The following is a 72,089-nucleotide window of genomic DNA, read 5'->3' as shown; positions in this document are numbered from 1 at the left end:
GGCTGAAGGAGCTGGGCCTGTTTAGCTTGGAAAAGGAAAGGCTGAGGGGGACCTCACCAATGTCTGTAAGTATCTGAAGGGAGGGTGTCAAGAGGATGGAGCCAGGCTCTTCCTGGTGGTGCCAAGCAATAGGACAAGAGGCAGCAGGAAGAAACTGGTGCACAGCAAGCTCTGTCTGAACATGAGGAGGAATTCCTTGCTGTGAGGGTGACAAAGCACCGGAACAGGCTGCCCAGAGGGGCTGTGGAATCTCCTTCTGGAATGATTCAAAAGCTTCCTGCACACAATCCTGAGTCATGTGCTCTGGAGACCCAGCTCATGCACAAGGTGGAACTAGATGATCTCCAGTGGTCCCTTCCAACCTTGCCCATTCTGTGATTCTGGAAGAATCCACAGCTACCCTTGGGCTACAGGAATGTGGAACAGAAAAACAGGGCTGGCTTCCCATGGCTCTTCAATCTCACTTTCTGAGTAATTCTGTCATTTTGAGAGTGGAAACAATCCTGTATTCTGCTCCAGAAGGATCAACCCCAGGAAGGCAGGAGTGTCCCAAAACAGACCACTCCACAGGAAATTCTGCTGCTAATTAGCTTTGGCTTTCCTGATTTTCTGTTTAATTTTACATTTGCCTCACTTTTATAGATGAAGCCTTCTACCACTGTAGCCAAATGGTGGCTGGAGCACCAAAATGAAAGGCTTTCTTTTCTGCATTTTGTTCCACTGGAAAGGGATTTGCATCCATGCTTTACTCAACGTCCAGTTACTTGTACCTGGTACTCATCTCTGCTCTTCAGTTTTCCTGCCTATCCCCTTTCCATCTTTGTTCTTATTGCTGGGTCCATGTGAAAGCCAGTATTTTTTATAGCCAGAATGTACCACTAATTCCCACTGCCAGGGAGCAAACAGGAGCCCTGACATGTACTGCTTGGCTTATCAGAAAGCAGGGCTGTATGGTGAGAAGCTGTAGCAGGCAGGAACACACAACTGGTTGTGCAATTCCCTTCCCTGAAGGGGAGAGTTTGCTGTTACCCAAACAGAGCAAGTCCCAGCAGCCAGCAGCACCCTGTGCTCCTTCCACACTGCTGTGCCCTGGCCGTGCCCTGGGGGAAGAAAACAGGGGCAAGGAGATGGCCTGGAAATGCTGAGTCCTGGCCAAGACAGGAGGCTGCCAGCCCACTGTGCAGGCAGGGCACAGACCTGGGCCATGTCCAAGCCCCTCTGAGCAACCTGCAGGAAGTACTTGGTGCCAGCTGAAGAGCCATGGGGAGGAGTGAGCCCAGCTGAGCCCAGCTGCCTGTGGGGGTGAGCCCCCAGTGCCAGGCTGCTGCTGGGGTGTGCACTCTGCAGCTCCCCTCTCCCCTGCTGCACCTGCTCGCTTCTCTTCATCCCCCTTTTCCCCCTTTGCAAGATGGTCAGAACTAGAGTCCCATCCAGGAGTTTTATGTTCTCTAAGTCACTTTTTAAAAATAAATTATTGTATCATTTCTCACTCAGCCTCCTGACAGATCCCTAGCTGTTTGCTTGGACCATTTGGAGCCCCTTGGTTGCTGCCCCATTCTCTGCTGCCACAGACGTTTGTGGCCAGGTTGTGGTTGCTGAACATGAATCACCAGCTCTCAAGAGCCTGGCACAGTTTTCCTGTCCCAATCCTTCTCCTGCAAGCAGCTACCATACAGGTTGTTTGAAGCCACAGCATGGTTTTTAAGCATTTCCTATTGTTATTGTGGAGATTCTGAAGATTTTTTTCTCAGTCACTGAGGAAATCAGCCTGAAAGACAAACTGGGAGCAGAGGGGTCCCAGCCTGGTATTATTTGGTGCAGAATGCCCCATGCCTCATCAAGGTGCTGAAGCACATGCTGCCTCCATGAGCCGCTCATGAACTGGATTGTGCTTTGAATCTCCATCTGGGGATGATTCCCAGACTGAAAACCAGTAGGTGTCACACCTACCTCCTTATGACCTTCACACAGGGGGTGGGAGTGAAGTTTGGCTTGGTTGTGGAGCCAGGAGGGAGTACCCTGACTAAATACAGATCTTAGGCTAGGGACACAGGGTTTGAAGCAGTCAAGTTAGCAAGTCAGAGTCGTAGAATAGAATCAGAGAATAGGTTGTGTTAGAAGGAACCTCTTATAATCATCTTGTCCAGCCCTGCTGCCACAGACAGGGACATCTTCAAGTATATGAGGTTTCTCAGAACTCCAAGCTGACCTTGAATCTTTCCAAGGATGGGACATCCATTACTTCTCTGCACAACTGTTCTAGTGTTTTGCCACCCTCGTGATAAAAAAAAAAAAAATCTTCATTATATCCTAAGTCCCATCCCATATGTTGAGCAGGGCTTGACCCTACACAAGGTAACACATTTCAGATTACCAAAGCTCCCAAACTGCTGTCCATCAGCTGAGCCATCAATTGTGACTATTGTGCTCTTCATGCTGCCACTGAAGTGTGCTAGTCTGAAACCCAAAATAAAGTGGGACTCACTCAAGAGCACTGGGCTAGGTCTGGATCTGTGTTTGTCCCTTATTATGAGGGTCTTGCAATCAAGTGCTCAAGTACATCCATGTCTCCCAACATCTCTGAAAAAATGTGCAAGCAATAGAATGGTGCTCAGGCTGTTTCCTTCACTATTCTTCATGAACACAGTTGCACCCTTAATAAAGCTGTTCCAAAATAAATGAATAGTTGGTGCCCTCTGTTCCCAGCTTTGGTGTGAGAGCCAGCCCACAGAGGCTGCCCTGGCTCTGCTGGCTCCCTTCCTACCATTCTTTAGCCCACTTTCATAGTAGTGGCATAAAGGCTTTCTCTCTGCTGTGGACAGGGATGATCACACCCAAGGCTACATTTATACACCATTATTTCAAGTGTCAGTTAAAACCAGTTACCTTCTCCATCTCTTCCTCTGTGCTTTCCAGCTATTGCACCAGGAAGATCTGTGTTTCTCAGAAGAGCCTTGTTCTCCACTGCTGTTTTGACTGGGAACAGGTTGGTGGTGGCCTGCCTGCTGCATCCCCATGAGTGCCCAGCCTGGGCCTGCCCTGCCTGAGCTGGGGGCAGCAGAGGGCTGACAGGGATTTTCTTGCTGTGCCCTGCCCTCTATGTCACTGTCACCCACTGGGAGCCTGAAGGAGGTGGCCGGAGACACTGGTGCCAAGATGCAACTCCCAGGCACTACTGCACTACTGCTGCTGCTATTTATAATTTCCCTGGCTGTGCCATGTGCATGAGATAATAGGATAGCTGTTCTGCTAGGCAAGCTGTATTTGTTTGTACCACTAATATATCTTGCTTTGTCATGGTTTCCTTACTTTAATAAGGAGCTTTTATTTTGTTTTGTTTTTAATTAAATGCTTCACGAATTTCTGTAAACAAGGAGGGTGAGGCCCATGTTGGAGCAACTTAAAATGTTTTCAGTGAAATCCAGTGTCACAGAGCAGAGATGTAGAGACTGGAACGTGACCATGACTCACCACTCCATCCCTCTGAAGAACCCCATCCAGAGATGCAGTATTTGCCACTTGATGGCTCCTCCTTCACGCATTGTTGGTGGCCTGATCCAGAGGTTGCTGGCTCCTTACAGTGACTTCTGTGGGAGTGTTTTTGTGCTTTTTTGTCCCTTTGCTGGACCAAGGTTGGAGTGCTTCATGTGCCACATGACAGAGCCTGCCAGGTAGACCTGTCTAGTCATTAGTTTCTCTGACAGCAACAAGGTTTGAAACATTTCTCTGAAATCCAGTAACAATCCAGAAGGGAATGAGACCTATCTGCAAGAGCTTGCCTGGAGAGCTGAATGGAAAATTATAGCCCTATAACACCATTTACAAAAGACTGGTGCAAGACCTTTTTGGCTAATTAACACTCCCTACCTTGTCTTTTGAAAAGCAGAACTATAATTTACAGGGAAGCTTGATCCGGAAGCTGGGATCTCAAAAATTGCATGTGTTTCTGTAAACACTTGATTCATGTCCAAAACTTGCTGCTTCTCTGTATCTCAGGACTGAATGTGGGAGGATGGGCTCTGCTTCCCCTGAGGTCCAAGCTGTGTGGGTCTGGACACCTCTCTTATTTCACCTGTACAACCATTAGTCCAGCTTGAGTCCAGCCTATGTTTATAAGACAGGCTGAATTCAAGCTGATGGTTACAAGTCTGTATCCTGAGAGGATCTTTCTCCCAGTGGTGGCACAATTCTCCCTGCAGACCTGGGCAGCTTGTCACCCCAAAACAACATGGGGTGGAAAGCCACATTTAGGGTGTGTAACAAAAAAGGGAATTTAAGAAAGCTGTCTCTCCTAACTGGTTGCCCTGTGATATCTTGCATGCAGGTGACCATAGCAATCCAGAGGAGCTTTTTTTTTTTTTAAAAAAAAGCTGATTACTGCTTTCTTGAGCTCTCCTTCAGCCTCCACTTTTTTCACAGCTGATTGTTGTCTCTGTTCTGTGAGTAATGAATCAATTACTCACAGATCTCACTGCCCTTGCTGCTCCTCTGGCTTCCTTCCTGTTGCTTCACACCCTTTAGAGGTTTTAGAAAGAAGGTAAAAGCAGTAAAAGCAGAACAGAAAAGGCTGCCCTTAAATGCTGATCTCCTTTTACTGATGTCTAAGTGGCCATGTTCTGCAACCTTCAGGGAGAAAGGAAGATGACACCAGGCTTTTAAACTCACTTCATTTTCCTGGCAGCACTGTCCCTCTGCCCAGGGGAAGCTTACATCTCTTGGGTCTCCTGCCATCCACTTTCTTGTGGCACAGGGTGGGGGGCTGCTCTTCTTTCTGTGTTAAAATGTGCAAAGTGATGACTCTTGAGGACAGCTTCTCCTCTAAACCGTGTGGTGCCCTGAAGGAATGTCCAAGATTGCTCCCAGTTGCATAGGAATAACTGAACCAAAAAGCCTCAGCCTGCTCCCACCAGGCCATGGTCCATCCCCTCAGACATGTTTCCCAGGCATGTCCCCAGGGCATGTCCCCAGAGCACTGCCCCTCTCTCTGCAGGCTGCCAGGCTTGCAGGGCTCCCCTGGGCCAGAGGTGAGCTGGGTGCAGGTGAAGGGGAGGCTGACATTACCCCTCCTGTGGTGAGAGAAGCTCAGCACAGGGCTCCTGCCTGGCTGGAGCTGCTCTTCAGAGGCCACCAACTGCATGTCCCCTGCACCACCACACTGCTGGGGATGAGAAAGAATGAGGTGTGTGGGAGCAAAGACAGCCGTGAGTGCTGGGAAATCACTGTGGTCATGCTCATAACTCTGCCACCAGCTTGTGGCCAGTGAATGTATAACCCCAGAGCCAATATTTTACTATGCCAGCATGTGAGCTCCTTTTTCAGCAAGATGATGTGGCCCCTGGGAAGCTCCAGCACTGGTGAAGCAGCTGTCTTGCTGGATTTCCCCTCCTGCTGCTGATGAAAACCACAGCTGATGAAAACCACAGCTTCCTTCCACACCCCTCCAGCCCCGCCCTGTCCTGCTCCCTGGGGTGGCTGGATGCCTGCTCATCTGCCCAGGGCTACCTCCAGCCCCTGGCAGAAATACCAAGTCCCCACACCATTTCTGTGCTCCCAATCTCTTGCCTCCCCAGGTGAAGGACAATGGAAAAAGCTGGTGCAGATGGTAAGTGCTAAATGCACTGGGAGAAATCTCGGTGTGGCACGAGGGGAAGAGGGTTCAGGGCTCCTGACAGCACCTGGGCACCTTGCTGCTGGTCCTGCTCCAAGCAGAGGTGCTGGAGTGATGGGCAGGCACGTGGCAGCTCTCCATCTCTTACATGATGATTTCTTTATGCTGGGTAACCTGGTACCTGGCTATGTTCAAAAGGATGCTGGTGGCTTTCTGAAAGCAAACATGTGCGCTCCACCAAGAGTGATGCTGCCTCTCTTCTTCCCAGTGTGGGGGAGTGAGGCCAAATCAGTCAATTAGCTGATTAAGGAGGAAGGAAAGGAAAGCTGGCTCAGGAAACATATCCATGCACTCTGAGTATCAGAGCAGAGTGTGCAGGTCAGGGTGCCCCTCAGACACATGGAGTAAGCTGTTCCTGGCTGCTTCTAAGGAGACAGCAAGCACAAAATCATCAGGGTTGGGCAGGGTTGGCCTTGGGCAGGAAGGGATAGGGCCCAGGTGCAGAGGGCTGGGGTCAGTGAAGCACAGTCACCCCACAGGGTGCTGGCTTACAGGGCTGCCTTGGGAACATGCCTTATCTCAGTTCTCCCTGCTTCTCAGACATTGACACTTCATCACTTTGATTCCTCTTTTTCAGCATTCCAGCCAGCACAGTGGCAAAGGCAGTGCTGCAGCAGCTTCAGGTGTGCTTGGCTGTTTTCAGTGCCATGTGGCTGCTTGGTTGCAGTGCCAAACCATGGGGCTGCTCTAACCTCAGGTGCTCAGCCCAGATCCCAGAGAGCAGAGCTGCCTCAGCAGGCCTGGCCCTGTCTGTTGAGGTGGTGTCAGATTCACTTTGTTATAGACCCAGGGCTGGCACACTTCTCTTCAGCAGGGAGCTCTGGTGTGCTTTGTCCAGTTGAAATTGGAGGCATTGCTGCTGGGAAGTGCTGCCTGCTTGGGTGAATGGGACCTGTATGCACACCTGAGGAGGCTCATTAAGGAATATGGGAAAATCCATTGTCTGCCCAGACTGAGAGGCCTCTGAGAGCTGAATGTTTGTCCTTCACACCCCAAGCTCTGAGTGCAGCAGCTCACAGCTCCCTCAGCTCACAGCTTACATCTGAAGCCTTCAAGTCTTTGGCTAAAGTCATATCTTGCAAGGGAAAAGCAGAGACAGACCTTGTGAAAGTGTCTATCCTGGAATGGGGGCATCTTAATGTGAGCTCAGCATTGCTGAATGGGAACAACCTGGTATCTCTTCTGTGCTGCCTTACAAACAGTGCCAAAGTGCTAACTTCTTCATAACACAATATTTTGTCACTTCATTATTAGGGAGCAAGACTTACAACTGCTAGCCTTGCAAGCCCTCCTGCCTCCAGAGAAGCTGCCTGTACCTGGCACTTAGGCAGAGGCAGCCTGAGCCAGCCCCACACAGCTCTTCCTTCCCCAGCACGCCGGGGGTAAGGCTTGGAAAAGCTGGAAAGAACAAGCCAGTGTATTTGCTGCAGTATTTTAAGCACAAAGACACACCATGCTGTGATTATTTTCCACGTGGCTGTGAAGACATGAAACATGGTGTAATTTATGGTTATGTTAAAACTGCAATGCATGAGCTGCTAAGGTAGTCCACGAGCAGCACTGAAGTTTGAGGAATGCTCGAGGGCAGATTCCTCTTGATCCTCCAATCTATGTGGCATTTGGTGAGGTCTGCATGGAGATGCATTACTCACCCTCTGCTTTCAGTGGGAGAAATTGCTCTGGGCTTCCCCAGGAGTGTCATGGGCAGGAGTGGGTGGGGACTGAGCAGGTCACAAGAACAGTCCTTGCAGTGCCATATATCCCTCTGTCAGCCTAATGAAAGCCTAATAATTAGGATTGCCATTCTCTTTATTTTTAATTATGAGGTAGCACTTTATTGTAGTGGGCAAAAGTAACTCTGTAATTAGCTTGTATGATTACTCAGTTATTAGCCAGTCTCTGACGCTGCAGACACCCAGGAGAACCCTTGGCAGGCTGTCACAGGGCTGTGTGGGTTGGATGGGACCCCTGGCAAAACTTCCCCATCCTGCTACTGAGACCATGCACAGACCTGGCAGGGATGAGGACAGCATGAGGCTTCAAGCACGAGGGGGTGACCTCCAGCACTGAGGAATTGCCATCCAAAAGACTTTAGCTCAGCTTCTCTGGGCTGCTGAGACCTCACCATCCTGCATCCCCAGTGCCCCCAGGGTGGTTTCTTTCACCTGCACAGGTACAGGCTGGATTTCTTTCACCTCAGTCTGGTTTCTTTCACCTGCACAGGTACAGGCTGGATTTCCCAGCTCCCAGGCCCCACCACACTGACACCCCATGCTCACTGGGAGAGGCTCCTGCCAGAGGGCATTGCTTAGCACTGCAGTGCACAGCAATATCAAACTGTTGAGGGCATGGGCTGAGAAGCTAATGCGTTTATAAAACAAATTACTTAAGACAGAAGACTGCTGTGAGCAGCCCTGTGCTTCTCAGCCATCTGAATCCTAGTCTGTGCAGCTTGCACTGGTGCCTGGGTTGCTCCTCCCCAGGGGCAGGAGGTGGCATCACCTCTGCCCAGGTAGGTTGCAGCCTGCCTGCCTTGCTTGGATCTGAAGGACCGAGCTGTTTATGTACTCACTGCAGTGAGAACCTGAGAATCTTTCCTGGGCATGGGGGAGGAGAGTGCAGGGAGCAGCTGGGCGTGGGCCCGGCTGCCCGCTGCATGCAGGCTCACAGCTGTGCTGGAAACACCCTGGCTGGGCCAAGTGTTCCTTCTGCTGGGCAGATGCAAACCCTGCTCTCAGCTTAGCTGCCACTGCTGCCTGCATCCCACGCTCTGCTGGGCTTGTGGGGCGTTTCTTGTCCTCTCCTCTCACCCCCGCCAGGTTTGCTTCTTTAGCTGAGCCACTCGGGGGCCGGCTGGTATTTCAGTCACTGAAGAAATTAGTAACTGATTTATGTAACATCTCGTGGGACTGACTGCAGGGTCTTCGCAGAGAGACAACTGAGAACAAGCATGCTATCAGCAGAATGAGAAAGAGGGGCCCAGAACGCACCCCACAGTGAACTGTGGAATCCCACTGCAAAGCCAGATGCCACCCTGCTGTTGTGGCACCTGTACTTGTGTGCCATGGCCATGTCCTGTTTCACTGCAGCTCAGCTCTGCAGGCCGGGCCCAGCAGCCACATTGCCATGTCCTTCCTTGGGCTCACCTGAGCTGGTTCTCACCTTGAAAAGGAGTTCCTGGTCTCCTCTGTTTCTCCAGCTGTCAGGCCAGGCCCTGTGCCAGCAGTACAGCACTCAGCACCGGGTGCTGTGTCTCCCAGGGCCTGCTCAGGCTGGCATCACCTGCAGCAGCACCTCCCCTGCTGCCCCTGCCCAGCTGCCTCTGTGCCCAGCAGACACAGGAACTGTGGTTCAGCAGGACCTGGGTGCTGTAGGCTCTTGCTCCTCCTCCTGGCTCCCTGCTGAGACTTTGTTGTCTGTCTCTCACCTCTGGTCATCAATGCTCATGGTGGGCAGGAGGGATGGTCACCCCACACGTGCATGGGAAAGCCTGGGCAGAGCAATTCTGGGACGTCGGACCCTGCAGCTCTCCTTGACTCTCCTGGGGCTGAAGCCTTCAGCTTGGACGGTGCAGGGGTTATTCTGAGCATGCACATGTCCCTGGGCCACTGTCCCTGGTGGCAGACCTGACATCCCCATGCAGGAATGGAAACCCCACTGGTTCGGCAGCGGTGGGCGGGAAGGCTGAGCAACATGCCAGCATCCCTCTCAGCAGCTGTGATTCAGTAGCAAAGGAAATAACAAAGAAAGGCTTGCAAAATAAAAATGCTTTTGATGTGAATAGAAATGTTTATAATAATCTGGATTTTTTTTTTCATGTAAATAAGGCTCAGAAAGTGTGTTTTGTCAAAGTGACACACAGCGAGCTCTAGTAGGTGTACCCATCTCAGCATAAAAGGAACAGAAGCCACTCACTTGATGAACCTGAAAGCTTTCTTAGAATTACAAAAGGAATAAATGATCTTAATCATATTAACTCCTGGGTGGTCGCCTGAGTCTTTGTGAGCAGTATTCATCACATCCCAGACAGTGTAGTTTTAAACTCTCACAAAAGGCAACTTCAGATGATCTCATGGTCTCCTTTTCAGCAGTGTAAATTATTGCTAACACCCCAAAGGCTGGGCTTGAACTCCAACATAAGCGTGTCCATTTCAGCAAACCTCAGCATGGGAAGACAGCTGCTGCTCTCTCCTGGCAGCCTCCCAGGGCCACTGCCACAGCCTCAGCATCCACTGGGGTCTCACAGGGGCTCTGGTGCTTGACAGCTGGGGAGGGGAGCAGAGGGGCTGCAGGAGCTGGGACATTCACTTGTGCCATGCAAACAGCTGGACAGGAGAGAGGCCCCTCCCCGTGCCCCCCCCAGGTACCACCCTTCAGGACAGCAGTCCTGGCCCAAGGTCACAGCACAGCATCGGCCAAGCAGCTGCAATCCTAACATCAACTGCTGAAGCTGCTATGTCATCATGTTTATAAAGCATGAAAAACAATGTCTGGATTGTACCTTTCCCTTCAGCTGTGTGCTTTCAAAGGCAGTTTCCCAGACTGTCTTGGTCTCAGGTGAGAGGTGCCACTAAATTCTTGCCATACTGACATTGATTCAGCAGCTGTTGCCAGTCTTCTTGATCGTGAAATGAAAGTTCTTCACCAAAAGACTAATTCAAATGCAAAATTAATTAGGCTTTTTTTATCTTACTGCTCATGTACTTCAGGAATTTAGGAATATTAAGAACCCCTAGAGACTACCTTCTTTTCAGTTACCATGGCTCATCTTGACAAGCAGCAACCCCCTCACTTGCAGGCAATGCCAGAGTTTTGGTTTTTGATGAAGGCAGGTGGGAACAATCCTGTGTTGTTTCTGGAAGAGGTGCTGGAGTCTGGGCACCTCAGTGTGGTGGGTGAAGTGTTGTGAAGGGCAATGGAAATCAAATTAATCCCCCACTCTCCCTTTCCCATCCCCTTTCCTGCAACTGAGCTGGTAGGAGATGGCAAACACTGTAAAATTCAGTTTATTCACCCAGGATCCTGGCTATGTGTTGTGGAGAGATTATCAAGTGAAAATGCACCAAGAGATGCTGTACCCAGTGTTAATGATCTAAACTTGGTCTGATACAGTGTATGGGTTGTTTCCCTACAAACCTTTCATGGCTTCTGTCTCCAGCTCATGCTGGTTACTGCAGCATGCCCCCAAAATCATAATCCTGCAGCAAATGTTAAGAGATCTCACCAGCATGTTGTTTTCATTAAGTAACAACACAACATGAGGATGAGATAAACTCTTACGAAAACCCTTTAATATGTATTGTTTATAAACAAAAAGTTCACCTTCCTCTTTCCTTTTGGGAAAAAAATGGTGAAGCAAAGTGCTTTTTTATTGCCTAACCTAGTTTCTTTTCAGGAATAGAAAAAAACTGTAAACATTTTTAGCCTTGATTTATATCTTACACAGGAGTAGAGTGTGTGCAGGACAGGATCCAGCAGTGAGTGACCTCTGCTTCACACAGGAGTGGCTCATGGATGAATCAGTCAGGCTTAGATCATAAATGCTCCCACAAAATACAGCTTTGCTCCACGGGATGGAGCAGCCGAGTCCTGCATGTGGCTGATGCAAGTTGGTAGGATCAGGCTCTGCATGCAGGGCTGTGATCACAAAGGGTGGTCCCCCAGTCCAGGTGCCAATGCTGTGCCTCATGCCCTCACAGTCAGGGATCTCACTACAGAAAATACAGCTTGGGTTTCAGCTCATCAGTTTTCTGAATGTGAAACCACACAAAGAGATGCGGAGGATAGTGCAGGGAAAGAGACAGCAGGACTGCAAATCTTACCCTGCAGTGTCAGCTACACCTTTTGCCATGATGCTTTTGCTCTCAATTTGCAGCATGTACTTTCTGCCTTGTTGAGCTTCCAATACAGTTTCTCTGAAGGACAACAGCAAGGCCTGTGCTGATCTCAGGAACAGCCAGTTCCCTGCCCAGGACTGGGTGCAGCACAGCACAAGGACCAGCCTCCGTACCTGGCCTGTTACTGCTCCCCCTCCCTCAGCTGTGTGGGGGCTGCAGGGGCCACCTGGGCTCCTTTCCTTCATTTTGCAGGGCAGAGGAGGTCGGTGTCCTGGCAAGCACCACTCCATGCAGGTAGCACCCACATGCTGCAGACAGCTTGGAATTAATGAAAAAATGTGTCAAGGTCCCAATTTGCAGGTTTCCTGAATGCTTTTTCTGCTTGAATACTTACTCTCAGCAGCACTTGGATTTGCACGTATGACAGGTTGAATCAAAGGCTTATTGTCTGCACAGCCCCTCTGTTTATCTAGAGATTGTGATTTTGGCAAGAAACAGCTTCTTGAGGCCCTGGGGTGTCTGTAGGCACAAGGGTCACTGCAGGCACCAACCCTGTCAAGGGGGTGGCTCTGCTGCCCTCCTGCTTCAGCCACGTAAGCACAGAATTGAAAGGAAACCTGGAGGATTTTGCAGGAGTTGCTTTCCCCACTGCTTGGAAGCGAGGGAATTTGTTATAGAACAGCAGCGTTAAGAATCTCCCTGCTCCCCGGATTGTCGTCTCCGGCCCTGCAGAGGGTGCCCTTCTGGAGCACTGTCGCAGCTGCTGCCAGGACAGGGACCTTGAAACGCAGCGAGCCTGGCACTGAGGGGGCCAAAGGGCAGCGGGCAAGGCTGCACAGGCACAACGCAGCAGGCACGAGCAGGATGCAGAGGGGCAGCTCCTCGGGCTCCAGCCATCAAACACAGGCCTCGCCTGCCCACCACGGGAGGGAAGGGCATCTCCAGGAGATGCCTGTGCCTGTTACACACAGCATTAGTCACCCATGTAGAGTGTTCTGTTCTGTTCTGTTGGCTTTAGAGGGGGCCACAGGGATTACCACCACCCTGCACGTTGAAGCTTGCTCCTGGAGACAGGTGGAGGGGACACTCCTGCTCTGCCTTCTCCATCTACAGTACCAAGTCCAAAGGTTAGATGCTTTACAGCTCAGCACCATGGCCTCTTCTGTGGTTTGATGCTGAGGAATACTGTCCAGGGGTCTTTGGGCTCAAAACTGCTCCATTAGTCTGGATGTGTGTTGAAATGTGGAGCCTGACATCGTTCTAGTCCATGACCTACCACACCAGCCACTTGCTGCCATGAGACAGATAATGATGCTGTCCTATAAGTGAGGCAAAAAGTAAGATTTTGGGTGTTCTGGACAGAAAACATGTTGCTGCTCTACCAGAAGAGCTAGAATTCTTTACTGAATACAAAAAATGAACTTTCAGTTTGAATTGCCAACAGTGCTCATTTACAGGCACCAAGGCTTTAATACTTAGGTCTCTGGACATTTCTGCACTGAGGTTACACATAGCAGATGGAGCTGCCAGACAGTAATGGACAGAGAAATGAACTCAGCCTCTGGAGGAATTCTACAGATGCACTGAACAACAGCTGAGTGCACAAGTCCCCAGGGCATGTGTTTGCTATGCCCTGTAGAGCCCAGCACACCATTTGCTACCATTATCAACAGCAGAAGCATTTCTTGAGAGGTTTTCCTCTTCTCACAGGTAATTCTGCATCTTCTGAGAATTCTGAGAAACAACACACCCTTTTCTCAGTGCTTCTTCCTCAGCCACAGAATAGTCAGACCTCAGGCCTCCTCAGAGATGCAGCTGAAGGTGCGTGTCAAATACTTTCAACAGTAGCTCTTAAGTAACTACAAAAATACTTGGTTTTTCATCAACAACATAAACAACATTTTCATTTTTTTAAATGTGGATTTTATTTCTTGCTGTAATACACCATAAATTGCATTACGGAGTCTGATAACGTCTTGATTTGTTATTTTGGTGGGTTTTGTGTTTATCAGATGCATATGGTCTTATGTTGCAGTGTGATGCCATTTCCTGTTTCACCTATCCCAGTCCCCCAGGTGTGCCAAGCTCTCCTTTCCCCTCCCCCTTGCCCCCTTGCTAAGTGCTGTCAGTCAATCTTACCATTCCAGCAAGGGCTTTGTGTGATTGGCAAAAGTTCCAAAGATGCCCCTCAGCCCTGGGGTCATTGGCCAGTCCAGGTGTCATTGTCCCCTTCCCCCCCTCCCACCTGGTTGGTGGCTCACCTGTCCCTTCCCTCCCCCTGCCCCCGAGCTTAACAGACACGGGACCATGCGGTTGGGATTCTGTGGAGCTGTTACAAGATTCAGACATATGTGACCCTGGAATAAAACTCTGGATTAAACCCTCTGCAGAATCTGTCTCCTTTTCCTCTTCACCTAGCCTGGAGCCTTTCCATCAGAGGTAAACTGAGTTCCTACCATGCCTGGACTTGTTCCAAGGGCCAGCTGCAGCATCCAGCCAGCCAGGGGTGTCTCTGAGGTGAAACACCACAGCTGCCGCCTTTGGTCCAGCAGCAAGGGCCGGACGAGCCCAGGCACGTTCCACCTGGTAATATTGGGATCATATTCCATAGTCTTACAAGAAGGGGTTTCAGTCTACGACACAACTGGAAGCCTTAGCACATGCCACATGATAGAAAAGACATAATTAAAGAGGATCTTGTAAAAAAAAAACCCCAGTATCAGAGTCAATTCTGCAGGACTTGCAAGTAAAAGAAAAATGTATCATCAGAGTGTAACAGACATTTCTTGAATCAAGAGAAGGTCATCTGGCTCATCTCCTGGACATTTCATTTCATTATGAAGGATTCTTAACTGATTCTTTAATTTGTTCCAGGAACCTTGCTAGGGAGAGTGTGATGTAGCTTTTGCTCCATATGTGACATGGAGTCTCTTCCAAATTCAGCTTACACACCCTCAGAAATATCTGTGATTTTGTATAAGGTTTTAATTACATCTTGAAGTTCCTTGTTTGAATAGTAAATGCTGTAATTGAACACTTCAGTAAAAAAGATCTCTTACATGAGCTTAAGTCAAACCTTGCAGCCCTGCAGACAGAATTCCATTCTTCAGCCAGGGAATAGGAGCAGGAGCAAGGCAGTCAGCCACATTGAATTTCTCTGCCAATGTCTCAGGTGTGACCTTTAAGGACAGCTTTTAAGGGCAGAGAGGCTTCCTCATTATCATTCCAAGAAAATATAATTTCCTATTATGATCCCACAACACAGAGAGCAGCAGTGAGGCTCGGTGTGACTGCAGCACAGAGAGCTGATCCCTCTCTCTGGCTGGCCTTTGTGGGTGAGCTGTGTCCCCTGCAGCCAGCTCTGGAGGCCTGCAGGAAATCCATCCAGCTCCTTGGGGTTCATCCCTCAGTGCCTTCCCCAGTGAGGAGGGGCTGACGGGCAGGGGAAGGAGATTGGCCACATTCAACTTCCAGGTTCAAAGGAACTGAATTCCTGAGGACCAGGATGGAATTCTGCATCAGTGCAGACAGGGATGGCCATGTCCTTATGCTTTCCTGCCAGCTCAGGACTGGCTCTCCCCTCCCTGGCTGACTTGTCCTTCACACTGTCAGCCTTGGACAGGATGTCCATGTCCCAGACATTAATGACCATAATGCATGAACTGGTTAAGCTGCACAACTGCCTCAGGCGTCCACTGTGCTGGCCTGCTGGGAGGGGAACTTCATGGCTCTGCTGGAATTTGCTCTGTTTCAGGGAAGTGAGGCACAGCTGGGGTGCAGCCCTGGGGGCTCTCCTGTGGTCAGCAGCAGGTGCTCAGCACACACATTGCCCACTCCAGGTGCTCATGGAGACAGAGAAGCAGCACAACCTCAGAAGAACCAAGAGAATAAGCTCTTGAACTTCTTTGGGGAAGAAGATTCTTCATCCTTTTGCAACAAAATACCATATATACAGAATTACCAATGAACAGGCAATTGAGTAATTTGCCACCTTGTTTCATCCATTTGATGAAAGAAAAATATTGAAATCCAGAGATAGAAAATCCAGATATTTTTTAGTCTATAGTTTTTACAGTAAAGTTTCTTTTTAAGTCAACTACTAGGCTAAAACCAGCCCAGCAACTTCTGTTTCTCACCCCTTTGTTATCAATCCTAAGGTATAATAGGATAAAGGAGAAGGTGACTCATGAATCAGTGTGACTCTTTAGAGGTATGAGGCACAGTCTCATACACAGGAGGCTGTGAACTCATCACAGACTTCATCCAGGTGATCACTGGAAGCCAACCTTCCCCATATAAATTTTCTGTCACCACCAAATGGCCACCTAGGCATCAATTTTAGCTTTTCATCTGACTTCCAGGGGTTTCCTTAATTAAGTGCAGTTTGACTAGAAAGCATCCTGGATCTTTCCTTTACATTTCCATGGGTTTAGAACGTGAAGTAATACAAAAATATTTAATAAGGGACTTTGGAGGCTTTTTCCCTGCTATTATTATGTTTATCCCACTGTAGGAGCACTGTCCACTGCACCCCAACCATTAGAACTATTTCCTTCCCCCTCCTGAAAATCCATCACCTTCTGCTTTCCTAACCCCACACCTCTCTCCCAATCTGCTGAATGCTGCTGAGCAGCCCCAGGGCTCCCTTAGGCAGTTTGTCTGCCAGGGCAGCTGCTCCTGACAGCAGGAACCAGGGAAGGCAGCTGGGTGGGCAGCAGGCAGGTAGCTCCCACATGATGGCTGCAAGCTGTCCTTGGCTTGGGCAGGCTGCAATTGGCAATGTCAAGTTCAATCTTCATTTTACTTTGCAAGCTTATTCAAAACCTTGGGCCTTGTATACACAGCAGCTTCCAGAGTAGGGAAGAACTGTTCCTGGTATGTATTGTACCACTGAAACAGACGCTGAAGCAGGACTCCCCTAGCTGACCAACCCCTCAGGATAATCATGTTGAGCTCCTGCAGTAATGGAAGAGGAGAAACAGTTGAGGCTGTGATGACATACCCCAGCTCTCATCAGGCACTGGCAGTTTTTTAGCGAAGAAAACTCCAAATCAATTAGGCACTCCTATAAAACTCTTACGTGTGCAGCATTTGGTATCTTCACTCCAATGATGATGTCATTTTTACTGGTTCCTCTAGGACCTTAATTGTGACTTAAATTTCTACTGTGGATAGCAGTACAACCAAAACCAGATTTTCATCAACATCTCATCAGTTTTGTCAGTAACACAGGCCTGATATATGATTAACAGACAAATTTTTAATTTAGAAAAAGGTGTGAAAAAAGTAAAAAAGGTAGAAATCTAACTGTGCTTTTGAAGGTCACATCTAATGAACCTGATCCCATTTTGTATTAAGTCCAGATCATTTTTCTAGGTTGCTTTCTGTCTAAAAATTCTCATGTGTGTCCATGTGTGAGCAGCTTGTGAAACACCTCCCAGTCCTACAACATGAAGGTCCCACTGCATGTGCTACTCGAATGGTCCCAGCTCTGAGGGCTGACCTGGAAGTTGGGTTGTGTAATCTCTTGTGTGCTTTGAGGTTAAATTTTTGCTGCCTCACTTCCCTATCTCTCTCAGCACGTCTTCTTCCTTCCTTTTGTTGTAGTCTTGCCATCAGCATTTTCTTTGCTCACCTCACCAGAGTGCCTGTTTGCATTCTTTGGAAAATAACTGTTTATCTTTCAGAATACTTAACACCACAGACTTATCCTCCCTACGACTGAAACATAAACTGTTTCTATAGCCCAGCTGTGCAACCTGCTGTTTTGCTGGGGCTGTAACACACAATGAATTTCAAGCATGACAAAAACAGACTGGAAAAAGATGGATAGTTACAAAATTTGCTATGCAAATGTCAGACTTATTTATACTACTGATAGGCAGCAGGAAGTAAAGTCCATCCTCTTTCCTCGGAAAGTCAAGCTATGCTGGACCTGTTTCATTTTGGAGAAGGAACTTGCTCACTGCTGATGTTTGCTGCCTTAGAAAATAGACCTGCACTTCTGTTTCCCTGTTACAGGGTAGGCACCTTGCTTCTGTGATTTTCTGCTCTAGTGCAAGAGCCTGTCACCCCTCCATGGTCACTGCTCCTCCACACATGGCATGGTGAGCACGTGGAGATGAATGGTCTGGAGTCACACTGCAATGCCTGACAGCATTTGGGTGAGAGCTCAGCTGTAAGCACTGAGGAGTTAACCTTCCTCTACCTTGAATAAAACTGTGAAGCTGCATAAAGAAAAACAGGCAGGTCTCAAACCACACCAAGATGCTTTGCTGAAGTTCAGTGTTTTCTTTACAAAGCTTACTGGAATCCCCTTTGGCCACTCCAGGAACATCCTTGGGCCAGAAAAATTCTCATTCATGAAATGCCACTTGCTGGCAATCCAGAGACAACCTCACTGACCTAGAAGGGTTCTCCAGTTTGTTTGGCAGTAGGAGTGGAATTAGATGTGCTGATGCTAAATGGCTTAGCATTAGCAGCAAAACAGCTTAAATACCCTGTCCCAGAAGGTTAAACTGTAATGAGCCTCTTAAAAAACTCTCAGTGCAATGGGCAAGCACTTGGCTCTGTAGCACAAGGCTGGGGATCAGTCTTCCTCTCCCCTCCTTGTGTGGCTATACAGCAGCAGAAAGCACCAGAGGAAAACATTTCCAAGTGTTACTTTTGAAACATAAAGAAATAAAATGATCACACTTAGATGTAAAAAAAATTCTTTCCTCTTTAAGGAACCTGAAAGATTCAGCAGTAGGGACTTGGCTTTGCAAATTTACACATTGACAAGCTGATGTGTCTGTCCTACAGGTCACCTGGGGTCCACACCAGTCTGTTGGGATGGCAGCTCAGGTGTATGATATTCAGATTTTATTTGGGTGGCACGCTCATCTACAGCTAATGCACCGCCACTTTACTCACCAAAATATGTTGATTCCTGATTAAATGCTCCAACTTTAAAGCACTACAGTACAGTTTATAAAGGGACCAGGATTAAAAGCAAGGAGAAGAAAGACCATAAAGCAAACAAACAGTAAAGGAGTAATTTCTCCCACTAAAACTGATGTTTCCTGCCATGCAAGGAGAAATGTCTGGTCAACAAAAATAATTTGCTAAGTTGATTCAGAGGAGCACATCTAGAGTAAGAAAGAAACCACCATAAAACACACTCAACCCTAAGAAAGAACAAAACAAAAAGAAGGTAGTCTATGATTGAAAATACTGTTTTCCAATCCCTTTTCAAGACAAGCCTCAGACATGTAATCCAGGGCATGACATATCTGAATTTCTGTCCTTGAAACCTTTTATTTTTGCCCTCTTCCTCCCAGTCAGGAGTCACACAAAGTAATGGGTCAGCAATGAATTACAGCATTCCAGATCTGCATCAAGCAGCTGAGTTAGGGGGAACCTGTTTCAGCCTCCTTCAAGGCTACTTTTAGCCACCACAGTCTGGTAACATCTGGAGGCCTGGCCAGGAGGGCAAAACCACCATCTGAGCAGTGACCTTGAAAGGTTTCTGGAATAAAAAATATTCGGAAAAAAATAATTCTCCAGAACAGCTCTACCAGAAAGTTCTTCAAAGATATCTAAAACTGCCTTGTTTGTTGTTTGCTACAGGAACCTTGGGTGTTCCAGAAATGTGGGTTCCTGAGGGACCAAGCAAACCTGTGTGATTGCAGAGTGACCCTCCAAAGCCCTTAGCAACTCCTACTTTCAAGCCATAATTGGTGCTGTATTTTGCCTGGGACCAGAATCTGAAGTTGTCATTTTCTTCCTAGTTCTAAAAAAGCAATTTGGCATGTGGCATGATTGACTTGGCTCTACCCTGTATTTCACTGCTAATAACTGTTAGCCCACTGGAAAACCTGAGGTGCATCCCTCACCCAAACGGTGGAAATAAGGGATGGCCAGTTAGAGCCTCACTCCAGGATCCAGGAGTCCTCCCACTCCAGCCAGGGATGGCTCCTGCCTTTTGTGTCCCTGCTCATCTGTGAAGCAAATCCATACCTCTAGAATATTTAATATTCTAGATTTATATAAGAATACAAAGTTGTATTTTCAAGCATATGGTTAAAGATAGAAGTGCTTTGCATCTACTGAAGCCACACCTCAGCCTTGCTGAGGAGAGAAGGTAATTTGACTCTCAGCTCCCAAAAACTGGTGATAATGTGAAGTGCTGACTCCAGGAAAATCACACCAACCTTGAGAGCTGCTTCAGCTTTCCTGCTTTCAGCTGGAAACTGAATTACACAGGACAGAAAGTCTTCAGAACACTTTTTTGTCACTCATCTCTCAAAAGGAGAGTTTGGAGACAGCAGAGCACAATGTAAAGAACATTGAGTTGAGCTCAATTATCTGTATTCATATTGAAGTTGCATCTTATCACGAATATTTCTGTATTTTTCAAAGATCAAGTAGTTGTTATGGCTTAGCACTTGGTAGGTTTAAAGAAGGGTTTTTGTTGTTATTTCAAATCCAGCTACAAGAGGACAAAAAATAAGAGAGCAATCCTTAGGTCAAAATGCTTGGGTCTCACTTATCCCAACTAGCAGCTCCTACTGCTACATCTAACAGGCAATGCCAGTTTTTCAAAGGTTTGGGTAGGCAAACATTGTTTTCAGTGAAATCCATGGGATTAATGCAAGGTCTCTGAATACAGCTCAAAGGTAACAGTGATGGTTTAGAACAGCTCTCCTCACGTGAGTTTTGAGGCACCTTAAAACCATACCAGTAGCAAACAATTCCCCTGTTTAAAGGGTACTTTGAGTAATCATTTTCAGAAAAGCTGAAATTCCCTATCTTTCAACAAATTTTAACTGTACTTTGGAAGAAAATAAAACTACTTACCATTAAAAAAAAAATCCCAAGAGTTGGGAGAAGTGGCTACATCTTGACTTCCAGTAAATTTTCTTGTTCCAAGGGCTGTCTGTCCTTCCTTCCATCCTCTGTCCAGAGTCAGGACGTAGCAGCCTGCCAGGAGCTGACTGAGCTGTGATTTAGTGGCAGTAAGGAATCCTACATCCCACACAGTGCCTGCTGCACAGCTGCCTCAGCAGAGAGGGCAGCCAGCTGAGTGCTATCTGGGCTGTCAGGGCTGCTTCTGCAGAGCCCTGCACTTGCACCTTTAAAGCTTCTGCATGGCCACACCACCATCCTGGCAGGTTTCCCCATCAGAGGGGCACAGGCTGCAGAGAGGCTTGGCTGCCCCACGTACAATGGGGGCTTCCATGCAGACACCCCCAATCCCTCCTGGGTTTGCCTGTTCAAGCTGTGCTGCCCAGCCCCTGTCTGTCCCTGTGCTGACAGGCCCCACAGGAGGGTGTGCAGTGTGTGGTGTCAGTCCTGCACTCAACACTCACAGCATCTCAGGCCCACAGAATCATTTTCTGCTCAGCAAAGCAGGAGGCAGCACTGCCACACTTTAGGGGCTTCACAGTCAGAACAAAGACTGTAAGCACATGAAAACACGTTTGTAGTAAGAGAAGGCTGATCACTCAATACAGGACATTTTTCATCATCACATATTGTAGAGCACTTGAGTGGAAGAACGGGGGAAATGAAGAACCTTCTGTGGTATTTAAAAGATCAGCGTAACTGCTGAGATCAGAGAAGGCTTTCTGAAACAAAACCCACTGCACCATTCAGTGACCTATGTAAAGATACCTTCATATTTTGTGTTCAAAGGCACAAGAGTAAAATATTTCTTATGCTGTGTTCCACTCGCATGATTATATGTGCTTCTTAATTTTCGGGAATACCTTGATTTCTCCGACACATGGAATTACCTCACAGAACCCTACTACTCAGAACTTTCTTACAGTTGGATAAAGGCTTAAAAAAAATTTAAAAAGGGCATTTTTCAAGGCACATTGTTGCATCCAGTCTAAGTATTTACCATGCTAGCTGAAAGCCACATCCTTTCAGTAAGGGAAGCAGGTAACGTCTTCATTAAAGTGTGTCTAAGACAGAACTCACATATGCTGCAGAGCTGTGCTCCTTTCTAAAAGTGGATCAGATATCCCCACTGGAATTTTTTTAGTCATGGTCTGTCAACTTCCCTTGATTCCATACTGGAATGTAGCCCTTTGTTTCGTAAATGTGATGACTGCTTTTTCCTTTGACAAGTGCTTTCATGTATTAAAGAAGTCATTGTTACTTTTTCCCTGGTGACTGAGAGATGCACCAAGCTCTCCTCAGAAAGCCTTGTTAACCTCTGCCCTCCATACACTTCCCTTTCTCCTGTTCTTAATTGGATTCTAATTTTTATTATGTACTGTAACAGATTATCACCTTCCAATTCTAGGAATGGTGATTATGTCCCTAACTACTTTTATAAAGGTGTAAAATTATCCTAACCATCTTTTCTACTGATCTTGATCCTTAAATACCAGAATAAAGGCTCAGATGCTTCTGGAAATGGAACATCATGGTCCAAGTGCAGTGATGTAATTTAAAAAAATACAGGAATACCTAATTTGTAAAAGTAAGATCTGTAACTTGCTAAAGTCGATTCCATGTGCAAACGGTTAAGGCCACTGAGTTCATGTTCAGTGAGGTGGTTCAACTGTTTCCTCCAGGTATCAAGATTAACCTGCTAACTTTTAAATCCAGTGAAGTGTATGTAAACCCAGAAAATACTTACACTGTGCTTACAGGTGCAGTTCTGTCAAAAAAAGCCATATAAGCGTCCCTCCTCTTGACTACGTAAGTGTAACATTAATATTTGAATACAATTCCATTACTTTCCAAGATCCTCAGTACTTGACAGGGATATGACACTTTGAAAATCAGTGTCAATTTCTCCCTGTAACTATTTCAGTTTCACACCAAGTATCCACAAATGCTGTAGTTAGTCTGAATACCATGGATGCACACGTCCCTGGGGATGGGGAATGCAAGAGCATCATTGCTTCATCACTCTGGACTATTCCACCAACTGAGCTGTAATGTCTGAAACCTCTGGACAATACAGAGGCTCCTGCTCAGTTCTCCTATAAAGACTCAACAGCAGCAAGCAAGAGTTTTCCAAATAAATAAAACCATTCCAAAAGGTCAGCTTTTACAGAAGTTTTTAACGCCTTTTGCTCTAAGTCTGGGGATCATCTATGTTAAGGTATCTCCAGAGTTCCAGTTAGGAACAGTCAGAAAGCTCAACCTAAAAGTTCTAAACTAGTTAATTAGAGCAATCTTCAATCAGGTATGGGGTATTCAATCTCAACTTCCCTAAAATGAAATAAATGCCTGAATTTGTATTAAAAATTTCCATAACAGAAATACACTTTCATATTGAATTTCTGTCTAGTACTGCCATTCCTCTCAAAGGTGTAGGAAGACAGATGACATGAAATCTACACCAAAGGTAGTTGAAAAGTCCATTCATAAAACTTTTATTCCACTTACATCAACTTAATACACATGTTCTGAACAGTTATGCTTGGATTGTTCATGAAAATTTCATAAGACATTAAACAAAGCTAGCCATCATCTCAAGTTATTTCCCTGTTAACTATTTTTACAGCACATGCATGTTAGGCAAGTATCAAAAAAAAATCACAAAAGCAAAAAACCTAAAAAAGTTAAATACATGGGTTTTTGTTTTACTGCTGTGCTCGATATACAGTGTCATTATGAATATCAAGCAATTCATTTTTTACTGCATCTTTACTTGTACATTTGTTCTTAGGTTGCTTAAACCATTTAAATACAAATAAAATGTGTAGCAAAAATAATGAAAGCAACAGCAGGTAACTTTACAAATAATGGAATGTGAACCGTTTCTCCGTCCTTCCCTAGAGAAAGCTGACTGGGTTATCAAACTGTCTTAAGGAACACTTCAGCTGCAATCAAAGATGTACACTTGATTGGAATATTCCACAGATGTCACATGTTCCCCTGACATGCAATATCTATGGGACATCAGTTTATTCACAGCCATGTGTGCTCCAGCTTGGATATTCAGACTAACTACACCTGTGGCTGCAACATTGATTATCCCTTTTTTCCATCGTGACAGACCAATATGCAAGCAGTCATCTTTGCCTGACATAGAAAGCTGTTTTAACACTGGCCTTGTGGGAAGCCACAATGTACCAAAAGTACTATGCCAAACATGTAAAACTTGTATAAAAATTTCACAACCCTATATTGGCCACCTCAGATGAAAACAGATAAATTCCCCAAATGTTAACTGGCTCTATTCCCCTAATATTAAACAAAACCACATGGGAAATATAGAAATCCAAATAGAAGTAACATAAACCTGTCAAATCGTAAACAAAAACTATTTGTGGGACAGCATGGATGACAAATGGTCTACTGTTTAAATTTCAGAATGAGGCAGATGGAAATTGGAAGGCTGGTTAATTCTCCCCTCCTTCTCCTGCTTCAGCTTCATCTCCCTGGGTATCCGATGTCCACAACTGTTTAGGAAAGAAAACAGAGTAACAGGTACATTATTATACATTTATTACTAATAATTTGTAAGTAATTTTTAGAAAGAAGGTCTATGTCTTAATAATAGCAACTTCTAACAGGTCCTACTAAGCACTGTGGAGAAAGAAAAGGCACACAGTAACATCAATCTATTTCTTGGCTATGGCAAGATGGAAATTCAGTTCTAGGTGACCCAACCCTACACTGCATTTAATGAGCAAGTTTATGAACAGTGAAAACCCAAGTATCTTACTCACAGGGCTCACTAAAATACAACTAACAAGCAGGCAAGAGTGGGACCTACTGAGCAGGTAAGTGAGAACCAGGAACTAACAGCAATTTCTTTCTCCTCAAGCAAGTTTTACATGCCTTTCTTGAGGAAAAGCTTCAGCAAAATTATCTCTCCACATCCAATGCTACAGCAAATATTACTTTTCTTCAGAACAGGCATCTAAAGGTTTTCTCTGTTTTTTTAAACCCCAAAATATTTCATAAAAATCTCTACCCCCTGGCTCTGTTCAGTTAGTTGTGCTCCCCTTTAGCAACTTTCAGAACACTGAGCTGCCAACTTGGCAGGCAGGGCAAGGATGGAAGAAAATCAGGCTAAGCATGCACTATGCACAAAATGTTATTTTCAGCTCCATAAAATCATACTAAGGAACCATATATCAAGATTAAGTACCAGCTAAGGAAACTGAGCATCAGTTCCAGAGGAACAGTCAGTGCCAAGAAATTATTTCGTAAACCAAATTATCTCCATGCTGGCTGCCTCCAAACTATTCCCAGCCCAATATGATTTGTCATCTCTCACTTTATGGAGTTAGAGAAGCATTAACCAAATGATTCATGCTCTATAGTATAAGGTGGTAAAACATAAAACCAACCATTCTCTCCACTGACAGTGCTGTACCAATGAAGTCTTACAGAATGCCTTTATTTTTAAAATCCATCATCAGAAACATTTCATGCTTTCAGGAGCAGAAGGCAACAATGAAACCTGTACAAGATCAGTAGCCTTGTCCTTGCTCTGAACATAATGCATGGCATCTGCACCTACTCTTCCTTGCTGAAGGCATTAAGCAACAAGTTATTTTACTGAAGATAACAGCACACCAATAGTCTGTTTCTAGATCTGCACTGCAATCTTTAGGACATTATTATATTACTACATTAGTCCCAAATTCAGTGCTATTCTTGTAAGGAGAATTAGTAAGAACAATTCTATCATATTTTATCAGAATTCAGAAATCAGAGGTTTCTATCCTAAATCATCACCCCTAGAATACAGTCACAAGAGTAATTTAGGATGGAAAAGACCTTCGATATCATCAAGTCCAACCATTAACACTGTCAAGTCCACCATGTCCCCAAATCTTGACAACCCTTTTAGTGATGAAAATTTTCCTCATCTCCAATCTAAAATACACATTAAGACAAAAGGGCCTGAGTGCTAAGAAAGGGGCATTACCAATTTTACCAATTGAGACACTGAGATCAGTTTAACCAAACGGCTCGGGGTGGGAGGGAAGCGCCTAGGAAGAAGGACTGGCTTTTATTTAATAAAAGAAAACAAAATTTCATAACAGAGCAAAGAAATTATCAAGCAATTCCAGTAAAACAGATTTTGATGATATGTTAAACAGCCCTCTGAACAGTTCTCTGCCTTCAGTCCCCACAGAGAATGAACAGACTTCTTCAGCCATACAAGACCTGAGGTAAGACAACCAACAACTGAGGGAAGTGCAACTGCACAGAACTGATCAACATGCTAAATCTCTGTCTAAAGCCCACCTATCTCAGACTTCACCACTTGCATAACCAGCAAAACAGACCTTTTTTACATTTATGAAGTTCACTGTAGTCTGTCAGTCACACACATATGAGAAGTTATTTTCTACCTCAAGAAGTTGTGGATAAACATGGAATCAATGCACTCGTACAGATCACACTAAGCATTTAAGGCAAGACACATCACTCATTCAAGAATATGGAATCTTGCATCTGTTTACAGCTTTCTCCTTGCAATGGAAAGCTCACATCAATTTTCAGGCCTACTACCCTAATTCACACACTATAGTAGCTCAGTCTGACTTCTGTTCTTGTGTGAAACAATTTGCTTTCCAATTGCTATGACAAGCTTTACATTATTTTTACTGGGAAGTTAGCAATTAAAGTCAGCTTCTCTCCTGTTTCAAAACCACTCATTCAGAGGGCAGCTCTTGAGCAATCCCACTCAAGGGGACAGTACACAGACACTGAGAGCAATGCCAACCCTCTATCTGTCTGCAATACAGAGGTTGAGAAATCACTTCCATTTGTTTTGTAAGCAACAAATGAAACAATAACAAGTAGTTTTTGCAGCAGTGTTAAGTTGCCATTCCCATGGAAAAGACTCCAAAACACAAGAGAAATGTTAGATGCAAAAGCAGAAAGTATGGCAACTCCAGTTTTTTACAACTGCACAATTTTACCCGTAGCTATTTTTAAAGCAGTGCAGCTATTTTGCAAAGGTCTCTGATATCAGAAGCACAAAGTGTTAACAAGGGGCTACATGTGGCAGCAATAAATGTTTCTTATTTTTTCATTTCTAGCTTGCAGCTCGTCTCCCAACAGACCAAGGAGTGAATTAAGCCATCTAATTACACTCTTGCATGTTGCTCACATATAAGTTTCATTTGCTTTAGATGTTTATCTTTGTCAGTTTTAAAGTTCAAAGTACCATAAAAAAATCCCACACACAAGATGAAGATTTTGATTATTCTGACAATTTACACCACAGCTTTGAGTCCAAGGAGGAAAAAAAATTAATTAAGACAGTTACTTTACAACTGCCATGGAAATAGCATGGCTCTGAACTTCAATTTCCATTTCAGCTTTACCAAAATTAAAGCCAAACAAAAAACCTCTAAACCACAAGTCCTTAAATGGACTTGCTAGCTTTGTTTCCAGTTTTCATGTAGAATCTCTTCCTTGCAGATACTTTAATGCAGAATAAGCTATATGAAATTAGACAGAAGCTTTAAGAGGCAAATGCCACTGTATTCTCAAATGCTGCTGAACACTGGGTAGTAGGTTTGATAGTCACAGTTCAGACTCATCATTTAAACATGCTAGATTCCTTGAATAAAATAATCTGAAAAATGTGGTTAATTTGTCAGAAAATCATGTTATTTTAGTATGGAAAAAAAAACCCCAAAACAAAACAAGGAAAAACAAACCCCAACAAACTAGGCAGGAAAAATATTTAGCTTAGAAGGATGATGTACTATAGACTTGTTTCTGAGTTACAGACACAGCTCCATGGCCAGGAACAAAAAGGACACCTTGAAGTACCAGAAGACCAATTCTGTAATCTATTTGCAAACTTTGATGATACTCACTGTCAAATTGTCTCTCAGTAACTGCATTATTAGCGTGCTGTCTTTGTATGACTCTTCACTTAATGTATCAAGTTCAGCAATTGCTTCATCAAAAGCCTAGTGTTATAAAAACAAACAACTCCATTAGCCATGTGACAAAAGGTTATGCAAATAATTGAAATGGAATTTCCCCCTCTTTGACTTACCGTTTTTGCAAGGGAACAGGCCTTCTCCGGGGAATTGAGAATCTCATAATAGAACACAGAGAAGTTCAGAGCCAGACCTAATCTGATGGGATGTGTTGGTTGCATCTCCTTTTTACTGATTTCAAAAGCTTCTTGATATGCCTGTTGTGATTGCTCCACTATCCCTTTGGGGAAAAAACAAACACAAACAAAACCCACAACAAGTAAGTAATTCACACACTGTATGCAGGATACAATCAGGACTGTGTTCACACTTGCATGAAGAAACCATGTCAGGAGTGAACGCCTGTGAATGAGCACTTTACTAACAAGTCGCTATTTAATAAAGATTTTATTAAAATACATTTTCAATTTATTAAAAAGGAGGGAAGTTGTTACTGACCAAATTACAGGTTTGAGTCTCTTCCCAATGCCCTGTGACTACTTGTATTTTCAAATGATTGCAGCAGTTTTGTAGCACTGAAGATAAAACCCACTGTATACTTGATACAGTACCACATACAGTACCACAATTTCAATGTCTTTAAACAAGTCTGTAGTGCATTAGAGAGACACATTTTAGTCACAGGAAACACTGATGACCTTTGCCTGTCATGCTGAACCCTTTCAGAAACAGACATCTATGAGTCTCCATTCAAACTGCTTGGGAAAGATAGTGTGGCATACGTCAAATCAAATTAAATATGTATTTTCAAAAGCTTCCAACATAGTTCTATTTCCAGTGCAGATATGGAAAGCATTTTTACCTAACTTAGAAGTTCCAGTACCTATAAACTTTGAAGGGAGAAAAATTAATAATCTGGCTCCTTTATTTTAGAGACGAATCTCTCGTCACTCTTAACTGGTTCAGTTGTACAAGTTATTAAGACTTGGCAAAAACCAGCAACCACAATGTGTATATGAAGATTGAAGAGCTCAACAGTTTCCTTTCTCACTGAAGGCACATGACCTTAGAGCAGGTTCTGCCTGCACAAGTCAGAGATCACGGCCCAACACAGCCCACAAGCTGCAGGGGCCAGGGAGTCGCTGGATGCTGAGCACAAAGGGGCACTTGTTCCTCAGCTCTCCACCAGCATCTGAGAAAAAGGTGGGCAGAAAGTCATCCAATTCAGATGCAAAAAGGATTCCAACCCTAACATTTCTGGATCAAACCAGAAATCCATCCAGCCTGATGTCTGCAAGAGTGCAGTCACACATATTCAAAAACAAAGAAGGGAATTTTAAGGTAAAGACTCAAAAATACAGCAGGATTTAAGTAAGGAGTTTTCAGACTCCAAGTCTGAAAACAACTGAATACTAATACTCAGGATGTCTATGCAATCACCATTTGTTCACCTTTAGACAGTCACAAAAATTAAAGCATCATATTGTTCTCTTCCACATGGAAGAGTGAGGACATGCACTGCACAGTTCATCAACAGTGCTCTCTCTGCAGTCACCACTAATAATGGAATGCTTCAGATCAAAGAGCTGCCCTAATGTCTTGAAAAGGACCAGAAGTTAGTACATTGCAGTTGAGAAGAACTAGGTTTACTGCAAGTTAAATTTAGAAATTTTGAGAAATGTTTAACTCCTCTCATAATGGAAAAGCCTTAGAAAATGGTGCTGTTTAAGAAAAGCAAAATAAGAAGAATGAAAAACAAGTAACTTCAGGAAATGAAGCTGAGAGTTTTATTTTCTAGTAATTTTTCTTTAACATAATTTCAAAGCAAAAATTGTATTTTTTCTCCCTAATTGAGAAAACAGTTACCTTTTGAGCAACAATTTTGAGCACTTAGTGCATAATTCAATGTATTCTGTTAATTTTTAAATCAGTCACACAGTGTTAAAAAGTTTTTAACTTTGAATTCTTTAGGAAGTGCAGCTCCAAAGTTAAAGGATAAAATGGAGTGAGGTACCTGCTTGACATTCCTGTCTCCTAGACTGCCGTAAGGAAGCCCCATCCGATAAAACAAACAATGTGTTTTATGAAGATAAAAATCCCATTCCTACTATTGGGAGCTTTATATTGTTGCTGTATTTAGTGCTCCCACTCAAAAGCCATTCTTTCCTATATAATAATTATCAACTGCTCTTCTTCAAGGTCACAGACAACATACAGGAAAAACATGTGACATGAAACACTGGAGGAGGGGGATGAATTGAAAAATTGGAAACCTACTACAAACTGCTCAGCCAGGAGACTGGGTTAAATAAAAATAAACTTTAAAAGCACTTTAAACAAAGATTTTCACAGTCTAATTTTAGAGCCTGTTACTTAATCCTCAATAGAAAAAGAAACTTTGGGACTCAAAATATTGAACCTCCTATGCATTTGAACAGAAATCACTAAAATCACCGAAGGAAAACACAGTAACTCTCTATAACAGACCTGAAGTACTGGTAACACATCCAATTCTGCAGTCACCAGGACTGGCTCAGTTTGCATACAGTAAACATCAGAAATCAAATCCAGCCTTACATACTAAGTATGAGGATCTCTGTTTAACTCCCTATTATCCAGCACGCTGGGAAAACTGGGCTTCACTGTGTAATGTGGATATAACACATGCCAGTAAAGCAGACACATCTATCCCCTTGAAATTATTCCCTGTCTGTTTCACATCTCTGCCAGGCTCAATCTAGTCTGAGGTCCCACAGCCGCTGCTCTGTGCCACACTGCGGGGTTTAGCCACAGGCTGCAGGTGCTGCTGAGGGCAGAGTGGGGCTGCACAGCTCAGCACTCCTCGCCCCTGTGGGTTCCTGCATCCCCAGGGCAGCCCAAGGCAGTCTGACACAGCAGGCTGGCTCTGTGCTGCTCCTCAGGGCACACTGCCAGCAGCCCTGAAGTGGCTCCAGGAAACAGCCAGGCACTGTTTGCAGCGAGCTGCATCCTGCTAATGCATTGCTCTGAACTGAAGAGGACTCTGCACAGAGGCAGCAATGCTGTTAGGGTGGTTCCCATCACAGCAGGAAAGGAACTCAAAATGATGAATACCTAATATTAACTTTTTAAACTAAAATTAGGTGAAGGCAACTTACCTACAATTGTGACAAGCTGCTTACATAAAAATATAAGAAATTTGAGAAAATAGAAGAGATTTGGACATTAAACTATCATGTTTACAGAAGAAACTTTCCTAACAGTAAGATTAATTTTATTAAACCTTTTCTCCTCCAGGTTGTTTCTAGTCTCTTTGCTCATTGAACCTATGCAGACTTCCTATATTCTGCAGAAATGCAGGAGGAGTGGCAAGAGTAAGTCTAAGAGGTAAAACCCCCAGATAGATGCATGTGGAAGTTGGAGACAATTTCAAGATTTTGTGACTCAGTGTCTGTTTTGTGCCTCCATCGGCATGTACGTGAACATTTCTGTAACTCATTTGAAACCCAACAATCTATGATTTTCCTTCAGAAAACAGAAAGCCTATTGCTAAAGAAATTTATATGCAAATCAGAATTACTCTAAAATTAGGGTTGTGTCATTACCCCACCAAAAGCATTTTAACTGGACAATGTTTATCTACAAGGTGACATACAATACCTTTCTTGTCATCTCCAGCAGCAACTTCAGCCAAGTAACGGTAGTAGTCTCCTTTCATTTTCAAATAGAAAACTTTGCTTTCTGCTTGAGAAGCATTGGGGATCAAGAACTTTTCCAACAGAGACTAAAAGGGAAACAAAGAACACAGTGTTTTGAACATATGCTGAACCAACAACTCAATTATATTTCCATTTATTTCAAAGTCAAGACAGCTTCACTTCTTGCTTATTTTCTTCACATCCTACATAACACAGTCAGCTAGAGAACGTGTTCTGGATTCCAATTCTAGATTTAAAAAGAATGCTGCATTGTGTGCCTTGATGGGGAGAAGGAGGCTGTGTCAATTTAGCAGATAAGTTTTACATGAGCAAAGGATGGCTTTCTATAAATCACTATACAGAACTCTGGCAGAAATAAGGTAGTCCAAAGACTCTGGGCAGAGGGTATACCATGGAAGAAAGCTTGCATCTAAAAAATACAATAAAAGGATTTGATATCATCAGCTGCCAAATCAGAGACCTAATGATTTTACATACACAGGCAATAAATAAGCTTCCTTAGCCCAGCTCCCATTAACTTTAATGCTCCACTGGCATTCCCAGCAAGAAACCACAAGGTGAACCTGTATTCTTGCATTTCCAGACAGCTAACAATCTGACATTCAGCTCTGTAGCACTTCTATCTGACTTTATGTGCTGCCCTAACAGGTATTTCCATTATCTTCCAAAGCAAAGTAGCTCTCTAGAGTCACTCCACCAAATCCTCCCCATGGGCTGACATTTAACACCAGGTTTTTCTAGATTATTCTAACTGCTTGTTAACATAGCAAGTTAACATAGCTGAGGCAGTCATGTAATTTAGCAAGAATTCTATTATGATGAAAAAAAAAAGGAAAAAAAATCACTAGCTTCAACACATTCAAATTAAGGTACAAGCTTGTCAAACTTTGTGATATTGAGTGCTTGAAGTCAGACTCTAAAAGAAAAGCCAGTTATTTAAAAGTCAAAAAGGTACAGCATGCCTGAATAGTCAGAATTCAATCAGAAGCTGTTACATATACTTGGTGAAGGCTATGCAGAAAATAATTTTTTAAAAGAGGTTTTAGTACAGATTTTTGGCCATTTTTTCCTGTATAAATTAGATGACTGACATTGCAGTTTTGCTTCACTTTTTTAGCTTTTACTTCCAAGGATACCACAGAAACAGACAAACTAATTTAGTTCCAACTTACAGAAATGATGGCTGCTTAACAGCACTTTCCTCTCAAGGCCATCCAGCAGGGTTAAATGAAATTCTCACAGGACACTGCTGGGACAGGCTGCAACTACTGCACTGTGACATGGACACCTGTGGTACCTGCTCTGCCTAGCAGGCCAAGTATTAAGCTATGGAAAACTGTAATTCACAGAAAGAGCAAGAAGAGCAAGTCTGGTCTTGGTTTTTGTTTTGGTTGCTTTTTTCTTTAATCAAAGTACTGCTAATTCATTTATATGAATAAGGATATTTATTGGTAGACTCAAACTTGCATGAAACTCCTCAAAATGAAGCTATCCATCACAGCATCTCTCTCATTTCTATTGCAGCAGGCAGATAATAAAGAAATCAGGCTGACAGACATGAAAGACAAGGTTCAGCCATGCCTGTGCTACAATGAGACAAAACCTGTAAGTGGACTTTCTTTAGTGGCTTCAACATAGTGGATTTATTTGTTTATCTTTAATATTAGGCCTTTTCAGTACTGTGGGACTTGGTATATAGCTTCATTTTATAACCACACAGGGAGACACTGAAAAATCCTGCCTGTCCTCACTTCCCATCCAAATGACAGCAGAGACAATTCCTTGGCAACAGAAGGAACTCAACACAAGCCAGTCAGCAGCAGAAGTATTTTTCTGGAGACAGTCAAAAGGGCTGCTGAGCTGCCTCATGCCAAAGGCACCCTTCTGAGGGCATGCCACCATGCCAGGAGAAGAGTTCAGAGGCAGCTCTGTCCCAGTGAGGCTGGGATGTAGCAGGAGGCCAGCAGGTTTATGGGTCACACACCTCAACTCTCTGTGACTCCTTACACACTCTGCCCTCACCACTAGAGAGCTTCAGGGTTTGCAGCTACGACATTTTCGTGAGTGCCAAGGACCTCCAGTGACAACTGAAGGTTGCCAGCTACTGAGAACAAGGCTCCTTATCAGTTTTTCTCTGTGAGACTTCAATTAAACCAGGTGTGTCAGTTTGCACCTATACTTCTGGCACTGTGGGGAGCTGCCCTTCTTCTGCATCCACCATTAATCGGCCAGACCAAAATATTTTTAGTGATTCCAGACACAGAAATTATTCCTCATCCCTACAGAAGGTCATTTGATTAAAATGTACAGCTCTACTCATTCACACAGCAGGAACCAAGCTCCAAGATTTAAACTTCACTTAGATCACAAATGAGGTGACTTTGTTTGCAAACTGCATGGGTGAATTGCACCAGTAGACAGATAGGAGGGAAGACTACTAATTATCTTTTTAAACAGACCAACACCAGCAGGGCAAAATGAGCTTGAAGACTGTAAATCTTGTACTGCAAGAACTTCTAAAGCCATACTGAATTTCAAAGACTGATGAACTGAGAAAATCCCTTTGAACAGCTATTCACAGAATATAGCCAATGCAGAGACTCCAACTCAAACTGCACTGGGAGCTTACTCATATTTGGATGAAAGAGTCTATTCTATACAAACAACATGTAGGACTGGTGTGCCACGTATCTCTGGAAGAATTTTATTTATGCCAAATACTTCAAAAACAGCAACAATAAACCCTGCAAGCAGATGAATATTTAAAAGCTAGCATGTGAAATGATTGAAAGGAGATCCCTACCCTATTATTTATTTAGTCATATAAATTCAGTTTCTTCTGTTTGTATTAGTCCATTTATTTAAGGATCTATTTTCTTTTACTGGCAAAGGTAGACACAGATCACTCCTTTAAAGTTAGCCTGAAGATTCAGGGTACAGATTTATCCAAGAGTGGCTGTGAAAGCATAACCTGCATGGACATGGTATGGCTACAGAAAGCCAGACAGGTAAGACCAATGACACTACTAACCTTTTATCTGCCAACACATCAGCTTATGGGGAATACTGTTTATCTTGTGGATTTTTCTAAAAGGTTTAACTGCAAAGCATCTCTGGAGGATACATTTTTTTTCCACAAGGAGGAATATCTAGGTATTTAAGTTCTGTTGACAGGCTGTTTTTGCACAGCTGATGTAGTACCAGCAATACATGGCCACCTTCTCTCTCCCTTATGAGCTGAGAGAGCAGTGTTTATCAGTACAGAGCTGATCACCATGCAGGCCACTGAAGCTGGAGCAGCTAGTCCAAGACTGGCTCAGTTAGGTGATCTGTATTTACTAAGCTGATGTGATCTGCATCACTGCAATGCATACAGCACCCTGACCACTGCAGTCCATGCAGCCCATGTCTACTATTATATTATGTGTAGTTAAGGTCTCATGCTTGTTCATGATGTTCCTTGCTACCATGTGAAACTCCCATCCAGGCTGGATATATACTAACACATGGGCAGTTAATTACAGCATCTCCTTCAGCATCTGCTAGGAAGAGTTTTCTGAACAAAACTAAACAGTCCCTGCCTTTGAAACCCCCCAAGGAGACAGCAGTAATTGTCAGAGCTTTTAATTTGACAGCAAGAATCTAACTGCTGTGAAACAAACCATACCATTGTAGTCAACTAGGCAGATGCAGCAGCATTTTAGAGCACTTTTCAGCCCAAACCTGTAACACCTTGTCCAAGTGCTTCTAGCACTTTTTGTAAGTCTTTTCAGAAAGATTTAATGGGAATTACTTTTTTTTTAAAAAGGATGTACTAAATCTGACTATCAACTCTTACTAATATGCTGGCTGTTCAAAGATCAGGCTTCAACACTTCAGACCTGCAACTCTGGCTATGACAAAGCCAACAGCTTTCTGCCTCTCTGCACTGGCCAACAAACACACTCAAACTCAGGAGATGTCAGCTGTGCCCACACACCATTGGTAGGATTTGGTATGTTCCCTCACCCTCAGCAAGTACTAATGGGAAGTCTTTGTCTCCAAAGTCATACCAGACACTGTCAGCATACAACTTGAATTATCCTGATGGTGAATTTCAATCCTGGCTTATTTTAAACACTAAACTGGAGAGAGATTGACTTCCTTCATTCTTACACATATTCTACTGCCTGAACAGGATACAGTCAACAGGTGGCAACATGAAGTACATCACATTTTGAGCCACTTTGATGAAAGGATTTTCATCAAGGCTCCTGGGTTTTGCAAGATCAAGTCTGAAAGGTTAAGAGTTATCAGACTTAGGAATGTGAAAGAAGCCTAACAAGTAGTTACCAATAAACCCCAACAGCCAACCTTCTCCTGAAATTCTGCCTTCTTCTTACTGCAAGTGGACATGCTTCAGCTGTCCAACTGTGGTGAGCCCTGCAGTTGAAGACTGGAAGCCAACACAAAAACTTGAAGAGTCCTTTCCTGACACTTGAAGCCTAAAACCACTCTTGTTTTAAAAGCATTTGCATCTTTGGCAAATGACGTCTGTGGGCCAGAAATATATTCCCAAATCCACCATAAGAACATAAAATTAATGTTATTTTAATGCTCAGTTTTGCCTTGTTGCTTCTAGTTCAGTGCTTATTTCCCTTTATTAAAGGCTTGGTCTCAGTACATGTTATTGCCTAGAAACTTTAGATAATTACTAATACCCTAGAGATGATTGCATCAACAGCTCAATTTTCTATTTATAGATTTCCCTCTGGACAAGCAGGAAAATAAGAACAGTCATCAGATTCTAGGAAAATGTAGGAGCAATTAGTGGATAATACACAGTTAAAGTACTGGGAATGAGAAGCCTTACTTTTAAATATGAAAAAATTAATTATTGAGATATTTAAATGAATAAAAACACTACAACTATAGGAGAAATAAAAAAAGATATTCTTGCACAAAAGAACCAAGGTGCAGAATGGGAAAACTCAAAAGAGAATACACTGATAAACTTTAGGTACTTTAAATACTATCAGTTCTTCTCTGAAATAACCTGGCTTTTTGTTTACTAAACAAGCAGCCTTTTTGTTTTCATGCAGTATCAAAAGACACCTAGCAATAGTTATGTTTTTTCTAATTTTGAGAATGAATTACACAAGAGTACTAGCTGAACTTCAACTCACTTGTCAGCCCACCCATGGTATATGACATAGGGACAAAGATGACATGGAAGAACTCTTGTTTTTTAAATTCATGAAAGACATTAAACAAACCATATCTTTTTTTAAACTCAGCTTGACACTAAATTAATATTTAATGACAACAGCCTGGTATTTTCAGGATGTAAGTAGCATTCTTCTCCAAGATGTTGTAAGAACACAACAGGGATCATAGTGGCTGACAGGAGTTCTCTCTCTGCTAACCTCACTGCAACACTGCCCAAAAGGGGATGCCACTTGAAAATCCACATGAACAAAGCAAGAAAGCCTCATGCTTCTCTTAGCCTCCATCAATGCCCAGGGATTTTCTGAGCCAGATGTGGTTTCTCTGGAGGTAATAACATTTAAAAGGCTTCTTGTCCACATTCCACGCATTGTTCAAACTCCCATTACATCAAAACAACCTAAATACCCACAATGCACCAGAGAAGAAGCTGCAGATACCTGTGTACCTGTACATGAGTGTTACTTTTATCTTTAAACTGCTTCTCAGTTTCATTTAAAAAAATACTCCTATCAATTCCCATTAGAAGCTAGCAAGTGATTTTCCATGACTGTTTTCCACACAAGGATTAAGAAAGTTACAAGCTATAAAACAACACATACAATTAGCTGCACTGCACAGACTGGCGCACACACACTACAGAGGGTTTAATTAAACCATTTGTGGCCATTTTATTTACACACATTCATCTGAATTGTTGGAGAAAGAGACAAGAATTTGCATTTTTAAGAGGTAATATTTTTAGACAATCCCTTCCCAAACCCTGTTTTGACCCAGGCTTACTATGCTGCTCCTGATTACAGCTCTGCCCAGAGTTTGGGATTAAGGGCTCTGTAACTGCTGCCTCATGGGTGACCTCCATCCCTCTTGTGAAAACTAAAAGGACTGTTCTCAGCCTTCTACTCCAGCCAAAAGTGACACTACAGTTTAAAGTCACCTACAGAATTCTCTCTACTAGTCTGCTCACTAGAAGAGGAATATAAGAAAAGCTGTCAATATTAGTGGCTACTGAGGCACTGGAGATCTCTGCTGAAACATCTGCTGAAGAAGGAAAGCAGCCTGCTGCCTGTTCTCAGTACCAGTTATTCTTTCTTCCCATCAAATTGGCTGCCCACAGAAAAAGCAGTAGAAGTTTGAGAAAGGTGATAAGGCTGGCTGGAAGAGATGAAGCGAGAAGCATGACCCTCAGCAGGAGAGGAATTCAGAATTTGGGACAATGGATCTTAAAGGGGAAGGGAAGAATTTGACTCTGAGTAATTTGCAGTATTTATGCAACAGGGGGAGATGTGGAATTGCTAAGAGCAAGAGAAAGGTACACTTGATTAGCAGTTTCGCTGTAGTCAATCTGGTGAAGATCTAGAAAGGAAATGAGCAGAGGAAATGAAGTCTGAGTAGCAAGACGGTAACTGAAAAAAAGATCTAAAAGGACTAATGGACAGAAGAAAATCCCATATGACAGAAACAATGGCAAGAAATTTCAGTTTATACATAGAAGTACTAGTAAACCAGTCTAAATGTGCTCCCTTAGAAAAGAGAACAAAAGCAGCATCACTATGGGCAGGTGAAGGAAACATGGAAGAAGTAGAACACCCTGAAAAATCATCTTCAAGCTGAGACATATGCTGGGAGAGAGATACAAGTCACTTAGAAGCAGATGTAGGCACAAAAATGCATACAGGGTGCTTGGCATGGACATACCACTGGTCAGCAAAACAAGAAACACACAGCACCTGAGGCAATGAGGAGCAGCATCTCAGTTCACACTTTTACAGCCACACATGTAGCTCCCGTTGCAGATCTGCCTTCCCCAGCTCAGACCACCATGCCCTTTACCAGCTAGTTTCTTCCACTGTTTTGCTTTCCAATTTGTGTTTATGGCAAGGGAGGCAAGTGTGCCTTATATCAGGATACACTCTTGAGATAATTCAAAAGACTCCTCAGGTGTTTCCAGCCAATCATTATTGTTTTCTACCAAAGCACGCGTGACAAACATGACAGTGAGGGAACCAAATTCTGAAGCACAGGTAAAAATACCTCCCCAATTTAGTAACCCACTCTGAGGAAACTCATATGAAAGGCAGCAGCTGTAAAGACTCTTAATATAAAAACAGTAGGATTAAAGTCTTAATATTTTTGATGCATCGCTATAGATCTAAAATAGTTTCCATTGAGGATCAAAGTCAATATGTAATTTTTACCTGTGCCTTTTTTTCTCAGCATCACCTCATTAAACTGCTTCTTGAATATTGGGGACTTGCATCAAAATAAAATGGTACCAGATGCATCAATCATTATTCTTTTCACAACATCCTCTGTAAAACCTGAGATAATAAAAAACTGAAACCAACTGAGTTGGGTAAGAATTTCTGCCCAGGATGTAGGTCTCAGCTACAGCTATTGCAGCTGTACTCCAAACCAGAACACGTCTTAAGACTCCACAGTTTTGGTCTCTAAACAAATACTAATAAAACTCCCCATAAATATGATGCAACACTTTTTATCCTTGCTCAGAAATAGAAGCAGGAGCCATTTATCTTTTAGCAGCTTGCACTCTGAGCAGATTTCAAACCTCCTGAAGCAGAATATGGATTGACTAGGGGCTCACTATACATACAGTGTTAATAAAAACATTTTATTAGGAAAAATGCCATTTTAGCAATGTAAATCTGCACTAGGAGAAAATGACCAGTTGAAAGATCAGATTACCTTTGTTGACTCTTTTGTAACATAATCACAAAGGGTAATATCCAGGAAAAAAAACCCCACCACCACCAACTGACAACTCTTCTCAGCCTCATGTGAGCTGCCTTACAGAATCACAGAATCAAGTAGGTTGGAAAAGACCTCTGAGATCATTGAGTCCAACATATTATATCTGATAAAAAAATTTAAGAATTTACTGTTGGTCTCAGCAGAACATGACTTTTTTATTACTTCCCTTTGAAGAGGCATTGCCAATCTTCTGTCAGTTTTCAAGAAAAATAATCCACTGCACAAAAGTTAACATTCAGTTAAAAAAAAAAAGTTTAAGAAATAATCACAATCTTAATTCTGTTCAATCAACTTTAATAGCACAAGCTTTCCCAAGCTATTTAAAAATGGTAGTCAACAGCTGCCTGAATGGACAACCAGCTTCAGAGGCAGGAGCTGATGTGTGCCCACAGCAGAGCACAAGTAAAGCGTTTGAGAACCTGTTTCACAAACGCACTTCTGGCACGTGCACGGTAACGAGACAGAAATTTCCAGATAAAACCAGAGATAGTGCAGTATTTGTCTGTACAGATGTGCAGAGATAATGCACTAACTCTGCTCATATTCTAAATTTTATGTTTCTATCACTTACAGCTTCCACATGCACAAGAAGCTGATACATTAACAATGCAGTGTTTCTGCTTCTTAGATTTCTAAGCAACCAACCATTGAAACAAATACAATTATCAGCTTCACAAAATTGCAAGTACATGCAATGAAGTTCTTCCTTCAGCAGCACAAAGAAGATGAAGAGTTATCTGTCATAGGTGACTAAACTATCAACTTACTTTATTTTGCTGTTTAGAACTGAGTATCAGCAGTAGGTACATAAAGTATTTGAACAATGAAGGCTGCTGTCAAATAAAGCAAGTTGTTACTTCGATGCTTTTGAACAGTATAAGCACTCTGTACCTTTTTACTGTAAATCAAAGCAAATTATGAAACATTAATGCCAAATGAGATTAGTACAGCAGGTTATAATAAAGGTTTCTGCTACTTGCAATAAATGCAAGAAGATGCAGATAGATGCACATATGTGTTTACTCATGTGCAAGCAGAGTTAATGTAAGAAGTAGCTGCATTTATGCAGAGCACCTTAGCTGATTTTATGATAAATGGGAGCATTAAATGTATGTGTTAACATTATGGATGCCCTTCTTGCTAAGATTAGAATAAATTAAAAACAACACAAGTAATCTCATATTTAAACTGATCCATGAATGATGATTTAATTATCAAAGATTCAACAGTTTTGCAACAGTCTAATCACTTACCAAAGTAAAGGAAATTAGTCTAGCTTAGGCACTGCTTTCACTACAGGCAAACAACAACAACAACAAAAAACCCAACAAAAACCAAACCAACAACCCAAACCAAAATAAAAAAACAACAGCCAAAACAAACCCCAAACCTGAAAGGGTGTAGCTACAATGAGGGAAGTGTGTGAAATAATGAGGTTGATACAAATTGCCTCTGCTTCCTACCTTCAATTCATATGAGCAATGATACCAACCAAACCCTTACTGAAAAAGCCAGACTTGTAGAGTTCGACAAAAGCTTAAATTATAACTACTCTTCTAAGTCAGCAAATCCTGGCTACATTTTGCTCTGCAATATATAAAAGTTCATTCACAGAAGCATTTGTGAACCAGAGTACTCACATATTTTTACATATGTCACTAACACATTACCAATTACTATCTTTTAGTGCAAATTTTAACAACTTGAGATGACATCTTGAGTTTTATGTCCAGGTTAGAGCTCCACAGCACAAGAAAAACAAAAGATATACTGAAGGGACTATGGGGCTGGAGCACATGAGGGACAAGGCAAGGCTGAGAGAGATGGGTTTCTGCAGCCCAGAGAATTCCAGCAGATCTTACTGCTGTGTACAGCTGCCTAGAGACCATGGAACCAGACTCTTCCTTGAGATCTACAGTGACATCACGGGAGGCAGCAGACAAGTTGGAACTTGAGAAGCTCTGCTTACATGCAAGTATTCTTTCCTTAACAACATGAACAAATAATAAAACAGGCTGCCCAGAGAGGCTGTGGAATCTCCATGCTTAAAGATTATAAAAATGTGACTGACAAGGCCTTGAGCAAAGTGATCAAACTAGATCTGTTCTGAGCAGAGTTGAACACAATGACCTCCCTTCTAACCTCAATTCTTCTGGGCACCTAACTCCCAGATTTCAACACATTAATCACCCCTTTCTGCGACTGACATTTCTGCAAATAGAAGGTTCTACAAATGTCTCCCCTTTTTTTCTGAAAAAAATGACACAGAACTCAAAGACAAAGTGCAATAAAAAATTAAGCAAGCCCGAAGGAATCACAGAACTGAAGGTAGTCATTTTCAGTCAGAACACAATTTTCTGTTAAGTAGCAGATATCATCATAGCAAGAAGGTTGTATGGTAACCTCAGTCTACAGGTTAGCTGTGCACTTTAACTATCAGGAGGACACACTGAGCATGCAGTGGCTGAGTTTTAAAAAGACAATTTTCACATGTGCATGTCAAAAAACATACGGCTTCCTGTAGGAGAGAAGACCAAATTTCCTAACCCTATCATTAAGAATTATTAAACATTTTATAGAACTTAACATAGTAACTTATTAGATGTTTGCAGGCAACTAGAAAATAGTTCCACAGTAATTTGAGAATGATGGCAATAGGTATTAATTCTGTGGTATGCTCTTTAAAAAGCCATTTAGATGCGTTCGGAATGGAATTACACCCCCTTCCCCCAGTGACCTGCAGCCCCATGACAGGTTACTAAACATTCTACTCCCCCTCTCAAGCAATATACATAAAAAAGATATGGAAACCTAAAGTCACTAATCTGAGATATAACTGAACCTTCTGCTCTCACGATTACCACTTCTAAAAAGTGAAGCATCCATAACAAGTGCAAAGAAATCTCAAGTATGAGCGCACAAGGAGTACATTTTTAGGCTTCTGAGGGTGAAATTTGGAAGAAATAATGTAGTGAAGAAAGCAAACAATTCATCTTACTGGACGGTCCTAAACAACACCATTAACATGCTGCTTTTCTGACAGGAAAGGAGTGGGGGGAAAGTGCTGAGTAGCACCAATGTGTAACAGTAACTCCAGAAGGCTGAAGGGCAGCCAAGGTTTGCACAAGTTCTCCAGACCTTAACAACTAAAAGGGAAAAGAAATGGTGAAAGGGTGCTTGGGTACTGCCAGAGGAGATTTACTTAGGGCATTTCTGCAGTGGAACTTGGAGGGGGAAGACTGGGCATCGGGCAAGGACATGGGAACTGTCACATAATGAGCACTTGGAGCACATGCAGGGACTGCTGCAGGATGTGCCAGCCTGGAAGAGTGCAACTGTCTGCAATTATATCCATACTAATGCAAAGATAGCCAGTCATGTTTTCAATTATTAGTTTACATTTAGCTGATGTAAGAGACTTCCTGAAAGCTACCAGAGCTCTTGAGAACTTCTAACATACATGCAGTACAGGGTGTTAGCTATTCAAAGACCTCTCCATTCTTCTCTGTACTTCAGAACCCTTGTTAGCTGAAAAACTCAGCTTACTGCAGATTTAATTTGAATCGCTTCAGTTACAACTCACTTCTCTGCTAATGGCAGTTTAAAGAAAATCCACACCTGTTATATTAATAAAGATTTTTATTATGGAAATGACACATGGAAGTTGACTATAGATCATTATACTGGTACTTTAGACAGACCCTCCTTTCTACTATAAAAACCGAAACAGAACTTAAAGCACACACTTAGCTAACATGAGGAAAAGTATTTAACTAAAAGCCTAATTTCCTGTATCAATTGGAAATTTTCTATAATACTCAAAGCACTTTTCAGATGTTCAAGTATGGCAATGTACTTCCTTACACAGAGCACCACACACACTGTATTACTAGTGAAGAATTTGGAAATACAGTCTCCACGGCCACAGTGCAAGGAACTTGTACTACACTCAATGTGCCACAATTATTTGACGTTTACCAGCACTACCAGACCAACTCCAAACCAGAGCTGGTTATATTACGCTTTAATATATTTAAATGCATATGGTGCTGGAACAAGATATTTAAGATGTCTCTTCTTTGTACAGCAGCACTCTGAGGCTGCAGGAAAAAAGAGGATGAGTTAAACTCTACAAAAGAGTTGTAGATGTACTCCATGGCAGGCTGAAGAAAAGATTCAGGAAGTGGCAAGGATGCAGATGCTGTCTTTTCCTGTTGCAAGGTCAGTGTAAAGGAGAAAAATAAACATTTGGAACTGACCACATAACTATTAAAACTTTTATGATTGGGCTCAAGAGGGATGAAGCAAGAAAGAAGTTCGTCATTAATTGCCCCTACTCTCTCTGTAAATTAGAAGAGATGGAAACAAAGCCCAGGTGGAGTTTGGTATATTTGGTATCTACAGGATTAGAGGAGCTATTTCTTCCAGTACACTAGATTTCTTTCCAATAAATGAGGGAAGAGCAGGAAGCTGCAGAGGAGCCAGCTTTGGCCACACTCTTCTAGTCACAAACACATTCTCTAAATTGCTTTCCTCCCTTCAACACTGAAGTTAGGACGGCAGTCATTCTCAGCTGTGATGTAACACCCCTGGGCATTAAACATTACTTAAGACACTAGCAGACAACTGAAGACACAACAACAGCTCAAACAGAGCCACAGCTTCAATAAAAGATACAGAAGTTGCAGAGCTGCTTTTGTACTCTAATTCATAAGGCTCATGATTAAAAGCTTTGAAAGTTTAGTATTTCAGGTCTTATTAATTAATGGTATATGTCACACCAATTAAGATTGGGTAAGCTCCAGTTTTCACTTCTGTAAACAGTTGTAGATTAGATTATGCTGCATAAAAATGACAGAGATCTTCTGAAAAAAACCCCAAAAACTAAACCAAACCCGAGTTCTACATTTGCATATAACATTGTACAGACTCCTGTGTTCATGTTAAACAACTGAATCTTACCACAGTTCTTTTTTTCTCTGTGTCAGCCACATTTCTAGGTAAGAATGAACATGCATAGGATACTTCAAGAAAGAAAACAAGAGTATAGTTTTAAATATAAATCTAAATCTTCAAAGTAATTGGCAACATCAAAGGTAGCACATGTCATTTAAAAGTATTTTTATATCCTATCATTTGAATACAAAAGTTGTAATTTTTTTCTTTTTAAATGCAAGTCTAAAAAAGTAGTTTTATTACTGCTAATCGCTGCTTAAGGCATTGTTTCTTCTGGACAGTAATTTTTCTTTAATGTATTAAGAAAACTTGGACTGGCGATGTTAAAAATTAGTCAGTCATTAGCTTCTTAAAAATAGTAGCATGTCAAAGAACAGTAACTTCTTTGAATTATATATGTCTCATTAACACAAAAAGAAATTCAAGTCCATTTTGAGATTCACAAGATTTAACAAGATTCCCCACCCATATTCCTCCCCTCCCAGGCACTCTAGTTGCAGCAAACTCAAAAGCTGGGTTTTGTTTTAGTTTTTGTATTTAGCATGCACAATAAAAGCTAGTTCACCTTAAACTAGTTCCTATTATCAGACCAAAAAAAATTAATTGCAAACACTAAATTCTTCTAAGGTTTATAAGCCCAGATTTAATTAAAATAATTTCTTAAACCAGAACGTAGTTTACAAAAGAATTTCAGACCCTGAACTGTAAGCTTTCACCCCCACCCCAACTTTCCCATTAGTAAAAAAAATTAAAGAAAGAAATAACAACTAATTAGGATGCCAGATTCGGATCCTCATTTTCTTGGCTTGAATAGATGAGCCACCACTTTACAACACAAGTACTAGTCAATCAGTTCTTTCCTATGAGTTAAGTTCTGCATTTCATTTTCAGAGTAGAAGTTAAAAGAGCTATCCTTAGACGAGATAACAAAACATACAAAATTGGGTGTGTTACAGTAACCATAGCAGCCAGCCTGAACTGGAAGCCAAGACTCAGTTACCCATGCTGACTCCTACAAACCCTTGGAGAACCAGCCTTCTAGAAGCTATCACCACCTGTATAATTTAGTTATCTCACACATCAAGCAAGATTTATGCTACTAATTGATCTTAACATTCATATGGTATCAGACCTTCAGGCAGTTAGCTATTTAACGTTCCCTCATGCTGCATGTCATGCTGTCACCTGCAGGTGATCCCTTGTCACATATGGGATGACAGCCAGCAGCATCCACAGTGCAGTGGACAACTCTATTGCTGACATAACCTCTACCTCACCAGAGGCTGTAGGACTGAACAGCTGCTCCTTGCGTGCTCACTGAAGCACCACAGGAGTGTGCAGCTGAAAAAAACTGACAATCTGGAATAAGCATTCGGAAGAGGTTTGGATTCCATAAACCAACCTCCCAGAGAAAATAGGGTGTTGCTTGCTGTACACATGCACATATTAACATAACTACAAGTCTCAAGAAATGCCTAACTTGAACACCCTTTGAGTTTGCTACAAAAAAAAATTAAGTTTAAGCAGGTATCACAGCATTTCTACTGCCTCTTCCTGCAAGCAATTTTCTGCACGGCTGAGTCATAACTAACATTACATCATCTTACCCAGGGAGGGGCACAATTTCCGTAGAGTAAGAACTACCTCTTACAACCACAGCAGCATATTAAAATTGCAGAAATCGAAGACATCTTAGGATACAAATGCTGCATTAAAGGGGAAGGGGCACTGGGGGAGGAGAAACCCCCAAACTAAACCTGTACACAGCTCAGTCTCAGGGAAATATGTTAACCTTTCATAACTACTACTTTACATACAATAACGTTTCTACATGCCTCCAAGTTTATTAGCATTCATAACGATAATTTGTATATAAATAAGCAGCACATTAGAGGGAAAGAAAAACTCAAGACATTTTTTTAAACCTTTGTCAGAAATAGCATAGGAGACCACAGCTTTACTGACAGACTAGAAATAGTCCCAGAGGCCCAGCACCATTTACTCTGCAACTCTAAGTAAAAATGGATCAACAGTTTCATTATTTCTCACCAGCACATCATTGCAGATGTCTCTTAGCTCGGTCTCAATTTTCTCTCTGTATTCTCGAGCCATCTGCTGTTTTTTCTCAGCGCCTTCCGTCTTTTGTTCAATACTTGAGACGACTCTCCAGGATGACCTACGGGCTCCTACAACATTTTTATAGGCAACAGAGAGAAGATTCCTCTCTTCGTTGGACAACTCAGCTCCTTGCTCAGTCACAGATTTCATGCAACTTGCCATGTCATCATATCTTTCAGCCTGCTCAGCCAGTTTGGCCTTCTGCACCAGCTCATTTTTATCCATGCTGATATTTCTAAAGAGGAAAAATAGTGAGGCATTATTCAGACATTGGTCAAGGACAAAGGCATTTTAACTTCATAAACAGAGCAACGTGTATTCTCTAGTTTGGAACTGTAAGAGGTACAACTGAAATCCAGCACAGAGGGCACACTAGCAGCACTGGTTGCTCAAACACATGGACACATAGAGTAGAGAGTTAAAGTCACTGATTCCTCATGAAAAACTGTAAACTTTTAGAAGTATGTTATTTTAATAAACACAAACAAAAACATCCAAAGGTGAACTGAAACCAAATAATTTCTATCTTATGCACAAAAATGATCCTAATTCTTGCCACCACTCTTTCATAAGACTACATTATCAGTGCAGCAAAACTGACAAAGAAAATATCCAATAAGATGCTTTCCACAGGAGACAACCCAATAAAGGCTGGACAAAGAATACCAAGGAGCATTCTGAGCCTTAACAGAATTGGTTACATGCAGAGGTACTTCACATAAACATCTGCAAATTAAATTCCACACTGGATGTTAAAAAGTCACAGTGCAACAAATACCTAAATTGTGAGTTGTACACGTTCCCACAATGCTAACTCCCTTTCCCAAAATGGGAATCCCCATAATGGGATATTCTGTGTCAGGTATTGCTGCTCGGCCTGGGAGGCTGTGCTTTCACAAACAAAAGAAAATTTTACTACTTAAAAATAAGACCTCAACATCAGTATTTCAGATAGCACAACCGGGCAGAAATGCTTCATAATCTGTCCTATTGGCACTTAAAAAAAAATTAAATCAAACTCTACTAAACAGAGGTATTAAGAAATTTCTTTTGACAGAGGAAGAAAAAATACTTCTCCCTGACTCCCCACCCTTCTGTGTATCCTAACTTGATCATTTGGAGGAATTGGTAATGTGCTTTGGGGATACATTATCCTTTAAAGTTTAACAAGATTATTAAAGCATGAACCAGTTTTGGTAATGAGTGCTTTATCTATTTCTCTATGTTCCACACACCCCAATCAAATATTTTCATTTTAAACCACTTTTGCCATTATAGGTGACGTTAGGAGAAACAATGGCAGGGCTACGTTCCGTCTTTGGGAATAAATTAAGCACATTTTAACATTTCAGGTGACTGCAAGTTTTAACGGCTCCTGTCCCCAGCAGGGAGGCAGGCACAAACCGAGCGTTTGCTGCCGAACGCCCGTTGAAGAGCTCGCCCACACCGCGCGCGGCGGGGTTAAGGAGCCATTTTAAAGAAACCGTATGGCGGTGGGGATTTACCGCTCGCCGTGACCGGGCCAAACGTGCTCGCAACGCCGGCCCCGCCGCCAGCCCCCGGGGCACCGCAGGCTGCCGCGGCAGCATCCCCGGGCGGGCGGGCCGCCCGCCGCCCCCGCGGGCTGGGCGCTGCCGCGGCTCCGGCACGGCGAGCGCGGTGACAGCAGAAAATGGAGCGGCCCGGGGGCGGGCGGAGCGGAGGGCGGGGCGGGCGGGCGGCCCCGGGGCGCTGCGGCCGCCCCTCCCTCCCTGCGCCGCGCCCGCCGCGGGGACACCGAGCGCCGCGCCCGCCGCCTTTGTCACGGCGGGTGGGCGCCGGAGCCCGGCCCGCCCCGATCCCGCTCCCCTCCGCCCAGCGCCCCCGGGGGAGGATGCCGCGTCCCCGCCCCGGAATAGGGAAAGCCCGCGGGTCCATCCCCGGGGGATTCGGCGCGGGGGAGGGGAGCGGCGGAGCAGGAGCCCCCTCCAGTCCCGGGGGAGCCGCCGCTCTCGCCCGGACCCCTCGGCCGGGGCGGGGAGGATGAACGGGGGGCTGGGGGGGGGGGGGAAGGCCTGGGCGTTGAGAGGGGGGTTGGGGGGGCCTGGGCGGAGGGAGGGAAGCGAGAGCGGCCGAGGGGCGGCCGCCCCGACTCTTCCGCGCCCGGGCAGGGTTCCGGGCCGGAGACCACACCCGGCAGCGCCCGCCGCCCGCACCCCGGCCCCCACCCGGCGGGGGCGGCGCTGCCCTCCCTGCGGGCACGGGGTCGCCCTCACCTGCCGCCCCCTCCGCCGGCGCTTCCCTCTTTTTTCCCGGCGGAGAAAGGCCCTCGTCGCCCCGCGCAGCGGCCCCCGCGACCCGTTCCCTCCCCGCTGAGCCGCGCCGGGGGGAGCAGGGCGATGTCCCCCGGCCGCTCCGCTCAGTGCTCCCGACTGCCGCGTGCCAGAGGAGCCGGTTCTGGGCGGCGGCCCCGTTACCTGTGCGCGGCGGGCGGGCGGGCGGGCACGGGTGCGTCGGTGCGGGCAGGCGGCCGGCGCGGACTGTGCGGCTCTGGCGCTCGCGGCGCTGCAGCCTCGCTCCCTCCCTCCCTCTCCCGGCGCCGCGCACGGGGCGTCTCCGCCAATCACCGCGGCGCTCCGCGCGGGCCGCGCGCCGTCCGTGACGTCAAGCGGCGCCATGGCAACGGAGCGCGAGGGCGCGCGCGAACCTTCCCTCCCCCCCCCCCCCCCCCCCCGCGGTCACGCCCAGAGCCGGTGGCGGCCCCGCCCGCGGGCGCGCGCCTGCACCCCCGCCCCCACCCCCGAGCCGAGCGGGGCGTCCCGGGGGCGCCGCGGTCTCGGGGCCGTTTCCCGCCCCTCCCCTCCCGCAGCACCGGCCCCGGCCCCACGGGGAGATCCCCGCACCCGCCCGTGGGCGGTGGAGCGGTGCCCGCGCCTGCGGCACGGAGCGGGGGCGGCAGCACCGCCTCCTCGTGCGGCCGCGGGGTGTGCGCGGATGTCACCGCCGCCCCCCGCGCAGGCTCTCCAGGCTTTGTGCCGTCCTGAGCGCCCGGTCTCCCCAGTAAGCCCCGGTGAGCCCCGTGCGTGGCTGGGTGGCTGAGCCCCCAGGGCGGTGGAGGGACCGGGAGTGTCCCGGCACACGCGCGGCTGCGGGACGGCTCCGCATCGAGCCGCACCCCAGCCTCATCCTGCACCGGGAGCGCGACACATGCTGGGGGTAAAAACGAGAGGTCCGGAAGAGCACGGGGGGCCGGGGATGGCGGCAGGGCCCTGGGAGACCCCCGGGGCTGGCGGATGGGCGCTTTCAGCGGCTCCGCAGGCGCAGGACGGTCCCTCTGGAAGCCTCTCCCTTGGAAAGGCAAGCGGGCATTTCGGACAGCACCACCCAAACGTTGAGAACATGCTGACAGGAGTAGGAAGAGTATTAATAAACATTGCTGTCGCTGGAAATGCTTTTTCAGTTTCTGAAAAAACCCACCCTGTTTCCTAAAGGTCTTGGGAGTCGGCATTCACTTGTCCCCACACTGAACAGCATGCCCCAGCCTGAATCCTTGCTCAAGTATGCAGTGTCCTGACCTCTCCTGCTTTCTCCTGGGCTCTGGGATCAGCACTGTCTCACAGGATTAGAAATAAAATGGAGAATAATAAGATGGAGAAAGCACCTCGATATATTTTTTGAAAAGGGCCAGGTAGGCTAAAGATTCTCTTCTAGATCCATGTTGTATCTGGCACTGCCATGGGCCAGGAGCATCTCGGGACCGGGAGGGGCATTCCCTGCCGGGGCTGGCTGCAGGCTGCCGTGCCTGCGGGAGACCCCGCAGCTCCCGCTCGGTGCAAACCCCACGGAAAACCTCGGCTCCGGTCACGTGCCCGGGGCTGTGTCCCGGCTGTGCGGCCGGAGCGGGCGGCAGCGGCTCCCGGAGCGGCTCCCGCCGGATCACCGGCACTCGCCCGGCTCAATGCTCGGAACAACTCCCGCAGGACGGGCCTGTGCTTATGGCTACAGCCATAACAATCTGTTGGTGGGGCAGAGTGAGGGAAGAGTGAGGTGCTCGCTTCTGGCAAGCAGGACCAAGTTCCAGAGGTGTTTGTGTTCTAGGGTGGCCGGGAGCGGGTTGGTTCGGTACCAGAGAGAGCAGCATCTGCAAGTTCTCCCGCAGATGCTCTGCCTCCTGCTCTTGCCTGCACGCTTCTCTCTGTCTTTTCCAGGCAGCTCCAGGACAGCTTCCCAGAGTGGCCTTGCACCCTGCAGGGACAATGTGACTGTGGACCTGAGAGTGAGATAAAGTGATCAGAACGGGGTCACTTCCATCTTCAAAACAGTGATCCTGTATTTTGACTGAATATCAGAAAGGTGGTATCCTCATGTCAAAGTTGACTTTTTAAAAACCAGGCTTTTTTTCATTATATCATATAAAGAACAGTTAGTTCCTCCGTGGTGGCATTTTACCTGCAGAGTTTGTTTCTGGATTTCTTACTATCCTTCCTTGTGGCCTAAGATGTATGTTGGCGTTTGTCATAATGTACTCCACGTAAGTTTTGCCCATCAGCCTCTGTTATCTTAGACATTAACAGTGGGATATTTTAAAAATTATTTCTCATCAGTTCTAGTTCCTTCAATTAACTCCAAGGTTTAATGAATTCCACTAATGTTCCTATGGAATATTGTTGGAAACCTTGTGAAAAAAGCTAAAAAAAGCAAAATTGGCAATAGTGTGCAGAGTGAAGCTTACCAGAATTTACTAGCTGTGTCAGGTGAGAACATCACTGTTGCTTAATTTAAATGTGAAGGATATAACCTTCCTCTGTGTTTTCCAAATGATGCTTCATTGGAGTATACAGGTACAGAGGGGGGGTTTTGAAACAAACATTGTAAGGCTCAGGTTCATAATGTATTCCAATACACGATGCTTCATCTTATATGTTTTTATTTTTTACCATTATTTTCCACTTTAGGAAGCAATAGGAGGAGAGCTTTAGAGCTGTACTTGAACACAGATGGTATGATGGCACAGCATTTGCTGCATCTTGTTTCAAGTTACGTTACAGAGTTCATTTTTAACATAAGCTAAAAACCCTTATTTTGTAGAAAAGTCTCATTGAAATGGCAACCACCCAAATATAGAGCATACGTTTTCTGAGGTACTTGAATATTTTCTGGTAACATGATGAAAAATTAATTGATGCAAGAAAAATTACAATCCTTAAAAGTGCATAAAGAACCCAGACTGGAGCCTGCATTAGAATGAAGCACAAGTGTGTATTGCATTTTGATATTTCCAGGAAATATAGGGGAATCCCGTGTGAAGTAGGCTCTAGTACTGTAGGCAGCATTAATAGTTTTGTGGAAGGAAAACCTCAGCCTTTCCATTCTGTCCTTTCCATTATTTTTGGGTTTGGAGTGAACGGAACATCTCCTGCAACACCCCTAATTGCCACTCACTGTGGTTTTGTTTGCTAACAGCCCCGTGCGTCAATAGCTGCTGCACTCTTTCCCCTTGCAGTGGGCTATTTTTGCCAAACACCGTTTCCACTGCTCTGGATTTCATGAACTGCCATTTGGAACAGATCCGAGGAATTAGCTGTTACTCACCTTTGCATATGCTCTCTCTTAAACAGATACTCGCCTGCTGTCTTTTATTCTTACATTTCCTGCACTTTTCCCCCACTGTGGAATGTTTTATTTTGTCTTGCTTATTGCAGTTTTGACCAGGGAACTCGGTCTCTTAAAAACCTGGGCTTTTAGCAGCTTTCCTGTTCTTCAGATGCATTTTCTCTGTTGCTCTCCTCACAGCTTTTTGTTCGATGACTTGCACTTTCACTATCTCAGACTGTCAGGCGGCAGCCAGCAGCAAAAACTCATTTGTAGAGTTAGAAACATTTGCATATGAAAGTACATATATGCATGTTTATTTACACTCATTCTTACTTTACTTTCTTACATGAGAAGAAGAAATCCAGGGATGGGGAGGGGAAAAAATTATTCCAGATATATTTTACTTCCCCTTTAAATCAGCTTTTAGTTCTTCTTCCTTCCCATCCTTTCTCCACAAGTGCTTAGTTATTCTTTCTTGTTATTCTTGTTATTCTTCTGCTTAAGCAGAATTAATTAAAACTAGTTGAGTACAAGGTTGGGTTATCCCCGTACTAGAAGAGGGTGGCAGGATTTTTGGGGGTCACCCTCACATAGACCAGGAACAACAACCCAGGAAATCCATGAGAATATCTCTTAGAAGTTGGTGAATGCTTTCAGGACTGGAAGGCTCCGTGGTGGTGACCCTTGGTGCTAACCAGGCTGCTGCTAGAATATGGAGATGTTCTGAGTTACTGTTGGTTGGTGTTTGTGTTGTTTTTGGTTTTTTTTTTCCTGGGAACAGGAAAATGAGCAAAGGCAGCCTAGCAAAGGGCATTTCCCCAGAGACCAGGAGATGATTCTGCAAATTTACGGCCTGTAGAGGGAAGAAAAGGAGAGCTGGCAGCTCTGTTGTGTGCTCTCCTACTGTTAAGAGCTACATTTCCAAAAGCTGCTTGCTTAAAATCCTGACTGTTGTGATTTTGTTACATACCTTTCTGGGCTGATTCTCAGGCTGCATGATCATGTGCATATGGGTGTATTTTTATGCAGCCTTTGTGTGCTTCTGTAGAGTTTTGAATTTCTTTCTCTCACTTATCAAAAGTAAGATCCTTCAATTAATACAACCTTTCTGGAATAAAACATTTATTGACATTTTTGGGTATATATTGTACCTATCTTTATTTTTTTTCCTTGGCCACTGCCTGTGATTTGCAAGCCAAACTTCAAGCTTTGCAGAATAGAATAAGATCTTTTGTTCACCCCTTTTGTAGTCTGTGCTTTTGGATCAATGGATATTCTTCATCCTCAGGACACTCTTGTAGGTGGACCCACCTGAAAGACTTAAGAGAACGATGCATGCATTTAGAGTATTTTCTTTTTTGTTCCCTCCCCCATCCCCAGTGTTGTAAAATGAGTCAGATTCTGACTCTCTGTCTGGTGCCAGTGATAAATCATGAATTGTGGATAAGGCTACTATTTTCCATCACTGAGCGGAAAGTAGTTGGAGCTGCTGGATCTCACAAGGCCTTTCTCTCTGCCTCATGAAACATTCTGTAGTCTCCTCATCTGTTTGTAGTCTAGTTTTTTCATAAAAATTACAAATCTAGCCAAAGAATCAATGTACCTGCAAGTCCTGCAGAAGTAACACTTTACCTTGGATTGAAATCCTTAAATGATTTTGTATATGGATGCATTTAGATGTATATATATTGGAGAGTTGGTGCATGGTTGGAAGTATCCCTAAGGGTCATTCCTCCAGTTCACCTGTCAGTACAATGTGAAGATAGTTTCCACCAAAATTATTTTTAAATGTTTGCAAACATCTTGTCAACAGCGACAAGTATCCAAGGAGGACAGGATACCCAACAAATAAATGGCATAGAAATGATGAATTGTAGGTTACCACATTCCCTGATTCTGAAAAAAATTGATGTAAAATGGCAACTGCCTTCACAGAACCTCTCACCAAGTGATGAAGATAAATCAGGACTGCTCTTTGCTTCCTACTGACCTTTCTGAGAAAGGAAGCTGGATGCTGGTCTTCCTTGTTTAGAAAAAGCTCCTGAAACTTATGAAAGACTGTGAGTTTGCAGAGAGGTAACTAAGAGCTGAATTTACTCTAAAGAACTTTATTTCTGACCCTCAGTGTATGAGATGGAGGAAAACATCAGGAATTGGCTGCACTTACAGGGCTGCAATAACTTCCAATAATCCAGTAGCTGAAAGGAGGTTTGAGAGGTCTGGGTGGTGAGGCTGTCACATACATATATGCATGTTTGTGTCTATGCAGAGGTCCTGAATCTCATTTATTTCCTTTCACTGAAATCTTCAAGTATGGTAGGGGCATTGTGAAACTGTGCAAATTCTTGAGCTGTTGAGAGCTCATTTTGAAAAAGGCTTCATGCCATTGCATCGGGTGTATCTGTTTTCTCAGGGAAAATCCAGTTTGTTTCTGTACTTGCACTGATCTTATAATTATTAAAATTAGATATGAACTCAAAAGTTGCATGTAATAACAAAGTTCATCACTCATGAGTAAGGTTGATTAATCAGACTATTTTGAGATGCAGCTAGGGAGCAAGTGTTTTAGGGATGCTGCTGCAGTCATCAGAATTTTGAAGAATCCAAATGAAATATCCCCACCATCAGCAACAAGAAGGAGATTTAACATGAATGTTTGAAAATACTTGGCTAGCTAGAGGCCTGCAAGTAGAATATACATGGTTTAGATATTATGATTTTATTACATCCTCCTTCCTATCTGATTGCCTAATGCTGGGGTATTTGCATGTCTTCCAAAGATACAGAGCCCATGACATCTCTTTTCTTCACCATTTCTCCCTCCAGGAAGCAAGAGGGGTGGTGCCAGGATGGGCATTCTGTGCCCTGGGATGCAGGAAGGTGGTTGGGCACCTGCTCCTTTGGGAGCACTGACTGATCCCGAGTCCTCTGGGGCTGCAAGGATGAGTTTGAGTGAACTTAGCATGGCATTGATGAATTAACTGTGCATCAGTCTTATCCCAGTCCTTCCCACAGGGCTGGATTACTGAATCCAGAGTAACCCTGTTCATTTATAGATTAATACAGTTCTTTACTTTTTGCAAAAATGGCCATTGGGATTTGGGAACTCAGAACTCTTTAGCTTGTATTCATTCCCACTCTGTGTAAGTGCTCTTGAGTGAGCAGGGTAACACTTAAAAAGTGTAGCCAGAAGAGACAGGATGTCTTCAAGCAAACTTGAGACTAACATCATCCTATTATACCTACTTTGATTTATTTTTGGACTTATTTTTTATTTATTTGTTCTTACTAGCTAATGTTATTTTAATGTTGATTGTGAGGAGAAAGGCTCCATAATGTCTTGGTTCAAATCAGTTGTGCCACTTAATTTCAGAGCTTCTCATCTTGCATGCAGAATTTATCCTGAGTTTGTCTGTTATTTCTTAAAGATAAATTATTTATTTTCTTAGCATTCTTTAGAAATAGAACATAGTTGTTGGAGTTGAAGGGATGAGAAAAAAAAAATGCTAAGGTGCAAGTCTCATAGGGTATGTTCTGAGGATTTCTGGAGGACCTAAAAATGAAACAGCATAACTCCTCTAGGATACACACCAACTTCTAAACTCTCACTCTAAACCTTTGCCATTAAAAGGATCAATGGGTAACATATTGATCCTATGTGTCTCTAAGGTAATCCAAGGAATTATTAATACAGCGAATTGTTTATCAGATAATAATTTGAAGTTAAAAATAAAATGAGACAACACTTCAAAGGTCATTTTATAAGGTGGTCCTTTTTAATTTCTAGAGTAAAAAAATCTCATTAATCACTTACTGGTATCTGAACAGTTTGATAGAGCTGTGTATGGAGGTACATTTACTAATATATTTTACTTAGATTTCCGCAAGCCCTTGGCAAAATTATCACAACAGGCTACTAAAGAAATTCAAATGTAGTTTTACAAGGAAAACTTAGGCCCCTAAATACATACTAAAGTGACTTTATTCAAGTTATAGCATTAATAGCACTTCTAATCTTGAAGCTTTGCTTAATGCAGTAGGAATTTACATTTTCTACTGGTAAAATCACTCAGTCCCTTGTTTTTGCTGCCGAGCACGTGCAAAACCATCTTGACAGCTCCAAGCTGCTAAGCCCCAAAGAAATACATAAAATAAGCATTTTCTTGCAAGTTTCCTCACAACTGCCTGTCAGCTTCAGTTTTGCATCCCAGCAACCAATTTCAACTCACTTTATTTTATACTGACTACATTTCTCAGAATTTATTTTATATTTTTGGTAGGATACTGAAGGAAGATCTCAGGGCCACATATTGCTGCCAGAGTGTTAGACAGCATTTAGCATGAACGGGGTCAGAAATTAAAACCTGGCATTTTTTAGCCTGGTTGCCTTTGCAGTTACCTTTGTGAGATTGTGTTGTTTATCTCTCTGTACATTCAGCAATTCCCCTGAAAAACTTTGGGACTGGGTTTCAAGAAAATTTGAAAGATGAGCTGAAATCTCAAGAGAAATAAGGTCTGTGACAAACTGCAGCTGTAGAGGGGACAAAGCATGTAATGAAATGCATGTGCTGAGGCAGAGGCAGGTGGGTGCAGCCCTTGCACAGCGCTGAGAGCCCCCAGCCCCATGGAGTGGGCTCAGAGATTTTTGATTGAGCACAGCACATGCCCTATAGACAGTGGGCCTTGGAAGAAAACCTGAGGTTGTAATGGCAGAAGAGATTTTAGGAGACAAGGAACGTAAGTCTATGAAAACAATCAATCAAACCCCACCTTTTTTTTTTGAAGTTCTTACAGAACAGCTTGGTTCTCTTGCCCTGCCTCTTCTTCCTCCTTTTGGCCCTGAACGCCTTTTTTCCTCCCAGGATCCCTGGAGTCTGTTACTATCTTTGTATTCCCTTTGCTCTCCTGGCTCAGCATCAATTTCTGTAACTTAACCACTCTAAGAATCCTGTCTGATTTAGAAATGAGGTCTCAAATATACACCCTGGTGTGAGCCACTTAATGGCTGGCTGTTTCTTCATCCAAGAAGTTCAGCCAGGCTGTTAGGATGTGCTCCTGTCAATAGTTGTAACAAAACTAATTGCTACTTAGCCTTTTCCATCCTGACTGGAGAATCTCCTGCTTTGATATTTATACTCCTGAAACACTTGTGGATTCTTATCATGCCCCCTTGTCAGCTACCTGACATTTTGAAGACCCAGCTGTTGTGTGTGGGAGCTAATGAATCTAGTTTAAGAGAGGCTAACTAGAATGAAGCAAATTATTACTTTTTAAGCCTATACACACATTTTAAATAGTACATTGCAATGGTTTTATAATATTCTTATACGGAGTTTTGCAACTGTCCCACAGGTGTGTGCTGCTCTACAAAACATGTGAGAGTTGTATATTTTACAAATGAGCTAAGCTGGAGAAACCAAGAAAAATGCCCCGCCTCCTTTGTCTTTTCTGTCAGATTCTTCCACAAGATGGATAACTTATCTAGCCTGGAAATGTTTGTAGTTCTTCTCTGGTCAATTATCTAAACAGGACACAATTGAGCTGATGTCAAAACAAAGACTACACACATGTATAGTACTGAGCTGTGATAAAAGCTGCTCTTCCACACAACTTCCAGCTTGTGAAACCTGACTGGTTTTGCATAATAGATAAGCCCCAGGAAGTATAAAATTAGTGGGAGTACTTGCAATGTGGCCAAGTTACATTTTTACAGTCGTTTAGAGGTCAGCAGCAAATTGACATCTACACTCAGTCCTGCAGAGGCTCTGTAGGGAGAGAGCTCTGAGGCAAATGTCCATATGATTTCCCTGTGGCCATATGGAAAAACCTGAGGCTGGAAAAGGGACTGAGATCATATCAGCAAGCTAGTGCCAGAGTTACCAAGCCAATCTTTCTTGTCATTTATCTGGGGCAGACTTTGAAATCTAAACCCCAAAGAAAGATTTTTGAAGAAAAAAATCCAGGCCTAAGGTCTCACAGGGCAGGCACTCTTTTATTTTTCTCCCGACTTTTGGGTTCTCTTTTTTGTTTCACTTAACTTGAAAAGGATATTTCAATAAGAAAATGGTTAAACTCCTGAACAAGACTACCAAGTTTATAGATGATATTATCTCTCAAATAGTTAATGTCTCACTTCTCAGTTAAACTATTTAGTTTTTTTCAAACTTGGCAGACTTCTGGGTTGGCTAATTAGGAGTACAACTAGGCTGTAACCAGATGATCTCTATGATACGATAAGCAATAATAGCAGTAGACTAACTTCAGAATGCTGCAAGTTGCTCTGAGCTTCACCAACAGATTTGTTGATCAGCTCCAGATTTTACAATGTCATTTTTCTTCTTTTACAGAAAAACTGTCACCAGAGCTGGTTACAGCTCACGCCTGCAAATGCAAAAAGTTGTATGGAGACAACAGTGCACAGGAAGACTTGCTAGGCTATGGATTAAGCCAATTATTCAGAGAAGATGGTATGCACAAGGAAAGCTCAGAAACTCAAAAGCAGAGATTAGGTGCCTTTCTAAGGAGAATAGGTGGAGGGACAAGATTTGGGAAAAAAAAACTGCTGAAGAAAATGTTCCACTTACTGTGAAAACAGAAAAGAAGGAGGGTAATAAAAGAATGAAGCCTATCTAGTTTCAAAATTGGGCTGAAGAAAAAGAAGTAGTAAAAATCACTACTACAGATGAGATCCATAGATAATCTCATGGGATGTAGAAAGATCTGTACTGTATCCTGCAACTATCAGAAAGCACATGGGGTAGAGGTTTCTTTAAGAAGCAGTTTACAGGACAAGGTGGAGATTTGGAGGTGTCCAGCTAGAGCTGTGGTTGATGTCCAGGCAGGAAGTTCTCAAAATGTCCTGAATTCCAGGCTTATATCCATCTGTCAGTGCAGTCTGTGCTACAGCTGCTCAACACTGATGAAGAAACTCTCTGACTCTGAACTTGTTGTTTTCTCCATCTCCTACTGGTACCTGGTGATGAGGAAAGCACAGTCAGGAGTTCTCATTCTGATGAAGCTTTTGAGTTCTCAGTGCATAAGCACTTGGTCTGTGACACCAAAGCTACTCCTCAGCATCTGGACACAACTCAGGGAAGATTTTTCCTCCAGGTTTTTGGGTAACAAGCTAGGCTGATGTACCTTCACCTCAGCTGTAAATGAATCCTCTCCTGGCACTTGTACAGTGTGCCATTCCCAGGAAGATTTAGGAGTTTGTTAGCATGTCCTGCCCCTGGCTCACACATTCCCTGGCATCACTCTGACATTCCTACAACAATTTATATCCCCAGCAGATCAGTTCCTCAAGTAAATATGGCATAGCAGCTCAGAGGGTGGTCGAGGACTGCTCAATACATTCATTTGGATATATGCAGAACTGAAGTGCTCTTTTCCTGTGCCTTGGTGCTTTGCCACCAACCAAAAATTCCCGCTCTCCCTCCTGCTGTGATCTTCCTCCCACAGACCAGCCTTGCTGGTGATTTTGTCTTGCTCCTCCCTTCCCCAGCAAGCTTCTTGCTCTGACAAATTCTCCCTGGGCTACAATAGCTCCTGCCAGGTTCCTCCCAGTCTGTGGTCATGGCTACTGGGGTGGATGTGAGCATACCTGGCCCCAATGCCACAAACTCTCCCTTTGCACCCCTAACAGCCTGGAAACTGCTTCAAATTAATGAATCCATCCTGCATATAATTTGAAAGTGGATTTTCTTCAGAGGAAAAACAAATTGCAAGAAGAAAAGCGTCTCTACCTAAAAACAAGCCAGTGTTGTTTTGGGAGTGGAAAAGAATCCCTAAACAAGATGACAAAAACACACAGTATATTATTTTGATTACAGTTGTTCTAACTGCATATTTTTACAGATCTGACAATTATTAAAGGGATTCAAAAATACAGGAGGTACATTTTTTTCCCTAGCGTTTTGAAATCAATCTCCATGTTTGCTAGAGATCCTTTTCTATGCTCTTTTGTGCCAAGGTCCCCAAGTAAGATAATGTTTTTCCTGGGATTTCTGGGGGAAGGTCTTAATTAATCTTGATGAGACATTTCTAGAGAAGGCTGGCTGCCACAAAACCATGGGTACTGCAGAGGCAGTGTTCCTGAGGTGTGGTACTGGTGGGCACTTGCTCTGTAACCTTGGGGGGGATCTTTGCTGCACCAAGTGCATGCTGCTCTTCTCACATCACACCTGTTGTGTCTTCCTTGGAGCATCTGTTCATTACTGTCAAGGGACCCCGGGCAGCTGGCTGCCCACAATGCCAAAGGGAATGTCTTTTATCAGGCTGGGGGGCATTAACATGTGGTTTTCTCGTGGAGATGACAGCAGCAGGTTTCTGCGTTTGTTTGTTTCTTCCCATCTTCTTTTTCATGATGAATTCAGTCTAGGTCTGATTTGTTATATAAGGGGGGGTTTGGTCTTTCACTGTGCTGCTTACTGCTGCAAGGAGGGTGCTAGGGAGCCCTGATACTCCTGGGAAAGATATCCTGGATTTATTTTACACAGTGATCACCAGACAAGATGCAAAAGCAGTCCATAGGGCACAGAGCAGGAGCAAATCTTTTCACCCTTGTTTGTGAGCTCTGGACAGCAGACCAGCAGGCTGCTGTTGCTCTTAGGATCAATGCTCTGTTATTAATTTTCAGACAAACATTTAGCAGGAGCTAAAGATCCCCTTGTGGAGACTAATAGGAAGAGTGTGCCCTAAAGAAATGGATTTGCCTTCTCTGAGGTGGAGAAGTGAATTGGAGTCCTCCATGTCCTGGGTGAGTGCTCTTCCCACTGAAGTGCTGTGTTAGGGTGAAGGCAGCTTCATTCACTGTTGGAAAGAAAAGCTTGCTCTTCTCACAGCTCTACCTTTGGAAGAAATAGCTCTTAATCCCCAGCAAAAAACTTTTCTTTGCTTCAAGCTGGCTGTGGGCAGAATGAAGATGCACCATTGGAGAGGTGGTGCAAAGGGTCTGGATGCCTGTGCATGCAGCAGCAGCAGCAGCAGCATTCCCAGGAAAAAACTGACATGACTCTGATGGGGCTCTGTCACGCACGGCAAGTAAAAGGTGTAGGCAGAAAGTCTGTCCTGTGGGAAGTCCCAAAATCTTGCCAGAACTTGACATGAGGTGGGTGTGGAGGAAAGGGAGGTTTCCATGTTTTATGCTGAAACAACATACATATTCACGAGCGTGTGTTCGTGGTCTGTAGGGCTGTGCTCTGTTTAACCAGAGCCAGTCCAGCTTAGAAGGGAGCTGTGCATGGGATGGGCTGGGGGATGTTATTCCTGCTTCCCTAACAATCCAGGTAAAGATGTCAACTTGTGCTGAGATCCAGTCAGGCTATAAACACAGCAAGCTGGAATCCCTGGGAGAAACAGAAAGATCACTTGCCTGCAGATAAACAAGACAGTGGCAAAAATAGTACCTGGTCTCTGGACTGAAAAGCCTGGAATCAGCCTGGTTTTTCCTGTGCTGCCCACAGCTCACAGACAGATGTGACTATGTCAGGCTGAACTGGAATCTGTTAGATCTATTTAATTATAATATATTAAACAATTAAAATAATGAAGATCAGGCACAATCACATTCAAAACAAAGAGATTTAGCAGGATTAGGCTGTTAACACTGTACAAATGATGCCATTAATCTTGGGGGAGATCCAATGTAAGTGATACAATATCTAGCTAGCTAGGAAATGGTAAACTGGAGGTAATATCAGGTTCTCAGTGTAAGGGAGCACATGGATTTTCCCATTCAATTTTGCAACCTTATTTTTAGACAAGAACAAAATACTGAACGTATCAAGACGTGTATATGTGTGCACATATACCCTATGTGTGATGGCTGTGAATCACAAAACTTGTGGACTTCAAGGAGATGGAGTTCACAGCTTGAAATGCTCAGTTAATGATATATACTGCTGTACTTCCCATTTATGTTTGTAGGAGTTATTCTGTTATTTGTGGTCACTTTAGCACTGGGGGACCTGACTTTGGCAACTCTGGGAGCAGAAGTTGTTCCTTGTCCATAAACGGGTGCAGCCCTTCAGGAGATGAGAGGGGGCTTGGGGCCCCCCATGCTCATTCTTTTTTTTGGTTTTTCCAGGATCTCATCATGACTGTTGTCAGCAATAACACATTTATGACACTCTGATGTTTGTGAGAAGAGCCCTCTGTGTGGTTCACAGGTTCCCCCTGGAAACCCTGGTCTGGTGGAAGGTCCTGGAGCCCAGGCACAAAGCCATGGGGAGCTGCAAAATACCCCAAAGCTGTTTGTTGGAGGCCAGGCACGGAGAAGAACAAATTGTGACAGCTGCTAATGGAAAAGTAGGTGAATGTGACCAAAAGCCTGGCCTGCACTTCACAGGTAAAATGATTTTACCAGAAAAGGAGATTCTTGTTAAAGAGCCAAAGAACAAAGACATTTGAGGCCTCCTCTGGGAAATAAGGATGAGCAATCGGAACTGCTGGTTTTCTTTGTATAATCGAATACTGTATTCCTGGAGGGATCTTTTTATTTGGTTCTTTGCTCTCTCTGGTTCCTCTCTACAATGTACACAAGCTGCAGTACAGAAAATAGAGATAGTAAAAGAGAGATAACACTGTTCTGAGAGAATTTAATTAATAAGTCCTTGTGGGACTGAATGGGTAAGTATGGAAAGAATGGAGGAAGATGAGCAAAAAGAAATCCTATTAATGTCTGAGTGTACTAAATATTTCATTGAAAGAAAGCAAAAGATGCACCAAAACAAGTTTAGCGTTCTTGAAAAACCTAAAAAATAATATTAGGCAATGTCTTTTTTATTTTTGATTTTGCTTTAGACAAACTTAGTATTGTTCCACTTTCAAGGAGGACACTTTAGCAATAGACATCTGAAGACCTCAGAAAGGACTGGGGAAACAGAACAGAGGGAAATACTTCCTCTTTTTTTTAACCACCACCTTCCACAGTTGCTCAGGAGACACCTGTGAAGGCCTGCATGGGTGGATGCAGGGTGCACCAAGACACAAATACTGGGCACCCACTGCTCCGCAGCAGGCAGGCAGCAGCAATGCTCTTTAATTTCAGGCTGACCCATGAATGAAAGATTCTTGGCATACTGATCTTGACCTCTTTTCTGTCCTGTCAGCTGTGACTTCCCAGTGCCCTTGGGCTGGCTGAATTTGCTCTTGCTGATGGCCTTTATATAGTTCCCTGTCCTGGTGCTTGTGTTGAAACTGGGCTTTTTAGGTTTTTCAGTAGATCTTGGAACTGCAAATTAAAATCACATATCCCTGCTTTTATTAGAATGTTTGCTGAGGTTCAGAAGTTGCTGGAAGCCTGATACTCTTCACCATTTACTGGCTGTGAATTATGTAGCTACCCATATTTTTAATTTCCTTTCATTTACTTGTGTGTGCAGGACCTCTGTCATGCCCAGCAGGAAGCTCTCCCCTGGGTACAGAGAGGCAATTCAGCGTCTGTGCCAACCCCAGCTTGTAAAAGCCTGGCAGCTCTTGACAAACAAAGCCTAGAAATGTTGCTATTAAAAGCATTTATTGAATAAATCCATATGTGACAAAATGATAGCTGCAAAAAGCAGTAGAATTGTTTTTTAATGGATAAATCTTATTTGAAAGTTAAAGCTGAGCTGGGAAAGCTCAGAGAACAGTCACCTGAGGATAGAGCTTTGAGCAACGTGGGAAAAATTAGAACCAATATGAACAATATAGAGGATAATAGATTTGAGAACATCTGCTTTGAGTGGAAGCTTTTATGTAAAGAAAAGAGAGGATAAGCCTGGATTTAACTTTGGTATTTGAACGTTCTCCCAAATAGAGACAGCAGAACAAGCCCTGGTTGCCTTTAGCAGGCCTGCAGCAGTTGGAGCAGCAGGAGCCCTGCCCTGCCCAGGGTCCTGCAGGCTGCTCTGGGCAGGGCTGTGCTCCCAGCCAGGGCACAGCACAGCTCCCAGGCACAGCCCTGCTCTGCACCTCGGCCACAAACCCCAGCTGGCTGTGACAGCCTGGGTGCTGAGGGAGGCAGGGCAGGAAACCTCCCTACAGGGCAGGGAGAGGAGCAGAGGAACCCTGATTGTGTAAAGGCTCTTGCAACAGCTGAAGAGCAGCTCTGCTGGAAATCCAGAATTACCATGGGACACGATCTTGGTTTTATGTCTCTGCTTAAAGTGTCTTTGCTTTGGCCTTTCCTGAGTGATCAGAACTTGGTCTAGACAAGAAGCAGGAAAAAAGGGTCATTGTTTAAAAAGAGACATTGGGACAGTATTTGGCCATAAATTCCTCCCCCCCACCCCTCCCCCCCAACATTTGCTATCTGAATTGTTGCTTAGATACTGAATAGAATTAGTCCTGATGGGCTTTGGGTGGGTGATGGAATATTTCCTGTTGAGGGATGGGAAACTCTTTCTTAGAGCTGGCAGTGGCAGATGTGGAACCTAGAGGTGCAAAATATCCTTCCTGGGAAGAAGGAGTCTCCAGCAAGGACAGACAGCTCCTGTGACTGCTGCTGACATTCATGAATGCAGTATGGGAGTACTCAAAGGGATTCAGGAATTTCTTGGCACACATAATATCCACATTAGGAAAATGTTTTGTATCATTTCAGAGATGGTCTAGCTTGTCCAGCTGCTTCAAAGAGGTTATTGGAGAAACCATGAAAACAGCATAGCAGGACTATAAAGGTTTATTGAGAGCTAGATAGAAATGACAGAGAGGACTGAAAAATGTTATGGAAGAATGAAAACAAATAACATCTGAAAGTACAGCATCAGAACTGAATCTGCAGAGAACTCCTGGATGAATGTCACATGTGAACTTGTATTTAGAGAAGATACTTGAGAAGCAAGGAGTTCAATCTAGCAAGGAACAGATTTTTCAAAATCAGACATAGGGAAACAGTAAGAAGCACCTACTATGTTTGGAATGTTACACATACAGGTGCAATTGCCTAATTTAGAAATGAGTCTGATGTTCCTGCTCACAATCTAGGAGCAAGTGAATGTTTGTGTGCACTATTGCTGTAAATCAGTCTCATCACCTATGAATATCTTGCTTTTGGAAATATCAGTATTTTATGTGAAAAAAAAAAATCCTCTCTTCAGTTTCTTCCTAAAATAGGATGCCTAATGTTGGTAAAATTATTTCAAGATTTATCTCACTGGCTTTTCTATAAGAGCTGTTTCCCCGTGTACTGCTTCCCACAGTGGTAGTGGTAGAGCTGTGACAGATCATCAAAGAACATCATGGGCTTGGTGCTTGCAAACCATTTTTAATTCGAAAGCATCTTAGTGAAACCCCCTCCCCCCTTCAGTTTCCAAAATTTGGGCTACTTAAACCTTCAGAAGTGTCTAGGATCCTTAATTTCTACTATACTTTACTCTTAAAAGAAAAAGAAGATGGATAAAAGAAATAAAGTCACATCAACACCTTATACAGGGGAGACTAGCTAGAAAATGGAGAACAGAAGCACATTGTATTTAATTCACAGGTAACATCCCCTTTGCATTAAGAGTGAGCCAGGGTACCACTGTTGTATTCCATTCCTCAGCTAGCTGGAATGCCATGTAAGTAAAGCTCAGCTCTGCTGTATTGTCTTCTCTCTCCCTTGGCTGGTGGTTTTGTTGTTCTGAGGATGAACATGGGATGCTCTGCTCCCTGCCAGCCCCAGCCACCCCATGATGGTTTCTGTCTCAGGAGGGGAGGCCTTGATTCCAGACATTTGGCAAAGTGCCTGCTGTATGGGACCCTATCACTGGGAAGAGTGAGGTGGCTCTGAGACAGGATAGACTAGACTAGACTAGATTAAACTAGACTAGACTAGACTAGAAGGGTTCTGTTGGAAGGGACCTACAGAGATCATCTAGTCCAAGCAGATATGAGATATCAGCAAAGCCTTCTGCAGGGCTAGACAGTGTTTTGTCACTAAGTGCAGACATGCTGCAGGTGCAGTGCCCCACTCCCCAGAGAAATGGACACTGCCACATGCTCCCCACACATGTGGGGTGAGTGCTGGCACAGCACAGGCACAGGACTTCAGGCTGTCACAGCAACACAAGGCATCAGCCCTGGCAAACAAGGCTCAGAGAATCACAGAATAAGCTGAGTTGGAAGGGACCCACAAGGATCCTCGAGTCCATCTCCTGGCCCTGCTCAGCACCATCCCCAAGGATCACACCATGAGTGTGAGAGCATTGTTCAAACACTTCCTGAGCTCTGCCAGCTTGGTGCCTGGTGCTCATGGCTGCAATGGCTGGCACAGGAGTGCAGGGAGCCAGGGCAGCCTTTGCTGTTGGGGGTGAAGGAAGGGCCCCATCCTGCAATAGCATTTCTGTCTTCACCCTTCCTATCTCTGCCACAGGAGCGGCAGTAGCAAGCCCGGTTTTCCATCACAGTGCTGCCCTTCCTTCCCCTTTCCTGTGGCAGGAGCGACTCAGCCCTGACCCCTTGTTCTGAGGACAGCATTTCTCAGTGCCAGCAGCTCTTCTGAGGAGCCTTTGGTTGATTCTGCCTTGAATTCCCCACAGCAGAGTGCTGCAGTTAAAGCTGGGCACTCACAGCAGTCCCTGGTCCTTAGGCAACCCACAGGAAAGGTATGAATGTGTCCCTCACAGGAATTCTTAAGGAAAAGCCAAAGGCTTAAGTTATATTAGGCCTCAGAGCCTGCAGTCAGGTTTTGCACCAGCAGAATAACTTCACAGCTAAGGCAAGGCCAGTGACACTGGAGAGCCCAGCCTGTCTCAGCCTGCAGGGATCCAAACTGTGCTGCTGCCCATCAGCAAAACCAGACCTTTCCAACACAGGACCCACTGAGGAGCTGCTGCCTCATCCTCTAGCCCTTCACTACCTCTTTCTGAGGGAATTTAGGCAATCTGCTCCAGCCTTGAACCTGTACTATGAACTAGCAAAAGCCTGGACTCGGATGCCTTTGAAATCACTTTGCTCTATTTCCCATTTATATACTGTGACATTTAAGTGTCCCAGACCCTTGAAGCAGAACGACTGGGCAATTATAACCTGCATTTGTTGTTCAGCTTGCGCCCCCCTCCCGTGAGCTGAACCATGAAAGCAGAGCTCACAGCAGCTCTGCTCTTGTGAGAGGCAGCACCATTTACAAACCTCCAGGATGGGCTCTATGGCTCATCCACAGCCATGGATGCAGAACTCCTGCAGGTGCACAAAGCTTGATGTTCAAATAGTCAGTCTGATCTCCAGATTCTTCCTTCCACAAGGCCTAAAAAGCTTCTCAATAGAAAAGAGCTAATCTGAATTTCCCATCCAAAAATCCTGTTTGTATCTCTGTTTGCAGACTCTCTTGTTTCTTGGCCTATTCACAGTGGAGGGTGCTGTATAAAGATTATTTATTATCAACCTCCCTGGGAATGGAGTGGCACTGTCTATAATAATCCTGTATTTCTTTAGACCTGATTTCCTAGCTCTTGGCAAATGTTAGCACTTCAGCCTTGTGATGTCTCTTCAGGAAGGTCAGTGCTGATGTCCATGGGTTACAGGTGGGAAACTGAGGCACAAAGGTCTTAAATGGCCACTGGCACCCCTGGCTGCTGTATGAAGTGGATTTAGATGCAAAGCATTCCAGCTTTGGGTCTGTGCCAGCCCTCTCGTAACAGGGCCAGCAGGAAGAGGTGAGTATGAAGAATTCTGCCATCCCAACAGTAATACAATTTGCCAGCTCTTGCCTGAGTATGGGGAGCTTTAAACAGGACTGATGGGTCACAGGGTCTGGGGCCTGTGTCACCTTCCATCACCTTTGCTCTGGGGCAGTGACTCACACTGGGTGTTTAGGTAGGACAGATGACACAAACAACATTGCAGAATTGCCTGGTGTCTTCTGTCAAGAGACCTTGATGAGGATCAGAAGGTACATTTCTAACACAGCCAATTCCTTTCCAACCACAAAGACATCCTTCCTTCCCCATGTGTATCTGCCACTTGTTTTGATAGCTGCCATATTTTTCTAACATGAAATAGACACACATAATATGATTTTCCCCCCCTATTTCTCAAGTTTATCTGATGCAAACATATTTAGGAACTGGATAACAGAGCAGAATGCTGGCCTTCAAACCATAACTTTTAAAGTTGGGTGAAAATTAAAGCAAAAATAGGTATTAAATTTGAGAGAGGCTGCAAAAGTTCTGTTGGAACTTGGAGGAATTTCAAATGTTATTTTTAACCAGACTTTTAGCTCTTATGGGAAACAAAACTTAGAAGGACAGATATAATTAGGTCAGATATTGAGAAACTTATTATGCTTTGCTACAGATGATCCCAGGAGAATGTAACTTAAGGTCTTTTTTTTTGTATTAAGATTCAATCATGGTTCTTCACTTTTTAGTGTAAAATAAAGTAGGATAGAGGTATGGTTTGTATTACTAACTGCCTCAGCAATGGCTGTTTAAAAAGAAATCTGAGGACAGAAGGCAAGGTTTTTATTTCACTTTGTACAAAAATACATAACATTATGCTATCATCTGTGCCTGCTTTTGTTCACTGTGCAGATACAATTGATTTACTGGTGTATCCTGGGAATATCTGATGTTTGGTATCTCCCAAGCTCCACTGTGCAAATATTAACTGCACCTTGCAGTAGGATTGCAATGCAAATATTATTCCTATTACAAGTGGGGAAACTGAGGCAAAGAGCCCCAGTTGTTTGATCAGCACTGAGCCTGTTTCACTGCTGCAGTCAGGACTTCAGAACTTCTGCCTTCTGCTCCCACTGCTTCTGCAGAGAGATCCACCTTGACACGAGAAGTGTGTGCTTCATGCAAAACCAGGGGAGAAAAGCCTTTATCAAAAGAAGAAAGGAGCCAGTAGGTGGCTGATAGTGCTGTTAACACATGGATCTGTCATTACTCACAGCATTTATCATGTCTGTTGCTGTGAAGCACACTGTTCTTTAAAGTAGGTGTCTAATTTGAGGGATACTGGTTTTCCTAGCAGCTGCAGTGATCTGGGGAGGGAGACGTGGCGAGTTGCCTGCAGTGAGATATTGCACATCATTTGTTGTAAAGCTTGCCCAGAGAGAGGTGAAAGTGGACTGGAGTCATGCTAGGCAGCTCCTGGACACCAGGTTTTCCCAGCACAGTCCCACTGGCTCTGGAGTAGAAAAAACCAATATTGTCACTAACAAAGATTTGTTGGCACCTCTCCTGGAACTCAAGGTCAAATCAGACACAACACATAAAGGTGAAAAAACCTCGATAGCTTGAATTTTTTGGGGAGATGGTTTAACTCTGTCAGCAGCAACAGGTCTCCATCGCTAATGTAAAATGTTTCTCCATCCTGCAGAGAAGCTGTGTGTATGGTTATTAGCAAAACCTTTGTAGTGTAGGATCAAAATGCAAATATCTGCAGTGACTGAAGTGTGTGGATTTGGAGCTCAGGTTCAAACTTTCATCACAGATGAACAAAATAGAAGGAATCTCTTCTTGTTTCTAGACCATGTCCAGGCCTGAAGTGGTGGTAAATCTGAACAATGTATTTATCTTGAATTCATCTTGAATCTGAAGCAAAGAGCAGCCAGACGCAGTGGCAGGACCATCTGGAGCTAACTAAGCACACTCAAGACAAGCTGATTCAACTGGTGTTTACCTGGAGCAAGACTCCCTACCTAACGTGGCACTGGAGAAACATAAAAGAAGCCAGGAAATAGAGGCTATTTAAACAGGAAGCATCAAGATTTCTTATAATATTTTTGACAAGTATAGGTAAAAGGCAACCATATAAATTCCTATGGTAAGTTAAAATCTCATGCTTGATAAAGACAAAGTGGTGGAAGGTAACCGATTCCAGTGCTGCATGTATTTGTAGCAACACAAAAGTGTCATCCATCCCACCGTTGCCAATATTCAGGAGTTTACTTGCTACCTGTACTTGTAAATGGTAGCCATTGCAGTCAAAGTTTCCCTGTCTGCCACAGGAGGTATTAAGGTTGATGAGCTGTTCAGAATTATTGCTAATGACTACAAGGCAGTGATATTGCTCTTCACCTTCAAGTAGTAAGTGGTGTCAAGCCATGGCAATAATTTCCTGGAACAACCAACCTAGTATTACTTTCTAATGTAAATTGTACTCTTATTGATGCAATAAACTGCAACTGTTTCTTCAGGCTGTGGAAGACTTCCAGTAACTCATAAAAGCCTCAATCATGTAATTCTGTTGGGTGCTGCTTCCTCCCAGAGCCTTGCTAGCTGATCTTGCAATAGGGGCCATACAAAAGAGATAGTGTACAGCAAATTTGGTCATTTCCAAGCAGAGCTTGGTTGCTGTCTCTCAAACATGCCACTTCCTACGTGCAGCCACAAAACCTCGCTGCCCCAAGAGACTCAAATCAGCCAAGCTGTAACTCAAAGTCCAGAAGTAACTATTCTGAGATAAGGAAGTGTCTTGGATAACCTGTTTGGCATAACACTTCTTGGTAGCACCCAGACAACAAATTGACTTAAATTAAAGCTAATTAAGATTAATATTATCTGAGAATGCACATGCTTTCCTGTACGGAGTAACTCTGCAGCCACACTTCTACAACAGTTCTTTCTTACCCACTGCTTCTTTGTGTTACTGATCTGAGTCATCTGTCAAGTCTATCTCAAGCCTTGTCAAGTCTTGTATAGTTCTGCCAAGAGTAAATTTCCTTACTCAGGGTACATTGGATAAAAGAAGTTTGGTTGGTTTTATTTTGTTTTCTTTTCTGAGTTTCTTTTTTTTTTTTTCCTGAAGGAGATGGTTTAACTTTTCTCAATCCAAAAAACCTATTGCAACAAAGTTTTTGCTTCTGTACCAAGAGTCTGATTTTCCCAGGACATAAATATCATGTGGATGCATAATGTTACATTCTTATGACTGGTGTAGCAGTGACAGCTCTCTCCTGATGCAACATCCAAGCTCTGAATTCCACATCCATCCAAGTGTTCCCTGCTGCCAGCAATAGTGCCTGCACCTCTAGAGTAGTGGCAAGGGGGCAGCCAGTGCAGAAAGCAAACTCTATTTCAGGTTTTACAGTGCTCAGCTAAAATATATTAACAGGCCAACATGGAACTTCATCCTCAGGCTTTGAGAGGTGAAATTGAATTCCTTTTAATCCTTGAAACATCATGTTTCACTGTTAGTATTCAAGGCAAACAGTAAGATGGTTACTTGCCTTTTCTATTTTTCAGAGGAAAGCAAAACCAAATTTTTTCCTGGTTTGATACCAGAGAGACACTGTCTACTTGAAATAGAGCCAGTTTGTGAAAATGAGTTAAAAGTCATCTCCTTGCCAATTTTTGTGGGTGTTCATGCTGCCTGGTTAGCAAGAAAAATCCTGCAGGGAATCTCATGAATGTCAGTGCAAGCAGGTAATGAAGAGCTAAGCCTCTGCTACATTTCTTTCTTCCTTCCTTTGAGGAGGAGGAGGAGAGGGGAAGGCAGATGGTACATCTTCTCTGGAGCACTGTGCGTATGTCTGTTTTTGAAGCTTTACCTCTATAGAATTGATGTGTTTGACTGAAGAATTATATCTCTGCTGCAGAAAACAGGAGCAGGACATCAGCATGTTCAGTGACTGCATTTCTCTGAGCTGGAGAAAAAGTACTGTGGGGAGCAGGGAAGGGAGAGGGCAAGAGCTGCTCACTGCAGAGCAGTTCCAGCTAGAGGAGAAAATATCTGTGACTACTGCCAACGTGCCAAGTGAAAGGTGTTGGAGAGTGTTGTTCAGATTTACCAAATTGATGTGATTTATTGAGTTTTTCTTTCATCCCCCTCCAAAAATGTTATGTCTGTTCAAACACATTTTTTACTTTATTGCTCACAGCTGGAGGTGTTTCACACAATGAGGCACAGGTAATATAATGCAGTTTCCCCAGATTTCTCCATGAAAGCTCAAAAAATGCCTAAGTGTTCTTATTTTTTGGATAGACCCTCTAAAAATTGAACCTAACCCCTGTTCTAGCAGTCAGTTTATGGCAGAACAGTAGGAAAACCTATTTCAATTTGGACTTTATAGGTACATTAAAATACACTTTTTTATTCCAGGTAAAGACATAGCCTAGGACTTCTTGGGGAAAAAACCCAAACAAGTCTTTAAGCCATTGCTACATTAAATTTTGTTCATTAGTCTTTGATCACATTCTAGGGAAGACAAAAGTGTGCATACTTATAAATCCAGGGCAAATATTTCCTAAATTTGGGGGGCGTAAAATGCTTTTGTTTCAGCCAGCTGGGAAGTTTGGCATCTACTGTATTCAGGGGAGGAAATTATGTTAAAAACACATGTTAATTTTATGCTGAACACACGGAATGGTGCTCATTTCAGCAGTCACCCCTCTGAAAACATTTTACTCCAACATATTACCACAGAATCACAGAATGGTTTGGGTTGGAAGGGACCATAAAGATCATCCAGTTC

General features: G+C 43.8%; 1 protein-coding gene across 1 annotated transcript; it reads right to left on the bottom strand.

Moving 5' to 3' along the window:
• Positions 1-22,870: 22,870 nt before the first annotated feature.
• YWHAZ (tyrosine 3-monooxygenase/tryptophan 5-monooxygenase activation protein zeta) lies at positions 22,871-48,696 on the bottom strand. Its single transcript, XM_036398624.2, has 6 exons — positions 48,586-48,696; positions 46,061-46,364; positions 31,020-31,143; positions 27,497-27,660; positions 27,312-27,407; positions 22,871-23,918 (listed from the first exon to the last, which is right to left on the bottom strand). Exons 2-6 carry the CDS (start codon positions 46,352-46,354, stop codon positions 23,859-23,861), a joined length of 738 nt encoding a protein of 245 aa, XP_036254517.1. The 5' UTR covers positions 46,355-46,364; positions 48,586-48,696; the 3' UTR covers positions 22,871-23,858.
• Positions 48,697-72,089: the final 23,393 nt, after the last annotated feature.

The sequence above is a fragment of the Molothrus ater genome, chromosome 1 (genome assembly GCF_012460135.2).
Source record: "Molothrus ater isolate BHLD 08-10-18 breed brown headed cowbird chromosome 1, BPBGC_Mater_1.1, whole genome shotgun sequence".
Taxonomy (NCBI): Eukaryota; Metazoa; Chordata; class Aves; order Passeriformes; family Icteridae; genus Molothrus; species Molothrus ater.
The sequence above is the reverse complement of the archived record's forward strand: the minus strand, read 5'-3'. Positions and strand labels throughout refer to the sequence as shown.

Excerpts from the sequence above, each read along its gene's own strand:
- YWHAZ (XM_036398624.2), bottom strand. The coding sequence starts at position 46,354 with ATGGATAAAAATGAGCTGGTGCAGAAGGCCAAACTGGCTGAGCAGGCT. Across the intron at positions 31,144-46,060 it reads ACATCTGCAATGATGTGCTG|TCTCTGTTGGAAAAGTTCTT; the intron begins GTGAGAAATAAT and ends TTTCCCTTTTAG. Across the intron at positions 23,919-27,311 it reads TACTGAGAGACAATTTGACA|TTGTGGACATCGGATACCCA; the intron begins GTGAGTATCATC and ends TTTCCTAAACAG.